The following is a 72,089-nucleotide window of genomic DNA, read 5'->3' as shown; positions in this document are numbered from 1 at the left end:
CCTACTATCAGTCGCGACGAAAAATAGAGTTCTTCATTCTGAATGTAGAAGAATATAAATATCAACTACATCAAATAATTACAGTTCACAGCTGGCAGAAATCCCGTAAACACAAGTCATGGAAAATCAATCACCAAAGGCATAGTAAAATGTTTTAAGTTCAGAAATAAGTTAAAATCTGTAAGTCACATTCATAAAATATTGTAAGTTAGCCAAAAAGTTAAAATATTCAATTGGCACACACAAAATCCACGAGTCCAATCACAAGTCCAACGAAAAATTAACTCATGCTCACATAATTATTCGAAGTCCATCGAAAAGTTAGAGTATGTAAACCATGCAGCTGCTCAATCATACGGCTACACAACAAAAGTACAGTCACCAACAACGACCAAAGACAATAGGCAACACAGGCCCTATCACTCACCTTTAGATACTTTCTGTGACGTCACACACTACTGAACCCAAGCTTAACTAATTATCACGTGCAAGATACTGGAAAACAGAAACTTATTGTCATTTTGGTGACCTCTAATAATATAACAACATAATACTGAACATTTTATGAACAAAGATTCCAAAACATGCCTGTATCCGCTTTTACGAGAGCGTGCACGGAAGTAATGTTTTCGAATTTTTTATGTAAAAACTCTTAAAGCTCTTTAAATTAAAAAAAGTAATTAATATTCTGCATTTTTGTTCTCCATGTCTACATCTTTGCAGCCATCTGCCGCTAGAGGACTCTGTATTGTAGCGTGTAACATGACGGTGTGTAATGTAATTACGTCGGTGCGTGAGAAACAGTATGCCGAATCTAGTTTCGAATTCGAAGAATTTGTTCAGTCATGAAGCCCTCTCCTTCAGTGTGAAAACGCCAGACCACATACGAGCGCTGCAACATCTACGATAATCCGACGCCTTGGGTTTACTGTCATCGATCATCCTCCATAAAATCCAGACTTGTACCCATTCGATTTTCACCTGTTTCCAAAACTTAAGGAACACCATCAAGGACTTCATTTTGATGGTGATAAAGAGGCGTAAGCAAAGGTCAGATTGTGGCTCCGTCAACGAAGTCAAACATTCCACAGTGACGGTATCAACAAACTAGCGTCTCGTTCGGAGAAATGTGTTCGTCGCCAGGGTGACTATATTGAGAAATAAATATGTAGACATGAAGAATAAAAAATTTAAAATGTTGATAAATTTTGTTTTATTAAAAAAAAACTTCAAGAATTGTCATACAGAAAATTCGGAGGGATTACTTTTCAGCACTCCCTCGTGCAATGTGTCAAAACTTACGTAAAAAAATATATACATATGAAGAAGTAGGGTAGATGGTTAGTGTTTAACGTCCCGTCGACAACGAGGTCATTAGAGACGGAGCCCAAGCTCGGGTTAGGGAAGGATTGGGAAGGAAATCGGCCGTGCCCTTTCAAAGGAACCATCCCGATGAAGTAGTAAATTGTGGCTACTCATCCACTAGTAATGTGAGGTAAGGCCACGGGGAACTCATTGCTGTCTTCATATTACATGTAACTGTGGAAGATGTATGGTTATGGCATAGTTGCATTCTAAATTTTAATCAATTCATCTGTAATTCTTTACAAAAATGCCTGATTTGAAAAATAGCTTGTTGTGGAGTTTACTGATGTTATCAGCTTTCACGTCGCTCCACTGATTTGGTTGTTATTAATTTATATAATCATAATAAAAACATTTTCAACTTTCTTAATATTTATTCTAGAATCATGCTTGAGCTTGTCACATCGCCACAATTTTTCTGGCGTCTTAGTTTTTCTGTAACTCGTTTTCAGGGTCTGTAATGTAGTTTCGTTGAAAATATAACATTCATCTTTCTTTTCGTCCACCTTAGCTACCACTGTTTCGTCTCCACACTTCCGCCAAACGCGCACGCTTCGGTTTCAGCAGAAACGCCACACGTGGTACTCAGCCATAGCTTGCCTGCATTCCTCGTCTAGTCGGCTAGCCGCTGAGCGTTGTCAAAACCCTCACAACTGCATCTCATCTGGCGAGAATATTACGTCTGACTGAATCTAGATGAACCAAGCGTCGTTTACTGCTGACTGTTGATAATGGTCCCGTTACACCACATTCTGCACCTTAAAAGATTATGATGTTGCAATGACAAACGTTTTGAGACCGAACTGAAAAGAAATATTACACTGATTTCCTTAAATAATATTTTTTCAATATCCAATAAGCTTTCCTGAAAAATAGAAATTCATTAACACCTAATATAATATAAGTATTAAGAAGCCTTTTGTGGAACTATTTATCTGGAGTGTAGCCATACACAGAAGTGTTCAGAAGTCTTTTCTGAAAGTGTTTGTCTGGAGAGAATAACTGCACTGAACTGAAACGTGGTCGATAACCAGCACGAAGTAGAAGAGCAAAGTAACTTACGAAATACGGTGCTACAGAAGAATGCTGAAGAGTGGATGGATAGACTGCATAACCGACGAGGAGGTACTAATTGAATCGGGGGGAAAAAGCAATGTATTACCCAACTTGATTAAAAGAAGGGATCGGTTGATAGGACGTATGCTGAGTCATCAAAATGTTCAAATGGGTGTGAAATCTTACGGGACTTAACTGCTAAGGTCATCAGTCCCTAAGCTTACACACTACTTAACCTAAATTATCCTAAGAACAAACACAGACACCCATGCCCGAGGGAGGACTCCAACCTCCGCCGGAACCAGCCGCACAGTCCATGACTGCAGCGCCCAAGACCGCTCGGCCAATCCCGCGTGGCACTGAGTCATCCATCAGTCAGTTTAGTAATGGAGGGAATCAAAAATGGCTCTGAGCACTATGGGACTTCACTTCTGAGGTCATCAGTTCCCTAGAACTTAGAACTACTTAAACCTAACTAACGTAAGGACATCACACACATCCATGCCCGAGGCAGGATTCGAACCTGCGACCGTAGCGGTCACGCGGTTCCAGACTGTAGTGCCTAGAACCGCTCGGCCACTCCGGCCGGCTGGAGGGAATCGTGAGGGTAAAAACTGTAGGCGACGGCCAAGGCACGACAATCACAAGTAGCTTCGAATGCATATAGGCTGCAAATAGTTATGCAGGGAAGAAGAGACTTGCGCAGCACGGACTGACGTGGCGAGCTATATCAAAACTAATCTTCGGTCTAGCCTGACACGCTCATTTTTATAATAGCTTATATCGTCTTTTACTGACCCAACTTATTTTTAAAGTTGTCATGAACAGTTCTAACAAACAAATAGTAGGCAATGAAATTGTATCATTAATGATATGCTAGTTTTGGAGAAGACGCGTAACTGCGGTGCACAGCGCCTAGTTTTAAAGCCGCTACACACACACACACACACACACACACACACACACACCAATCGACCAACCGACCGACAGATTTGACGCTTGTAGGCGCTTAGGCCAACCAACCAATCAATTTTTCTTGTCGGGGTTTTGGTCGGGTAGGACCACCCAACAACCGACCCCCATTCCAGTCAAACTGTATGACAAACTGTATCGTGTGTCGCGCTGTTGTGCCAACCACCCGACAAAGGTTCGTGTTTTGTCACTGCGCGAGGGTCAAATGCTGTTCTAATATACATGACAGACTGCGAGCGGACGAAACTTTTATGACAGAGTTTCTGGAGAAATTTACAAACTGCAGATGTTTGTAGGAAGAGAATGAATAAATGAAACACTTGTTTCATTTTTTAACGAATCCGTAACGGTTTTCTATGGCACATATAGAGAGTAAAAGATATATCTTTTGTGAATAAAAGTTCGTCTACCGTCTGTATATCGGTTTTTAGGTTTTACTTCCGACACTTGTCGGAAATGAAATCTAAGATTCGAAATACAGACAGATTAGATCTCATATTTCATATCCAATATTTATCGGAAGTAAAAGCTAAAAATTGATACATAAGTAGTCAATGGACGTTTATTCATAAAATATATTTTCTTCATTGTTATAAGTGTTAAAAGAAGTCCATCCATCTGCTATGAAGAGCGAAGTGTGGTATTTTTTTGCAGTTCTAACAGTTGCGAAATCCTTCATTTCTTACGTATCAGTTGTATTTATTAGATGATGTGCACCACCACCATTTGCAGTCTTTCTTCTTCTAATCTGAAGTTACTTTCTTAAACTTACAGGGGAATCTTTAATGCTTCATACATAAATAAATTAATAAAGTTTACATGCCTTACCATGAAGTATTTCCTCAAGAAACTATAAACGATGTTGCAGGTTTCAAGAATCATTTTAGATAATAATTGCGGGGGCTTACAACAGCACTGAATATGTCATCCTTTTAACTTCTGCCAGTGGCTAGAAACCGTAACGTAGGTGACAGCCACTCCTAGCAGCGTACAGCCTCTCTCATGACTGTATCCTTTTTCGTTAAGAATGGTCTGATGATGTTCAGGAGCCCCGAAATACATGTTTCATCCATTCTTAGATAATTACGAAAATCAGCGGCTTCCAGCTCCTTAAGTAACAGAGCGTGGGCAAATTTCTTTGTTTGCATTAGCCACTTCTTTGCCCACAGCTTCCTCTCCGCCTTATTTGGCCATCTTACCTCTAAAACATCCGAGGCAAACCGTACTTTTTTCTGTGTAAAGCCAATCGGGTTCTCACAGAAATTACAACTCAATGAACTTAAGATAAACAAATCACAACAACCGGTCGATAAATTGGTACGTGTGTAGGAGCCTTTACGGCTACGGATGCGATCATCTTAGACGACGGGTGGCGCCTCCTTCCGACAAAGCTAAATCCTTAGCGTGTAAATAGCACAGTTCATTCTATTCAACTCGCTCTGATTAGTAGTGTCGTTCAACGCGCAGAGTACTAAGTGTGAACTGCAGTTATGGAGCTGACCATGGGCTATGGAAGCCAGCGTTATACAGTAAGTTCCAGATGACCACGGGAGGGCGAGTCAGACGAAGTGAAAGATACTGGTATTTTTTTTTCCCCTTGTTCTTCGTCACCCCACACTTGACTACTAGCAATAAGCAAAGCGTACGGGACACTCATTTAGGTCTATTTAGTATTTTTTGTGATACGTTGGAGTTATTAGAGAAACAAAACGTAGTCTCTACATAATCGAACAGCAGTATGTCCCTGAGGCTGCTTCATACATGGCAAACTTCGACCCGATATGTAACGGGAGCAGCATTAGCTCTGACATTATGCATGTCTAGAGCCTATATATACGTTGAAAGACTCTAGTGAACTTTCATCATTTGCTAAATGACTCTATACGTAGTTTTAAATTTCAATTTAGATTGAGAAAACCTTTCCGGAGAAGGTGATAAATGTGTTTAAAGCTTTTCGTTATGCAGAGGATTGCACGGTTCACATTGATGTAAAATAGTTCAGACATTATCAAAACTTCTTACCTAAACGGAATTGAGTAAACTACAGACAATGCCAGATTTTACCTCAGCGCCGTGCTAAACTTCTTAATCGTTTCTAAAACTAATAAAAATTTACGAAATAGTCGAATCTTGTTCACCTCGCGCAAGTTTTAAATTCTCATGGCTTTTTACTTCAACTACTACAACAAAGTTGTTGATTTTATACCTAGGGCCAGATTCTGTTACTGAATGGGATTAGAGCAGGCGAGTGCTATTTGCTGTTCAGCCCGAATTTGTCGACTTAATTTACTTATGCTTCTCGCACATTCTTCTTGCATTTTCTCAGCGAGCAACGAACGGGTAGTTGCATTGACGCAAAGGAAATGTTGCGTCGAGTGATGTAGGAAAGCCGGTTGAGCAGAGTGACACACAACGCCTTCTGTGTGCATTATCGCTCTATTAATCCATTGGAAATCTTATAAGCTATAAAAAAAAAGTACTACACCAGTTAGCAAAATACTTAGAACGCAAGTCGGGTCTAGTGGGATTGCGACATTCCTCGAAATTTTTGTTGTGGCCGCAGTGATCTGTAACATAGCTTGAAGTCTATGTAGGTGTGGAAGGTGACAATAGGGTTCTCAGTTAACGAAGACACCAAATATGAATTGTAAATACTGACCTGTAGCGTAGCCCAAGGTTAACGTTAATGACTTGCAGCATTTTCTCCGTATTAAATGCACGTCCTAATGATACCCGCCAGGTTAGCCGAGGGCGCTAATGCGCTGCTTCTTGAACTCGGGTAGGCGCGCCGGCCCCGGATCGAATCCGCCTGGCGGATTAACGACGCGGTCCGGTGTTCTGGCCAGCTTGGATGTAGTTTTTAGGCGGTTTTCCACATCCCACTAGGTGAATACCGCGCTGGTTCCCACATCCCGCCTCAGCTACACAACTCGCAGACATTTGAAACACGTTCGCACTATTTCATGCTTTACACTACACACAGACAGCTAGTGTACACTGATTTTATCCCAGAGGGGGGGGGGGGTGGGGGGGGCGGCGTTATGGGGTGGCGGCAGGAAGGGCATCCGGCCACCCCTTTACATCAACAATACCAAATCAGATTGTAACAATGCCGACCCTGCGAAAATCGCGGGAAAAGGCACAAGTCAAAGAAGAAGAAATGCACCTCATTATGAGGGATAATTCTGCTATGTAACTGGTTGACATTCCTAATTTCGATATGAAGCAGTCGTAGCAAACATTCGCTCCATAGTTAATGCACTATAGTCCAGTCAAATAGCAGATATACCTTGCAAAAGGTGGGGTAGAAGAGTTTATTTTTCAAACTCGTTCATATGATTGGAAAGATTAGAAAACAGTTTCGCCAACAAAATTTCGCTTGGGAAAACTTTCTGCAGTCAAACTCGGAAAATTTCGGCCTTTTTCAGTTTTTTCAAAATGTTTTTTGCTCATATCGCTTTAACGTCTATTTTCGTTTTTAAAGAGCACAAAATTCTCTACGTATTTGAGTCTTGCAATTTTTTCTACTCCCAATATCTAAGGCGCTATAGCGCCTCAAAAAATTTTTCAAATTTTGAGCGTAGTGGCAAGATACCTTATTTTTGAACACTACTTTTTCAGTTTCTGTTTGTGTAGTATAAATACATTATACATCATGTTATATGTTGGAATTTACCACCTCACTTTCAGGTATTAAATTTCTCTGTATGCAACGTGAGGATTGCTGGGCACCCAACTATTGTGATTCTTACAATCACTACCTGAAGTTCACTATGGGCCCCCTCAGCCCTGGTATTTGTAAAACTATAAATATAAAAGTACATCATTAAGACAGACACACTAAATTGTCTCAGGAAACTGAACTATTATTAGCTGCAATAGGCAACCTAATTAGGTAGGTAATTATTCTTGTGTATAAAAGCCACACAGTTGACATTAAAAATAAGTAGCTTTATTACAATTAAAATGCATTGTCAGTTACTAAAAAATGTACAGTTCTGGGTGTGTAGTACTTGTAATACCGCACTTTAGCGCACTTGAGACAGATATGAGCATCACTTCGAATGTTTCGATGGGCCAGGTTCCTCAGTGTCGCCAGAAATACCTTGAGTTACGGATTCAGGGTCTGTACATAGTTGATCCCAGGTTGACCTCTTCTTTAAACAGCGAGTCAGCCTCAGCAAGTTCGTTGATTTCGTCAGCGGTTTCCTCAACATCCTCCATAACATATTCTTCACTCTCTTCATATAAAAATTTTGGCACGTTTTCACAGTTGACCCCAATACATTTCTTGCAAACTGAAGAACATTTAAAACCCGCTTTTCTCCAGGAGCACGCTCCGCCACAGTTCAGCTTGCATGAGCATGAAACAATGTGAAGAAGTGCGTCGGGTGCTGGATCTTGGTTCGTTATAACGGGTATTGGACCGTGGTCACTGTGATTCCAGCCCCATTTCTCAGGAGTTTTCAAGTTTCCCATCCAACTTTGGACTTGTTGGTAAGTCCGCAACGAATGATGTGCAGCATCTTGTATAGGTGGCAACCGTGCAAAATTCAGTTTGCTTTTTGTGGCACACTTGTAGAATAGCTGGTACCGCAAATGGTCTAGTGTGTGGTAACTGCTGACACCTCCACTATACAATGCGATAGTAACCTGTTCTCCTGCTGTTATTATTTCTTCACGGGTAGAATGTGGTTTATTGAACGTGCAAAGCGCTGAGGTTAGGTGTTCATTTTTCGCAGCAATATTGCAGCACTTAATTTTTCCTTGACCAAAAAAAGCGGATGTTGTATCATATCCGCTAAAGGCGTGAGTGAACAGAATATATTCACTGTCAAACTTGTAAGATGCAATGGAAAACCACTTGTCTTCTGCATTTCCTCGTCCTGGCTTTAAGAAAAATAAGTTTCAGTGCCTTGCCCCAAACCGGTCATGAGCACAAGCAGGTCAACATCTCCTACAATGACAACACTTCCAAAATCTTCCAATAGGGCAGCTTCCGTATAAGATGCTGCAAAGCCAAGGGAAGACAAAACCTGGATGAGATGTTTTGAGCCAAACTTCCGGTACAAGTATGCACTAATAGCAGACAAAAGTTATGAAAAAAATGAACGTGGCCTCGCAGCACTTATGAGTGCATGAGCAAGAGAAACACATATTTTCCCCCATTTTCTGGGAGACCGCTTGTGTTTCAAAATTATAGTTTCAAAGAGCAATCTTACAGATTCTGGTATGACACTCTAAATCACATAAAAATTGTCAGAGGGAGGGTACTGTTTTACATCGTACACTACTGATCTTATATTGTCTAATATATTTGCAGCTGCTTTGACGATTCGTAGTCTTTCTTGCTGAGGATCTGAATTTCTTTTGGTATACCAATTTTCACTGAGTAGTTGGCGCCCAACATTCTTGAAACATACGACTGCTGGCTTTGAAGCTGTTTCAGCTATCACCACATCACCATATTTCTGGAAAAAGCGAGCCTTGAAAGTTCGAATATCAGGACGAGGTGATGTGGGTATTTGCTCTAACAGATCGTCCATAGAAAACTGACATTCTTCCGTATTGGTTTCCAGGTAGGCAAATATAGCCTCCATGCCTTCATCTACTAGTGTTGCAGGTCGGTAACCTCGTTTCTGTCCAGTAGCTGAAAAACGGTGAAAGAACTTTCTGTAGCAAAATCTGTGGTACCACCCATCTGCAGCAACCAAATCATTTACATTTTGAATCTGCTCTACCACTTGTTGATCAAATTCATCACCACGTCGTTTAGCCTGTTCTAATACTGTCGATTGCACTTCCAATTCCATTACTTTGTAAACAAAATTTCGTTTGGCATATGGCAATCTTAACTGCTTGGTTAAAAAGTCATCAGAATTCCCTTTTGCACATAAGCATTTCTCTTTGAACTTGAACTGACCTTTTTCCTGCGACTGACGTAGCACGCCTGTTGGTTCCTGAGGATGTAGAAGGCTAGCTGCTATCATTCTCTCATTAATTTACTGCTTGTAGCATGCTTCATGCACCATCACTTCACTGAGCGTTTTCAAAAAACGGGTGTGAGCAGACTCCCTGCGTTTATCACTACAATAGATAAGTGTGCTCAGTCCTTTCTTTTTCACACTGCGTCCACCACTCACCAGTTTTTTCGCAAATGAAACACAAATTCATGTCAGACATACTCATTTTCAGCACCACAACATATACTGAATGGAATAGACTCCAAACTGTAGGACCCTTATTGTTGTGTGCTAATAGCTGTCAGCGCGCCGTGAACAATCACCAGAGAAAATCGCCTTCCGCCCGCCAAAGAATAAATACGCTTTTGTCCGCTAAAGAACAATTCCTACATACTTTTTCTTATAACTGATCATTAACGTCAATCAGCTGCAGAAAATGTACGGCAACTGCATGCAATCGTATTACATATTGTAACACAAATAAACTTCACGCAATCCGACGTGAATGTGTTCGTAGTTACTGAATATGATGCTGTTTGTCCTGGCCCTGCAGCAGTGAGATGGTAAATTCCAATGAATAACATGAGTAATGTTTATACTAAACAAATAGAAACTGAAATAAGTGTTCAAAAATTAGGTAATTTGCCACTTTGCTCGAAATGTGAAAAATTGGTATTTTTGACGCGTTGTAGCGCCTTTGATACTGGGAGTAGAAAAAAAATGGTAAGAATCAAATTTGTAGAGAATTTTGTGCTCTTTAGAAAAGAAAATAGTCAAAGCAATAGGAGCAAATAAAACAGATATTTTGAAAAAATTGAAAAAGTCAGAAATTTTCGAAGTTTTTTTGACTGCAGAAAGTTTTCCGAAGAGAAATTTTGTTGGCAAAACTTGGTTTTCTAACCTTTCCAACAATATGAAAGAGTTAAAAAAAATAAAATCTTCTACCCCACCTTTTGCAAGGTACAAGCTTTTTTTGAGTTTCACTGGACTACTATACAAATGTAAAAAACTTAAAGGCAAATTCTGAAATGGTAATATTACAAAAGACCAACTACAGCCGAGAATTTTGGCGCATATTAATGTAAATATATCGTATGGAAACCATGCAAAATTCGTGGTGCCGGCGGTACTAAATCTGGACACCATACTCACAGAATACAGAAATGAATAGAACTGAGATATTTTGAAGTAATGAAAGAAAAATATGCTAGTTTAGAACAGTTAATAAGGGACAGTAACTGTTGACGTCATCACGTGCAGTATGACAAGTTGACGAACAATGGACTGGATGTTCCTGAATTGGGCAATTGTTACGGTAGGCTTTTAATGAACATTAGGTCGTATCGAAATTCCCGGTGTTATCTTACTGAAGTATGTGTAGGCATCAGAAGCGTAGATAGCGTAGTATGCATGTCAGACTTGGTCACGTTCTGGACGGCTTATGCGCCTTTCGTGTGGATAGTGTGGTAGCTTAGAGCAGTGTAACCCGGGCGACTCGTGCATAGTTTAAAAAGCTATGCGCGATTGGGGGCGAGTATCGAAACAGATAATTCTGATGAGCTATGCGATAGACAAGAGATGTTTGTAACGCAACAGGTAGCATAGAATTTCAGACGAGAGGAAATGATTGAGTGAAGCTGACAAAGCTACTGGAGTGTAGATATGTGTGGTTGCTGTCTTCGTGTGGGACAACTAACCAATAAAATGTTTGGTTCATGCGTAATTTTCCTTTGATGAATTCGGTATTTTCCTGTAACTTTTTGTATTTAAAGACAGCTGAAGTCTAAATCTAACGGCGCATGTCTGTTCGTGTCGCCCATGGTTACATGCAAGCGGATTCTAATTAACACGGCTTGAACGACTTGCACACAAGTTATCTTGAGTGAAATTCTGGTGTAGCTGCTTATAATCTGATTATATATTGTTTTTGTGACGAGTGAGAAGCGGTTGAAATCGGTGTGATACATAAGCCACCTCTTTAGAGTAACGCGGCAGAGTTTAACGTGCCCATCAGGCGGACGGATCACGAGAAAGTGCCATGCTATGAGACTCCGTAAAGGTTCCGAATTTAAGACAGAATATTGGCGTCGTCTGCATTGATGACCACAGTTAGGCAGTGGCGCCGTAATCTACTTCGGTGTAGAGGCTTGAAAGATTATGGACAACGAGAAATATAGCGTTTAACGGACCCTTGGCGACATCATCATCATTAGAGACGAAGCAGAAGGTCGTATAGTATTAAAAATTCGAAGAAACCATCCCAGCATTCATCTTGACATGTTCAGGGGAAACTCCACACAACATAATTACGTTGGTGCTGAAGTAGCATTATTATTCTGTTTGAGTTCAATAGAGGGTGATGGCAGTGGAGGGAGCCGGAAACACTTGCGCCGTGTATGGCGATAATGCCATTGGGCAGAGCACGGCAAGAAAAGGGTTTTCTCGTTTCAAGGTGAATCATTTTGACATTCGTGACTACCCACTTTCAGGAAGACCTTCGGGATATGAAGATAGTTTAAACGCGTTAACCCGCAATGATACACGTCAGGATACCCGAGAAATGGCAAATGAGATGAACAGTGATCGTTCCGCCATCGTGAGGCATTCATGGAATGTGGAAGGTTTAAAAGTCGGGCGTACGGGTACCGCATGCTCTAAGCCGGTCAGAAAAATCAGAGGGTGGCCATTCGTGCATCTCTGCTTGCTCATCACATGGCTCATGAACACCGACCATTCCTATCCTGTATAGTTACTGGTAACGAGAAAGGGCGTATTTATGCTAACATAAGGAAAATACATGTTTGAGCCCAAAGCAAGCACAACTCCCCGTAGAAAGACCGGCGTGCATCCACAAAAGATAATTCATCTGGCCGAACGGTGGCGTGTGATATACCCCAAATTGCTTCCTAGAGATCTATCAATCAACGCTCATGATTGTCAACAACTGCGACGTCTTCCACACGCAGTCCAAGAACGACCAGGAATACTGCGTATAGTGATGCTATTCCACGATAACGCATGTCCACATTTTGCTAAGCTGACACTATACAGTCGCTAGGTCGGGAAGTCATTCTGCACCCATCTTATTCACATCATCTTGCATCCTCAGATTTCACCTTTTCTGGTCTATCGAAAATTCAAGGAACTTCCTTTCTGGACGAAAACGCATCCCCTCAGCATCACCCAACTTAATTCGACTACATTCCATTATCCTCGTTTTGCTTTTGTTGATGTTCATCTTATACCCTCCTTTCATACCCCCTGCGGGTCTGGGGGTTAGAATAGGCCCGAGGTATTCCTGCCTGTCGTAAGAGGCGACTAAAAGGAGTCCCTCCCCCTTATGGGGGTAGTTTGCACCTGCGTCCGGAGACGGGCGGTTCCACGACTTCTATTTGTGGTCATTTTGGTTTTCACTTATTCTTGTTTCTTCCTTCCTTTGTTTGGTTCCTTTCTTTGTCCTTCTCCCTCTCACTGTCTTCCTTGCCTCCTTCCCCTTGCCTCCTTCCCCTTGCCTCCTTCCCCACCCTCTGGTCTCCGCCTCGGCGTTTGAGACAGTCTGTCCTTTCTCTCCCTATCTCCCTTCTTTCCTCCTCTTCTTCTTTCCTCTCTGTGCATGCCTGAAGGCCGACCCACGCGTTCGCACGCGTAGCCGGTGACGGGGTAACGCGTAATTCCCTGCCCTGGGTAGACAAGTAAGGCACGCACGTACCCCCTGGTAAAGGCCAGGCCCGAGGAGGGGTGATTGCCTGAGCTGACACCTTCCGACCATGCCGATTGGTCCCTCCGTCCGTTTCTCGGGAGGTGTGACCTGAGGTTTAAACATTCACCTAAGGCGGGAGTGCCCTCTGAGAGGGTCCCCACAAGGAAGGAGTGCACCATCGGAGACGCTGGCAGTCATGGGGGATTCCTCCGCAATGGATTTCTCTTCTTCTCTCTCGACTTCTGCCCAAAAACGGAAACTTGACCAGCCACCAGTGACAAAAGTACTACCGCCTGCCCCAAAGTTCCTCGTGGTTTCTCGATCTGAGGACGGAAAGGATTTTTCCTCTGTCATCCCTTTCGTTATCCAGAAGGGCGTAGATGCCATAGCCGGATCTGTCCAGTCTTGTACCAGGATGCGTAACGGTACCTTGTTACTAGAAACTGAGAGCGCCTTTCAGGCACAAAAACTGCTTCGGGCCACACTCCTGTACACATTCCCTGTCCGGGTGGAGGTTCACCGCACTTTTAATTCGTCTCGTGGTGTGGTACATACTAGGTCACTCGACGGATTGACTGACGAAGAGATTGTCTTTCCTCACTGAGCAGGGCGTGACGGCTGTCCATAGGGTCATGAAAAGGTCAACAATGACCTTGTACCGACCCGGACACTTTTCTTGACCTTTGGTAGTGTTCAGCTGCGGTCCTGCATCAAAGCGGGCTACGAGGTTATTTCTGTTCGCGCCTATGTGCCGACACCTACGCGCTGCTACCAGTGTCAGCGTTTTAATCACACTCGCCAGTCTTGTTCCAATGCAGCTGAATGTCACTTGTGGCAGGGATGCCCATGAGGGTGACTGTCCACCTCTGTCTCCTCGTTGTGTGAACTGTCAGGGTGACCATGCAGCGTCCTCCCGCGACTGTCCCATCTACAAGGAAGAACGCTGTATACAGGAAATTCGGGTCAAAGAGAAAGTGTCCACCTCGGCTGCTCGCAAGCTATTTGCTAGTAGGAAGCCCACGCTGCTCCCAGCAGGGAAATACAGTACTGTTCTCGCCTCTCCTCGGACTACCAGGGAGGTGGCGACGCAGACCTGCGATCTGACCTTAAGCACTACGGTGGTTGGTTCGGCCAGTGCTAAGATAGCCCGGTCGACGTCTCCTCTTCCTCCCGTCACCCCTACGACACGAGCACCTTCATCAGCTTCTGCCAAGACGAAGACCCAGATGTCAGATGCACGGGCCTTCAAGGAGGAGGTGTCCCGTGCAGACCTCCTATGTACCTCGAACTCCCAGCCATCGACCAGTACTTCCACTAAACGACCTTCCAAGAAGGCTCATAGGAAGCACAGTTCTCCTTCTCCGCCACGGCGCATTTCTCCTGCGCCACCCAGCGGTTGCCGCCCCAGGCAGTCATCCGTTTCGCCTGGCCGCACCGCTGGTAGCCGAACATCTGGCCGTTCACCGGCGGAGGAAGCTCCCCCTCCCGGTCATCTTAACAAGATGGCCGATGAACCTATTGAACCAATGGACGATGACTCTCCGCCTATTGATAGCGGCGGCAGTGCTCGCTCGAAGCCGGGCCCTCAGCGGCCTTCGAGGTGACCCCTTCTTGCATCTCCTTTTTCTTTTTCTTCTCATGATGGCACTTCTTCATTGGAACATTCGCGGCATTCGCTCCAACCGAGAGGACTTGAAGTTGCTGCTCCGCTTGCACCGTCCGCTCGTCGTAGCCCTCCAGGAAATGAAGCTACGCCCATGCGATCAAATTGCCTTGGCACACTACACCTCTGTGCGTTTTGACCTACCCCCTGTGGCAGGTATTCCGGCTCATGGAGGGGTTATGTTGCTGGTTCGGGATGATATTTACTAAGATCCCATCACATTGGACACCGGCCTGCAGGCAGTTGCCGTCCGAATTACTCTCCCCACTTTTACATTTTCCATTTGTACCGTTTACACTCCATCGTCGTCTCCTGTTACCAGGGCAGACATGATGCAAATTATTGCTCAGCTACCTGCACCATTTTTAACTGGAGACTTCAATGCCCACCATCCCCTTTGGGGCTCTCCAGCATCCTGCCCGAGGGGCTCCCTGTTAGCAGACCTTTTCAACCAACTCAATCTTGTTTGTCTCAATACTGGCGCCCCTACTTTCCTTTCGGACACATCTCACACCTATTCCCATTTAGACCTCTCTATATGTACTACCCAATTTGCACGCCGGTTTGAGTGCTATGCACTTTCTGATACGTATTCGAGTGACCACTTCCCTGCTGTTATCCATTTCCTGCATCATACCGCCTCTCCGTGCTCAACTAGTTGGAACATCTCCAAAGCAGACTGGAGGCTCTTCTCTTCCAAGGCGACCTTTCAGGATCAAACCTTCGCAAGCTGCGATAGTCAGGTCGCACACCTCACGGAAGTCACTCACTGCTGCTGAATATTCCATCCCTCACACTACTTCTTCTGCACGTCACGTACCGGTCCCCTGGTGGACCGCAGCATGTAGAGACGCTTTACGTGCTCCTCTACGTGCTTTACGCACCTTTAAACGCCACCCTACGGTGGCGAATTGTATCAATTGTAAACGATTATGTGCGCAGTGTCGTCGTGTTGTTAACGAAAGCAAGAAAGCCAGCTGGGCTGCATTCCCAAGCACCTTCAACAGTTTTACTCCTTCTGTTGTTTGGGGTAACCTGCGCCGGCTATCTGGCACTAAGGTCCACTCACCAGTTTCTGGCTTGCGGGTCGCGAATGACGACCTTGTGGCCCCTGAGGATGTCTCCAATGCCTTCGGCCGCTTTTTCGCAGAGGTTTCGAGCTCCGCTCATTACCATCCTGCTTTCATCCCCCGAAAACAGGAAGAGGAGGCTAGGCCACCTAACTTCCGCTCCTCGAATCGTGAAAGTTATAATGCCCCATTCACCATGGGGGAACTCGAAAATGCACTTTCCCGGTCACGGTCCTCCGCTCCAGGGCCTGATTCTATTCATATTCAGATGCTGAAGAACCTTTCTCCTGCGGGTATAGGTTTTCTTCTTCGTACTGACAATCGCATCTGGATTGAGGGTCATGTTCCCACATGCTGGCGCGAGTCTATTGTTGTCCCGATTCCTAAGCCGGGGAAGGACAAGCACTTGCCTTCCAGTTATCGACCCATCTCGCTTACCAGCTGTGTCTGTAAGGTGACGGAGCGAATGGTTAACTCTCGTTTGGTTTGGCTGCTCGAATCTCGACGCCTACTTACCCATGTACAATGTGGATTTCGTAGGCGCCGCTCTGATGTTGACCATCTGGTTACCTTTTCGACCTTCATTATGAATAACGTCTTGCGGAAGCGCCCGACCGCGGCTGTGTTCTTTGACTTGGAGAAGGCTTACGACACCTTTTGGAGGGCGGGCATTCTCCGCACCATGCATACATGGGGCTTTCGCGGTCGCCTCGCTCTTTTTATTCGTGCCTTTTTAATGGATCGACAGTAAGGGTACGTGTGGGTTCTTTCCTGTCCGACGCCTTTCGCCAGGAGAATGGGGTGCCACAGGGCGCAGTTTTAGGCGTCGCTCTCTTCGCCATAGCGATCAGTCCAATAATGGATTGCCTCCCAACTGATGTATAAGGCTCCCTTTTCGTAGACGATTTTACCATCTATTGCAGCGCGCAGCGTACATGTTTCCTGGAGCGCTGTCTTCAGCGTTGTCTTGACCGTCTTTACTCCTGGAATGTCGCCAATGGCTTCAGTTTTTCTGCCGAGAAGACGGTCTGTATTAACTTCTGGCGCTACAAAGAGTTTCTCCCACCGTCCTTACGACTCGGTCCCGTTGCTCTCCCATTCGTAGAGACAACAAAAGTTTTAGGTCTTACATTTGACAGGAAACTTAGCTGGTCTCCAAAAAATGGTTCAAATGGCTCTGAGCACTATGGGACTTAACATCTATGGTCATCAGTCCCCTAGAACTTAGAACTACTTACACCTAACTAACCTAAGGACAGCACACAACACCCAGCCATCACGAGGCAGAGAAAATCCCTGACCCCGCCGGGAATCGAACCCGGGAACCCGGGCGTGGGAAGCGAGAACGCTACTGCACGACCACGAGATGTGGGCAGCCGGTCTCCACATGTCATATTTGGCTGCCCGTTGTACCCGTTCTCTAAATGTCCTCCGTGTTCTCAGTGGTATGTCGTGGGGAGCGGATCGAACCGCCCTACTTCGCATATATCGGTCGATCGTCCGCTCCAAGCAACACCTTGATTTTTCACTCCCTGCAACCTTTAGAGTGGGCGAGAGCCAAACGCCACCTTGGCTCCAGGCTCAGGTTCGCGTTCACCTTGACCTGGGCTCGCTCCCAAAGGAGGTTACCTCCGGTTCGGTATACCACTCCCGTTTTGTCGAACTTCGTTCGAAGTTCATTAATATGACCTTCATTTATACAGATGGCTCTAAGACCAATGACGGGGTCGGGTGTTCTTTTATTGTCGGGGCACAAAGTTTCAAATACCGGCTCCATGGCCATTGTTCGGTCTTCACAGCTGAGTTATTTGCCCTCTACTAGGCTGTTCTTTACAACTGCCGCCACCGACATTCTGCTTATGTCATCTGCTCCGATTCCCTGAGCGCAATCCAGAGCCTCAGTGATCCGTATCCGGTTCACCCTTTCGTGCACCTGATCCAACGCTCTCTTCAGCAGCTGGTGGACGACGGTTCTCCGGTTACCTTTATGTGGGTTCCTGGCCATGTCTGTATCCCTGGGAACGAAGCTGCGGATGCCGCGGCCAAGGCTGCGGTCCTCCAGCCTCGGACAGCTTCTTGTTGTGACCCTTCATCAGATTGTAGCAGGGTCATTTGTCACCACATTTTATCGCTGTGGCATGCCGATTGGGCTGCACTTACGGACAACAAGCTTCGGGCCTTGAAACCTCTTCCCGCGGCTTGGACGACCTCTTCACGCCCTTCTCGGCGGGAGGAGATCGTTTTGGCCCGGTTACGAATTGGACACTGCCGGTTCAGCCATCGCCATCTGCTGACGGCTGCGGCGGCGCGCGTTCTGCTCATGTGGGCAATTGCTGACGGTACGCCACATTTTAACGTCCTGTCCGACTTTAACTAAACTGCGCGTTGATCTTGGCCTGCCATGTACTCTGGATGCCATTTTAGCGGATGACCCCGGAGCAGCTGCTCGCGTTCTTCGTTTTATCAACTTGACAAATCTAAGAACATTTATTTTTTTTTAATCCTATGCCTGTCTGTCTTTTATAGTATCGTCCCTTTTCGTTGCTGTTTTAACCTTGTGCCTCGCGGTGCATTCTTAATTCAGTCTGGGCGCTAATGACCATTGTAGTTGTGCGCCCTAAAACCACAAAAAAACCTCCTTTCAAGACACTGTCCATTCCGTTCAACTGCTCTTCAAAGTCCTTTGCTGTCTCTGACGGAATTCCAATGTCATCGGCGAACCTCAGTTTTTATTTCTTCTCCATAGATTTTAATATCTACTCCGAATTTTTCTTTTGTTTCCTTTACTGCTTGCTCAATATACAGACTGAATAACATCGGGGATAGGCTACAACCCTATCTCACTCCCTTCCCAACCACTGCTTCCCTTTCATGCCCCTTGACTCCTATAACTGCCATCTGCTTTCTGTACAAATTGTAAATAGCCTTTCACTCCCTGTATTTTACCCCTGCCACCTTCAGAATGTGAAAGAGAGTATTCCAGTCAACATTGTCAAAAGCTTTCCCTAGGTCTACAACTGCTTGAAACGTAGGTTTGCCTTTCCTTAATCTATTTTCTAAGATAAGTCGTAGGGTCAGTATTGCCTCACGTGTTCCAATATTTCTACGGAATCCAAACTGATCTTCCCTGAGGTCGGCTTCTACCAGTTTTTCCATTCGTCTGTAAAGAATTCACGTTAGTATTTTGCATCCATGACTTACTAAACTGATAGTTCGGTAATTTTCACATTTGTCAGCACCTGCTTTCTTTGGGATTGGAATTATTATATTCTTCTTGAAGTCTGAGGGTATTTCACCTGTCTCATACATCTTGCTCACTAGATGGCAGAGTTTTGTCAGTACTGGCTTTCCCAAGGCCTTGTTTCAACTCAGGTCTTTCAGTGCTCTGTCAAACTCTTCACGCAGTATCGTATCTCCCATTTCATCTTCATCTACATCTTCTTCAATTTCCATAATATTGTCCTCAAGTACATCGCCCTTGTATAGACCTTCTATATACTCCATCCACCTGTCTGCTTTTCCTTCTTTGCTTAGAACTGGCTATTCATCTGAACTCTTGATATTCATACAAGTGGTTCTCTTCTCTCCAAAGGTCTCTTTAATTTTCCTGTAGGCAGTATCTATCTTACCCCTAGTGAGATAGGCCTCTACATCCTTACATTTGTCCTCTAGCCATCCCTGATTAGCCATTTTGCACTTCCTGTCGATCTCATTTTTGAGACGTTTGTATTCCTTTTTGCCTGCTTCATTTACTGCATTTTTATATTTTCTCCTTTCATCAATTAAATTAAATATCTCTTCTGTTACCAAAGGATTTCTACTAGCCCTCGTCTTTTTACCTACTTGATCCTCAGCTACCTTCACTATTTCATCTCTCAAAGCTGCCCATTCTTCTTCTACTGTATTTCTTTCCCCCATTCCTGTCAGTTGTTCCCTTCGCTCTCCCTGAAACTCTGCACAACCTTTGGTTTAGTCAGTTTATCCAGGTCCCATCTCCTTAAATTCCCACATTTTTGCAGTTTCTTCAGTTTTAATCTGCATTTCATAACCAATAGATTGTGGTCGGAGTCCACATCTGCCCCTGGAAGTGTCTTAAAATTTAAAACCTGGTTCCCAAATCCGTCTTACCGTTATATAATCTATCTGAAATCTGTCAGTATCTCCTGGATTCTTTCATGTATACAAACTTCTTTTATGATTCTTGAACCAAGTGTTAGCTATGATTAAATTGTGCTCTGTGCAAAATTCTATCAGGTGGGTTCCTCTTTCATTTCTTACCCCCAATCCATATTCACCTACTATGTTTCCTTCTCTACCCGTTCCTACTCTCGAATTCCAGTCACCCATGACAATTAAATTTTTGTCTCCCTTCACTACATGAATAATTTCTTTTATCTCATCATACATTTCATTAATTTCTTAATCATCTGCAGAGCTAGTTGGCATATAAACTTGTACTACTGTAGTAGGCGTGGGCTTCGTGTCTATCTTGGCCACAATAATGCGTTCACTATGCTGTTTGTAGTAGCTTACCCGCATTCCTATTTTCCTATTCATTATTAAACCCACTCCTGCCTTACCCCTATTTGATTTTGTATTTATAACCCTGTATTCCCCTGACGAAAAGTCTTTTTCTTCCTGCCACCGAACTTCGCTAATTCCCACTATATCTAACTTTAACCTATCCATCTCCCTTCTTAAATTTTGTAACCTACCTGCTCGATTAAGGGATCTGACATTCCACGCTCCGATCCGTAAAACGCCAGTTTTCTTTCTCCTGATAACGACATCCTCTTGAGTAGTCCCCGCCGGGAGATCGGAATTGGGAACTATTTTACCTCCGGAATATTTTACACGAGAGGACGCCATCATCATTTAATCATACAGTAAAGCTGCATGCTCTCGGGAAAAATTACGGCTGTAGTTTCCCCTTGCTTTCAGCCGTTCACAGTACCAGCACAGCAAAGCTGTTTTGGTTAGTGTTAAAAGGCCAGATCAGTCAATCACCCAGACTGCTGCCCCTGCAACTACTGAAAAGGCTGCTGCCCCTCTTCAGGAACCACACGTTTGTCTGGCCTCTCAACAGATACCCTTCCGTTGTGGTTGCACCTACGGGACGGCTATCTGTGTCGCTGAAGCACGCAAGACTCCTCACCAACGGCAAGGTCCTTGGTTCTTGGGGGGGACGAGTATCATTAAACTTATGGAAAAACGCTACGAACGTATGCACCAATCTAGCAGGATGGTAAGGTGGGAAGGGAGGGATGGGGAAGCGTGTTAAGAGCGCCCAATAGACCAGTGGCAGAGCTAGCTAATTTGGCACCCGTTGAGTACTGCTAACGTGTCAGCTCCTCATCCCAACCCTCATTAAGCCCACAAATAATAGTTTTTGGGGAAGCAATGTTTGATAAGTATGTTGCTTTGTAAGGTTTTAATTCGGAACGAGTGAAACGCATTGTCATAGATAATATAATGTAACTGATTATTAATGAACCAGTACAAATAACCTAAGATGTTCTTGGTGATAGGCGACTTTAATATATAGCTTAAAATCTCTTCCTTCGAACTTTTTTGTTAAATGTTGAAATTGTCAATATGGTACCATTAGCTACACTATTTTACGATCGGAGAAAATGCAAAAACTAGGGTAGTGTCTAAATATTAGTGGAACTAAGATAACTAATTAAAAGTTTGAGTTTTGACAAAATCCTTTCGTATGACGCTATTGAAAAACACAGTTAAGAAAAATCTCGACTCAGAGACTGGGGATAATTTGGAAGCTTTAGGGGCGGGGGGGTATACTTCAGGCACACGCAAAATTTTAAAAAATTCAAATTTCATAGATTGTTGTTGACTTTAACATTTTTAGAGATACTGATGTGTAAGTAACGACCTGAATCTGAATAAACCGAATATGAAATTCTTTGCTAAAGTGACATCTACTATTAAGATGTAAATTTTTAGTTAACTAAAAACATAAAATTTATGGAATCTGGTGGATTTCATTAAATGCAACAAATAATGTTTTCAAAATTTTAAAATATGATGTAACTGACTAAATTACAATATTTTCAAAAGGTAGGCCGAAAGTAAACACCTCCCTTCTCCTTGGTATTGCGAGGGTTAAGCAAAAATTGCGTCGCATCTATGTACAGGACATCGGCACTAAAATCTTTGTTTCACATTGTCACTAGACTTATCAGTGGAAAATGTAAAAATTGTAGCGGCAAATGTTTGCTGTATTACAAATTCCCAATCCTTCAGCATTTCTGAGAATTTGTCGCGCTATTGCAATACTTCCCAAATTGTTTTCTGTTAACTATAGATGAGCTAGTAGTGACATTCTAAGCAAAGTATGCATCTGTTGTAGCCCGGCTTGAAAGAAACTATAGTGCGTTTTCCAATTACAGTAAATGATCAATTAGACATACCCCAGGCTAAAAGTCCTTTCTCCTATCATAAGTCTACCAAAGTATGGTCGAAAAATTAGTTAACATGGTTAATCGGTGGTATGGACCTTCAGACGTGTAACAGGTTTACTGTGATGGGGAAGGGTACATAAGTTTCTGATTGAAGTACCACAATCCTGATGACAAGAATGGACTCGCTGGTGCATTATATTACTGAAAATAATAGGATACAGGTATCGGCAAAAGCTTTAAATAGGTTATACAAATATCTTGTGCGAAGGAAACTAGCAATAAGTGAATTTTTCCCAGAGACAAAATGTAATGCTGCTTCAATAACTTCTCACATCGTTGAAATCAGCTGCCGGAACACTGGTTAGGTCCGTATTACAGTGGATCAAAATGTCGTCTTTTAGAAAAGACGTTTTAGAAAATCTTTGACGGTATAATAGGTTACTTTTCACATTTTCTCTAAAAAAAAAAGTGGCGCTGGATTTCACGAGATTTTGACAAACAACTTTGACAGTATAATACGGGCCTTAAGCAAACAGAAGCAATGGTTAGGTGTTGACACTGGATGAACAACGGTATCCATTAGCGATAATGTATTAGAGTATGAAGTATAGACTGGAAACGAGAACTTAGGTCTCAAAATTTTTCTGTTAAGGCGTGCTTACGGTTCATTAGAACGCTTCTTAACTTTTACTCGGCGCATTGAGAGCAGGGTTTTATTTCTTGCCTAATACAGCTACGGGCCCATTCACTCAGGGTTTCCCTTCGGTTCGAAGTGAATAACATACATGCAAGTTGTTAAAGATATAGTTAATACCTCTGTATACTGGTGGGTCGTCGCCGTTCACTATTGTGAAAATCTGTGGCGCTGTTCTTTGTGACTATATAAAACTTTTACCACGGAAAATTCTAAAATGTGATCGATGAAGATCCGGTAGACAGAATGAAGTGCTTGGGAAAATGAAATAAATGGACCCACATATTGTTGCAGGAGAGTCAGATCGGACGGGTGGGAACCACATAACATGTTTTCTTTCAAACATGTTAATGATCATCAAACATAAACGGCCATTTATGTCAGTCCCTGAAAATAAATTGCAATCTCGTAGCCGACTAAAATATTTCATTTATGGAGAACAAATGTACACATAGTTTTCATTAAGAGTTGCCTTTGTAGTGCAAACTGTATGTTATTCATTCGTGTGGCCACGGTGTCCCTAATTACAGAATTAACAAATTTAAAAATCTATTTTAGCAACTACTAGAAATACGTATTTATTATGCCGTACGCATTTCGAATCGTTATTGAAAACATTAGCATTAGGAAGTGTCTGTTGCTTGCGTGTTTTGAGAGATTCTTGGGATTGGCATTGATTAGCATAGTTTCCCTTTGACTTGCAACATCACACATTGCCGTGAAACACAACTAAATATTGCGCAATTAGTGCTTATTAGGTTCCTCTGAAGTTCTTATTACTCATAGGGGAACGCAAACGTGGTGCAATATTTAATCACTTTGACTTGCAGCACTACTACTCCTTTGACGTAAAAGAGAAGACAGGCTGAAAAACACTAAACGCTAGGCTACCCGCAAAATGTGACTGGGACAAAACTTCCGGATACTACTGATATGAACGAATAGACAGACGAAGGATTAGAATAAAAAGTATTTGTTACAATTAGCAGTTACAAAGGTAGATTTTTAAATGCCCTAAGTAACGCACAGTATTAGTCTTTACCATAAAGTAAGTAGTTTGTAGTTTAAATTAGAAACACACGGTTTAGAATACAGGGAAAATTAAGCTGAATAAGTCAAGGAAGGGCAACATAAAACTTCAATCAGTGATAGCATTTTTTATGAAGCTTAAAGTGTGTGTGCTAGGTAATTCCAATGCCTATTTTCCTCAACACACTGTAGTGAGATATTCCAATGTCTTAAAAAAATGGCTCTGAGCACTACGGGACTTAACATCTGAGGTCATCAGTCCCCTAGAACTTAGAACTAGTTAAAGCTAACTAACCTAAGGACATCTCACACATCCATGCCCGAGGCAGGATTCGAACCTGCGACCGTAGCGGTCGCGCGGTTCCAGACTGTAGCGCCTAGAACCGCTCGGCCACACCGGCCGGCTTCCAATGCCTAGTTACATGACAAACAAAAGCGCCCTCTGAAGGCAACTATGTCGCCAGTTCACAAGAGTTGACGAAATATGAACACTGGTAAAATCTAGATTTTGATCTGTCGTGATGTCACACACTGGATTTACAAACAGTTGCGCATTTTCTAGGATTATCTACTGCTATAGTTTGTGGGCACGATGTACAGGTTTTACGTCAGTTGTCTGCTGATAGTGTATAAAACATATTGACATTGTCTTTCAGTAACGTTAGTCACGAAACTCTAGAGAAGTTTCGGTACTGCGTAAACCAGTCATTTTTGGTAGAATTGTTGTTGGCACACATTTTCTAGACACATTAATTTCAAAGAAGTTTCAGTGGTGTAAGGAGCACCTTGTGGATTCAATACAGGGTGTTTCAAAGAAAATACGTGTTTTAAGGCTTTTCAACATTTATTACATTCAAATTACAATTATAAATAAATCAAAAGAAAGAGCAAATCAGTTTTTCTTAAAGATGTTCAGTGTGAGCACCATTCGTTACAGTCGATACGCGAGTTCTTCCGAAAAGCTTGATCAATGTGTGGAGTAACTGTTGCAACAACGCTATTTCTGAAGTAGGGTAGATCAGGTGGTAGCAGAGACACATACGTGACCATTTATGAACTCCCAAAGGCAAAAATCGCACAGCATCAGATTGTGTGTGAATGTGGTTACGCAAAACAAGGCCCTTACGGCCAATGCAGTGATCGGGTAAAACTTCATTAAACCAATCGCGTACTGAGTTAGGATACTGGGGCGGCGCACCATCTTGCTGCCAAATAGCTCTGTGGTTCAGCTTCTACCAAGTGAGGAAAAAGCCACAGTACTATTGCATCAAGATAAAACACCAGTTATCGTTTCTTCGCCGAGATAGAAAGATCCATAAACTGTACGCTGGGATATGGCACAAAAATATTAAATTTAGGGAGTATAGTAGCGACTGTACCTTCTCGTGGGATTTTCTGACACAGATGCGCACATTGTGTGTTCACATTTCCGCATAGGTGAAAGGTTGATTCACCACTGAAAATGACACGATCCAGAAAATCTTAGTCATGCAGCAACGTTTCGTTTGCAAAGTTGGCACGTAAACTGTAGTCTGTAGGCTTCAGAGCTTGGAACAACTGCAGGCTAAAAGGACGTAGTTGTTTCCTTAAGTCTCTACACATATTTCACTGGAACGGCAATAACGAGTAGCCTTCCGAACTGATTTCATGGGCCACGCCTGAAAGACTCACTAGTTTAAGATGGTCTTCAGTAATTCTTTGTCGTTCCATGGTTTTACCTATGCGTACAGGTATACAAACAAAATTTTGAGTTGTTCCTTGATTTGATATAATTGCAAGTCGAATGTAATAAATGCTGCAAAGCGTTAAAACCCATATATGCATCTTCAAACACTCTGTAACGGTAATGTCTCCTACACATGAGCGTCGTCCAACCGTAGGTGAATTCCAAAATGGAAAACACATGGGAAAAGGCATTTGGCTCTTTAAACAATAAAGCATAAAGGTTCTCTCAAACGGTGTGGGTAGTCATATCGTGGTTTTCAGAAGGTGCTGTAGCCGCGTGGTAAAAAAAAAAAAAAAAAAAAAAAAAATTCTATCAAACGATTTGAAGTGTACTGATTCAATGACGCTGGCAGCACCAACCATGAGTTTGCATCTTCATAAATAATGCCAATCTGCCCATGAGGTAAATGAGTGGATAACGCGCCGGCTTCTCATGCCGGAGGATCCGGGTTAGATTCCCGGCTGGGTTAGCGATTTTCTCCGCTTAGGGACTGGGTGTTCATCATTTCAACCTAATCGACGTGAAAGTAGCCGAAGTAGCGTCACCTCAAGAGTTGCACCAGGCGATCAGGTTTACCCGCCGAGAGACCCTCGCCACAAGACATTTCCTTTCAGGATGAAATAAACCATTCCTTGTTCAAATGGCTCTGAGCACTATGGGACTCAACATCTGAGGTCATCAGTCCCCTAGAACATAGAACTACTTAAACCTAACTAACCTAAGGACATCACACACACCCATGCCCGAGGCAGGATTCGAACCTGGGACTGTAGCGGTCGCGCGGTTCCAGACTGAAGCGCGTGGAACCGCTTGGCCACACCGGCCGGCAAACCATTCCTTGTCTCAATTACTAGTTTCAAATACTATCCATCTGTTTTACAGTCTCGAATTAAGGGCATTGTGTAAAAACCAGCAAGTTGAAATTTGACAGGAAAAATAAGACTTTCAGTAAACAGTGAAGATTAAATCTAAATTTTGGATTTCTGTTAAATCACTGCAGCTAAATCTTTAGACAACATTCAGATTCAGCGTTCACTGTAATCAGTATATCCACCTACTCAAATATTCGTAGGTCCTGGCAAGTATAGCCCAGTCCCGTCGACTCAAACGTAAGTTCCTCATATCGTAGTGATGTCGTCGTAAGGGGGAAAGTTCCAACAAAGTCGTTCACGTGATTCCCGTGGCTGTAACTCCTAGCCACGGAAATTCCCGTCGTAAAAGTCTGAGCAATTAAGGCACTCCATCAAGTTAAGTGGCGAATGCCATTAAAAAACGTTCACATGACGCTGGATGACAATTGTGCTGAAAGTTTCTTCCCGGTCGCATTTGAGCGATCAGATATGAGCGCCAGCTGACAATAAGGGTCACAGATTGAATTGGATTATTCTGGCTACAGGAGGTGCAAATCTGAACGACAAATGGTAGCACCAATAATACGACTTAAATTACCATAGCGTCTTTCTAAATCTCCACATACGGTTGTTCCTAAGAATACTACGCATGTTTGTTGAAAAATTCTGTATACATTAAACTGGGGATTGCTCACTGTTTCATCGGTTCGACCCACTGCCCAAGCGATAAGTCTAAGACACTTCGTGTAACTTTTTTAAACTTTCGCATATGAAAATTTATTGGGCTTATTGTTCCCACTTTTTCTAGACTTACATTCTGACTTGTAAATCTGATGTTTATCAGATAAACTATTTTGCGAAACAGGTGATTTCAGTCTATATTTTTCATTTCTCAACTGAAATTTGTAAATATTTTCCACAAAATACAGAAAACACAGATGTGAAATTTAGTTAAGCACCTTGTTGGCCGCGACAGGGACGGGAGAGATGTATACCATTAGGTATATTTCGTAAATGTGCCTATCACAGATTGTAACGTAAACGAATTGAAAGTTTCTACACTAGCGAACACACTGGAGGAACACAATGCTATGTAATCATCTCGCACAGCAGTATTGGCACATTATAGAACTAGGACTGAGCAGTCATTAGACAGGGTGGAAATTGATGGCGACAGGAGCAATTCCTGTTGAGATATGCGGTATTAAATGTGACTTTCATCTGACTGAAAACATACTTACCACTTGAAAACGGTTTTGTATAAGGCTGAAACAGATCTTATTTTTCAAATAAGATCTTAAAAATTGCGGGTCAGTTACTGGTAACGGATACCTACAGTTGCAAAACTTTCTCCCAATATAGAACGGCGAAAATTATTGCAGTAGTCTGACCTTGGACCCAATAGCTATGTGATGGTATTGCGGAAATTCCGTTTGTACATTTCTAACGAAAAAATAGGCTCAGTGACTAGTGCGCCACGGAGTACAGGACGCCTTTAACTTCCGCGCGTATAGTCAGCCAGTATGAAAAGGACTTCGGAATAGCCCCGTTGCATTCTCACAGCAGTTGCTCGGTGGCTAGTCACAGGTAAGCAAATGGGGTGCATTGCTCCAGTCGAAGGATACCATTAAACATGAGAGCAGGGAAAGCTGAACGCGGCGCGGTGTTCAAAGATGGTTCAAATGGCTCTGAGCACTATGGGACTTAACATGTCATCAGTCCCCTAGAACTTAGAACCACTTAAACCTAACTAACCTAAGGACATCACACACATCCATGCCCGAAGCAGGATTCGAACCTGCGACCGTAGCCGTCGCGCGGCTCCAGACTGTAGCGCCTAGAACCGCTCGGCCACACCGGCCGGCGCAACGCGGTGTGTAGAGGTATCTTAATTGTACGGAGGTTCGTAATCGCTACGGTTGACTAGTCTATATCCTTTTAGAACAAGGTGTGTGTTTTGGGGAAGCAATGAGGCGGGGAGAGGGGTAAATGAGTGAGTGTGGAAGGGGGGGGAGGGGTTGCAACGGCTAGGACTACAGTTGGCTGGTGGCAGCCTTTTGGAAAAGTGATGATGGAACAGCAATGTAGAAGAGACTTTGTTCTCACCAGACAGCATGTTGTTAGTTTTTCGGCGATACATTCATTTGGATAAAATGCCTTTTTTTTGCTGCCTCCGTGAAGTTCTGCAATTTACAGCACATAAATTTGGGCTAGCTGCGCTGTTACACTGGACTCTATCATAGCAGTGTTTGCAGCACTGCTTGTAAGAGAATGCGTGTAACTGTTGAACTACACCTTCTTGGCACTATGAAAGGCGCACCCTTGAGAAATGCGTTAAACTATGCACTGCCAGGTGTGTTGGCTTACCTGAGAAAGGTCACTCTTAAACCTTTGAATGGCTCCTGAGGTTACTCGGAAGGCCGGAACGTAACAGCAGGACAGAAGCTGAAACCTTAAACGAAATTTGTTAATTTTAAGTGTAAAACAGCGTAACAGCGAAGAGATAATCAAATCTTTGGGTCCTCAAAGGATACAGTACGTGGTTTCTTCAGCACGTAATACCTTGCCCAAGGACCTTGGCCTTACATGACAAGATTCATCCTACCAGAATTGGAGGTGGGCAGTAAATTGCGAAATTAATGGCACTCAGTCTCGGGTAGTGGTCCAGTCTGTCTTGGTTGTTAGAATTTGAAACCCCATTCTACTGGTAGACAGCTACATCCCAAGTGTTAAAACCTTTGTGTGAAAAATTGGCGACTGGGCTAGTAAATGACATGTAGCACACCCTAAATTAAAGAAAAGGGGGGGGGGGGTAATTACTGCTGGTGTAGAACGGAAACTGACCCCCAAAGAGTTAATGGAAGAAAGGTCAACATTGTGAAGGAAGTAAATGGATTACTAAAAGTACTAAGCCTTTACGCTAAAATCCCGCGAATTGCAGAACCCTAGATGGTTTAAACAGAATTTCTACGTCCTTACCTCTGCTGCAATTATGAGAAAGTGCATAGTAGACGCGGATCAAAGGCAGGCCAGGATATAAAGGGGTGGGGGCGGTGGCAAACCGGGGTATAAACCCCGGGCTGACATTTCAGGGGGCGCCAAATTCATATTCTTGAAGGAAAAAACCTTGTTCCACAAAGCGCCTAACATCCAACACACGTTGGTCTATCGATTATTCATATGATCCTGAAACGCTCTGAGTTGGTGTTGGAACATTTTGAACACATTCTAAGTTCAGTTCTGGTCGAATCATAACCTGATTTTTGAATGCGTGCATAGTGTAAGTCACTCACAAACATGTTCATTTTGTAACAACGATACGTCAGTGTTCAAACATAATTTATATTTTTAGGCATTAAGAGCAAATGAGTGCACCAAGAAAGTTTTCTGGGGCTCAAAACAGAAAAAAGAACGCCCCCTGCAGGTCCGGGGGTTAAAGAGGTCCCGGCGTATTCCTGCCTGTCGTAAGTGGCGACTAAAAGGAGTCCCACTTTTCGGCCCTAAGAGTTCAGGTCCGATTCTATGTTTTGACCTGCTACTTTCAAAATTCTACAGAAGTGCGGGCCATATGGGGAAGGAAGCCTTACGTGGTGCACGAATGCCCTTACATTCGATCTCCTGAATCTTTTGTCATGTCTTTGCATCGCCACCTGGGATTCAACTATTTGCGCGAGGACACTTTCTGGTGTATGTAATCTTCTTCTGCTGTCTGTCTTCTTTCGCCCCCATGAGAATATTGGATTTCGCTGCACCCAATATCCAGCACGGTAACCAGTCTGTTGTGGTGGGGCCATCATCTACCATTTGGTGGTAGCCCCCTGACAACACAAGGATCGCACTGCTGATGCTTGAGCTGTAAACTCCCCACATCTGACATGGAGTAGATGCCTGTCTCCCTGGGGCATCAGGACTCTCGGCAACGGCCATCATGCCTGTTGGTTTTTGCTGTGGCTGGGTGGCACCTGTGGCTAGAGCCCCTGATCGGAGTGGGTGGCATCAGGGCGGATGACGCGCAATGAAACTGACTGTCATCTCTTGCTGGTGACCGCACGGCACCAGCAGTCTCTACGAAGGGCAAGATAGAATACAATGCCGACAGGTATGACCCTTAATGGTGTCCCTCCCTCGCTACACCATGGGAGGAATGTGGAGCTACAGAACGGAGGAAGCGATACTCGCCTCGGTTTTTAGTTTGTAGCAGAACCTATGGGGAGTCTTTTCTACCTACGAAGCCTCACCTTTGCGTTGAGCACCTTGGGGATAAGTTTGGAGAAGTGACAGCTCTGTCAAAGATGCGAAACGTAGCAGTCTTGATTCAGACAGCATCCCCATCCCAATCCCGAGCGTTACTCGCCTGTGACAAGCTGGATGTTATTCCTGTTTCCGTCACTTCCTGTAACAGCCTCAACATGGTCCAGGGGATTATTTTCCATCGTGACCTCCTCTTGGTCTGACGACGAGCTCCGCGCCAATATAGAATGGTGGGTGTTAATTTCATCTGGCACGTTTACAGCGGATCCAAAGACAACAGGGTTGCTACCGATGCCTTCATCTTGACTTTAAGCGTGATTAATTGCCTGAAAAGGTCAAGGTGATGGTTTACTGCTGTGACGTTAAACTATACGTCCCTCTCCTAGGAGGTGCTTTAAGTGCTTAAAGTTCGGACACATGTCTTACCACTGCACTTCCAGCGCTACATGTTGAGACTGTGGACGTCCACTGCACCCAGATAATCCATGTGCGCTACCTCCCACTTCCATCAACTGTGGAGAGCACCACTCCCCCAGCTCGCCAGACTGCCCAGTACTCCAAAAGGAGCGGAAAATCATGGAGTAAAAGACCCTGGACCAGTTCACTTACAGAGGCTAAACATAAATTGGTGGTGGTGGTGGTGGTGGTGGTGGTGGTGGTGGTGGTGGAGATCTTCCTCCGTTCCTCCCAAAGCACCTACTTTGAAGAGCAAAGCCCCCCCCCCCCAATGCAGGGGACATCGGTCCCCTCCCCCATGCTGGTTCAGTCTGGAACAACGCGACCGCTACAGTCGCAGGTTCGAATCCTGCCTTGGGCATGGATGTGTGTGATGCCCTTAGGTTAGCTAGGTTTAAGTAATTCTAAGTTCTAGGGACTGATGATCTCTGATGTTAAGTCCCATAGTGCTCAGAGCCATTTGAACCCCCTGCTGGAGAAGCAACAGCCTCCGCTGGCTCATCCCGTGCAGAAGGGGTCCCTTGGGGCCATCTCTCCCAGGGTCTCCACTAATGCCACGGACAACTCGCCAGTGGCTCAAGCAGCTAAAAGCTGCTGGACGAAGAGATTCACGGTCTTCCTCTGTGCCTGAAGCTGCTTTGCAGGAATCTTCCCAGCAAGCCCCTAAAGAGAAGAGAGAGAGCAAGCAAACTAAGAAGTCTGCTAAGAAACAGGACCTTTTAGTGACCACCACCACCAATCAATTCAGCATCTGAGGATGCAGTGGAGATCTTGGTGTCCCATGTGGACCTCAATCTCACTGATCGCTCATCCACCATAGAAGCGGCTACAAATACTCCGAGGAAGCAGGTGCCCTGAGGCATAACCTGCCTTCTTATACACTTCATGCCTTCCCAGCCTCACAATGTCGTCATCCTCCAGTGGAACTGCGGCGGTTTTTTCCACCACCTACCTGAGCTACAGCAACTGTTAAGCTTTACACCTGGTTTCTGCATTGCCCTCCAGGAAACCTGGTACCCAGCAATGTGGACCCCTGCCCTCCATGGCTATAAGGGATATTACAGGAATCGTAGCAACTATAATAGTGTCAGGTGTTGTTTGCGTTTGTCCTGAATTCAGTATGCAGTGAACCTCTACTCCTTCAAACCCCTCTTGTAGCTGTGACTCTCTGCAACGTATATCTTCCTCCAGATGGCGCAGTACCCCTGAACGCATGGACTGCACTGATTGATCAACTCTCTAAACCTTTCCTACTTTCGGGAGATTTTAACGCTCATAACCCCCTTGTAGGTTGGCACAGTTCTTTCTGGTCGAGGCAGAGATGTCGAAAATTTACTGTCGCAACTCGACCTCTGCCTCCTAAATACTGGGGACACCACACATTTCATTGTGGCACATGGCACAGCCAGTCATTGATCTCTCGGTTTGCAGTCTTAGCCTTCATCTATCCACTGGAGAGCACTTGACGACCGGTGTGGTAGTAACCACTTCCCCATGCTCCTGTCACTGCCCCAGCGTCAGGCCCACGGACACGTGCCCAGATGGGCTTTAAACAAGGCAGACTGGGAAACCTTCACCTCTTCTGTTACCCCCCCCCAGGGGGTCCACAACTCTTTTGTGGATACGTGCGTGGCGAGCACGGGGCCCCGAGCCATTGCAGCCTTCTTTCTCTCCCGGACTGCATTGCCTTTCCCTTCCCCTCCTTTCCCCTCCCCCTCCATGTCCCTTTCCCCTCGCCCTCTCCTCTCCCTCTATTGGTGTCCTTGTTTATGTTGGCTCCCGCTATCCTCCTGGTTCTGTTGGTTTTACACTCCGGCTTTGTTGCGTAATCATCTCCTCCTTTTGGCATTTCTTGGTCCCCCTCTGGGGTTTGACCTCCATTCCAAAATTTCTCTTCCGTAGTGTGAGCCATTTGGGGCAGAGCACCTTACCTAGTGTCACCGACGTGCGCCCTCCTAGTACATTCCACCTTTTCTTTTACGTCGTTGTCTGATGCTAGGGTGCATAGCCAGCACGGTAGCCAGCCCGTGTGGTGGGGTCGCTATGTACCCTTTTGGTTGAGCCCCCTGAACACACAGGGATCACACTTCTGATACCTGAACTGTGACCTCCTCATGCATGCCTTGGAGTGGTTGCTCGTCATCCTGGAGCATCGGAACTCCCGGCAATGGCCGCCGTGCCAGACGGCCCTTGCTGTGGCTGGGTGGCGCCCGTGAGGAGAGCCCCTGATCGGAGTGGGTGGTATCAGGGCGGACGCTATGCAGATGAAACGCATACGGGTCCAAAACTCTGAACGCTCTTCTGCGGCCGTCTCTCTGCGTGGTACTGATTCCTCAAGTGCTGCTTCTCTTGCCCCTTCGGCCTTCCCTTCCATGGCTACCCCCTGGGAGGAGGGTCAGGCCCGTCGTCTAGGGGCAAAACCTTTCCCCTGTTATCTAGTTTGCACCAGGGCTGATGGAGATACTTTCGCCAGTGTCAAACCTTTATTCTTTGTGGAACACATTGAAGACAAGTTCGGCGAAGTGGACTCCCTGAGCAAGATGCGGTCGGGTTCGTTGCCGATAAAAACTGCTTCGGCTGCCCAATCTGCGGCCCTTCGTGCCTGTACCCATCTTGGCACAATTCCCGTGTCCATTACTCCTCACCAGTCTCTAAATATGGTACAAGGTGTGATTTTTCACAGAGACCTCATCCTTCAAACTGATGAGGAACTTCGGGATAATCTCGGACGGCGGGGTGTTCACTTTGTTCGGCGTGTTCAGAAGGGTCCTAAAGATAATCGTATTGATACTGGTGCCTTTATCCTGGCCTTTGAAGGGGATACCCTTCCTGAGAAAGTTAAGATTATGGTCTATCGCTGTGATGTGAAGCCGTACATCCCACCTCCTATGCGGTGTTTTAAGTGCTTGCGTTTTGGCCACATGTCTTCTCGCTGTTCCCAGGACCCTCTCTGTGGTGACTGTGGACGTCCACTCCATGAGGGGAGTCCCTGTGTTCCCCCTCCTGTATGTGTAACTTGTCATGGTAGTCATTCTCCACGTTCAGCAGATTGCCCAGTGTATAAGAAAGAAAAAAAGATACAGGAGTATAAGTCCCTTGATCGTTTAAGCTACACCGAGGCCCGTAAGAAATATGCACGATTGCACCCTGTGTCCGTGACATCTAGTTACGCCTTGGTTACATCTTCATCCCTTCCTCCCCCTTCCTTACCCCCATCCCGGACCCCTCTCCTTCCCCCCTCCCCTGCGGCTCCCACACCTTCTCCTCTGGGCGCTGCTCCCCCTCCCCACCCGGAGAAGTGTCACACTCCTTCGGCGTCTGCCGGTCAAGGGCGCCTCTCCCGGGATGCCCCTTCCCGGCACCTTCCAGGTCAAAGGTCTGCTGCAGCGCGGCGACCGCGAGAGCCGCGGTCTATCGGCCCCCAGGTCGCCCGGTCTCTTTCTGTTCCTGATCTTGCTGCAGCTGGCTCCATTATGCCACACAGCCCTCCTCGATCTCAGCCTGAAAAGAAGAAGAAACATAAGTCCCGGGACAAAGAGCCTCTGATGTCACCGGAGGTCCCTTCCCCGACTTCACAACCGGATGTCGCCCCCTCCTTGTCGGTGACGGGTGGGGACCCGGCGGTATGACTGGATTTAGCGTGTTCAGCCCTCATTTAAACCATCGTTCTGTGGTTCTCCAATGGAATTGTAATGGCTACTATCGTCACCTTCCGGAATTGAAATCCCTTCTTTCGTCCTACTCAGCAGCTTGTGTGGTTCTCCAGGAATCTCACTTTACTGATGCTCACTCACCGACCCTCCGTGGGTTCCGTGTTTTCTGTCGAAATCGGGTCGGACCCTTGCGGGCTTCTGGTGGCGTTTGTACGTTGGTCCGTACAGACATTGCTAGCACGTGGATTCCTCTCCAAACTACATTGGAAGCGGTTGCTGTTAGGGTCCACTTAGACTCTGCAGTCACAGTATGCAATCTTTATCTCCCTCCTGACAGGACTCTTACACCTGCTGCCTTAACCACCCTTCTTCAGCAACTTCCTCCTCCCTTCCTCCTCCTTGGGGATTTTAATGCTCATCATCCTTTGTGGGGCAGTGCCTTTCCATCTAGACGAGGTCTTCTTATAGACCAATTTATTGCAGACCACGACCTGTGCCTCCTTAATGATGGCTCCCCTACTCATTTCAGTGCTGGTCATGGTACCTTTTCTGCCATTGATCTTTCTCTTTCTTCTCCCTCTCTCCTCCCTTCATTACACTGGTCGCCACACGACGACCTTTGTGATAGTGACCATTTCCCGTTGATTATCACGCTCCCTTCCCGCTCCCCGATGGACAGGTTACCTCGTTGGTCTTTCCACCGCGCCAATTGGCCTCTATACACTGCACAGGTCGAGTTTTCTCCCTCTTTGTCGGGTTGTATTGATGACGTCCTACGTGACGTGTCTGACGCGATTGTTCGCGCTGCTAACCTTGCTGTCCCGCGCTCATCTGGACAATTTCGTCGTCGGCAAGTCCCGTGGTGGAGTACGGCCATTGCCATTGCCATCCGTGATCGCCGTCGAGCTTTGCAACACTTTAAGAGGCACCCATCTGTAGCCAGCCTTTCTACCTTTAAGCGCCTTCGCGCTAAAGCCCGTTATTTAATCAAACAGAGCAAGCGGATCTGTTGGGAACGATTCGTTTCTTCACTTGGTTCCACTGTCCCTCTGTCACGGGTATGGGCTACACTTCGCTCTCTCCAAGGTTGCCATCGGCAGTCCACCCTCCCAGGCCTTCACCTCCCAGATGGCATTTGTACGGACCCATTAGTTCTCGCAGAACATCTTGCGATCCATTTTGCAGTGGCATCAGCGTCGGCCTCCTATCCAGCTGCTTTCCTTCATCAAAAACAGCAGGCTGAAGCTGTCACCTTATGTTTCACCACTTGTGAGTCAGAATCTTACAACGAACCTTTCACTGAATGGGAATTTCTTTCTGCTCTATCTTCTCATGATACGGCCCCTGGCCCAGATTCTATTCATAGCCAGCTGCTTCAACATCTCAGTGCTCCACAACGGCACCATCTTCTTCGGGTGTTTAACCGTATCTGGCTCCAGGGTGACTTCCCTTCTCAGTGGGGGGATAGCATTGTGGTTCCTGTCCTTAAGCCTGGTCAGAACCCCCTATCTGTTGACAGCTATCGGCCAATTAGTTTGACCAATGTTGGTTGTAAGTTACTTGAACGGCTGGTAGCCCGTCGGCTCACTTGGGTCCTCGAATCTCGGGATCTATTGTCCCCTTACCAGTGTGGCTTTCGAGAGGGACGATCTCCAATCGATCATTTACTTCGCTTGGAATCTGCAGTTCGGCAGGCTTTTTCCCAGCGCCGCCATTTGGTTGCAGTGTTCTTTGACCTTCGCAAGGCCTATGACACGGCCTGGCGCCATCACATCTTACTAACCCTTCATCAGTGGGGTCTTCGGGGCCCACTCCCGATTTTTATCCGCCAGTTCCTGATCCATCGGTCATTCAGAGTTCGAAATGGTACTGCTTTTAGTTCTCCACGGACCCAGGAGACGGGCGTCCCACAGGGTTCTGTCTTGAGTGTCCTTCTTTTCCTCATTGCTATCGATGGACTTGTGGCCTCTGTCGGTCCCTTGGTCGCCCCTGCCCTGTATGTGGATGATTTCTGCATTTGGGTTAGTTCCTCCTCGATGCCATCTGCAGAACGGCAGCTCCAGGTGGCTATACGGCGTGCCTCTGCATGGACCCTCTCACACGGGTTTCAATTCTCTCCTTTAAAATCGCGGGTGGTCCACTTCTGTCGCCGTACTACGGTCCACGCTGATCCAGAGCTCTATCTCGCTGCACAAAGATTGCCTGTGGTTCCACAGTTTCGTTTCCTAGGTCTTCTTTTCGACAACAAGCTCACTTGGCTGCCCCATATCAGACTCCTGAAGGTAGGATGTTTCCGTAAATTCAATGTCCTCCGCTTCCTTGCCCACTCCTCTTGGGGTGCGGACCGTTCCCTCCTCCTCCGTCTTTATCGTGCTCTAGTTCTGTCACGTTTGGACTATGGTTGTCAAGTTTATGGTTCAGCTGCTCCTTCCACGCTGCACGTGCTGGATCCAGTCCACCATCGTGGTATCCGTTTGGCCACCGGTGCCTTCCCTACTAGCCCTGTTGATAGTCTCCTGGTTGAAGCTGGGATCCCCCCCCCCCTTTCTGTTCGGCGGTCCCAGCTTCTGGTGTCTTATGCCCTTACTATCTGTTCTTCTCCCGCTCATCCTTCCTATTCTATCCTATTCCCAGACCATTGACGTCGCCCGCCTGACTCCCGCCCTCGGGCGGGTTTACCGGTTGGGCTGCGCCTTGCGTCTCTTAACCGTGATTTTCGGCTTCCTTCTTTGTCCTGTCTTCCTCGCTCCCTCCCCTCCACCCCTCCTTGGTTAGTTCCTCGGCCTCGAATTCGGATGGATCTCCGCCGCGGTCCGAAAGATTCCATCCCCCCGGTGGTGTTCCGTTCCTTTTTCCGCCAAATTTTATGGGAGCTTCGGGATGCTGTTGTTTTTTACACTGATGGCTCTAAATCTGCTGATCATGTTGGGTATGCCTTCACGTCCTTGGTTGGAACGGAAAATCATCTGCTGCCACCCTCATGTGGGGTGTTTACTGAGGAATTGATGGCAATTTCCCGGGCCCTTACCTTTATTAAACAATCCCAACACAACCGCGTTTTGTTATGTACGGACTCGATGAGTGGCCTTCTTGCTATTGACCGGTGTTTTTCGCGCCATCCCTTGGTCTCTGCCATCCATGACCATCTCACTGATCTTCACCGTGCTGCTTGTTCCATTGACTTCCTATGGGTCCCGGGCCATGTGGGTATCCCGGCTAATGAGCTCGCTGATCGTTTGGCTGGGGGAGCAGTTACTTACCCCCCGTTTTCTGTAACCCCTCCTGCAGCGGATTTACGGCTTCACATCAAATCCCACTTTGCACAGTCATGGGCCAATTCTTGGGAGGCTACTCCACTGTCTAGTAAACTTCGTGTAATTAAGGTGAATCCAGGCCCATGGCGTTCTTCCTTTCGCCTCTCCCGCAAGGACTCGACCACACTGTGTCGTCTCCACATTGGCCATACCAGGCTGACCCATGGTTTCCTTTTGCGTGATGAGCCACCCCCGCTATGTGGTTGTGGAGCCTTCCAGTCAGTGGCCCACATTTTGGTTGAATGCCCCCTTCTTTTGGCTCTGCGTGCTAAGTACAGACTCCCCCACACTTTACATTTGATGTTGGCTGACGATTCCCGGATGGTCTCTCTGGTTCTAGGTTTCCTCCAGGAGAGTGGTTTTTATTCTCAGTTTTAAAGTTTTTAATCTCCGTCTGGTGTTGGGGCAGGGCGGTGAGTGTTTGGGTGTCTCCCACTGTAGGCAGTGTTCAGAGATTCCCGATTCACCTCCCTGACCGGAATCCTCTTTTCTTTCCCTTTTACTCTGTTTTTACCCCTTCTTTTTAAGGCTTGGTTAGTTTTTCTATTCCCATACGTACTTTCTGCATTATAGCAGTTGTACCTTGTAAGTCACAGGTGGTCTTGCCTATGCTGCTTCAGCATAGTGTTGGGTTCGTTCTCTTGCCAACTTCCCTCATTTGTTTTTACTAATGACAACGTGACTGCCCTTTTACGTTTCCCCTTTTTCCGTTTTATTGTTCTGACTTTTCTGAGATGTCCCGTTAGCAGAATGGAGTCTATTTGAAACAAGGGACTGATGACCTTGCTGTTTGGTCCCTTTAACCTCAAACAACGAACCAACCAACCAATCTTCTGTTACCATTGAATCTCTCACACATGGTAACATCAATGTTATGGTTGAGGAGGTAATTACAACGATCGATTCTGCGGCGGAAAACGCGACCCCTCGTTCTTTAGTGTACCCCTGGTGAAAGACAGTCCCTTGGTGGTCGCCAGAAGTCGCTGAGGCAATTAAGGAGCGTCGGCGAGCTCTACAGCGGCATAAGTGGCACCCTTCCCTGGAGCACCTCATATCCTTTAAAAGACTCCATGCCCACATTCGCCAGCTTATCAAAATGTGGAAACAAGTGTGTTGGGATAGGTAGGTGTCAACCATTGGGCGCCATACCTCACCTTCCCAAGTCTCGGCAAAGATCAAACGAGATTGGGTAAAAGACCCCAACAGGTGTTCCCGGTGTTAATATAAATGGCGTGTCATCCACCGACGCAAACGCGATTGACGAGTACTTCACTGAGCACTTTGCTCGCGCCTCTGCGTCAGAGAATTATCCCCCATCCTTTGCCACTCCCAAACGGCAGATGGAAGGGAAACTCCTCTTGTTCACTACACTCCAGTGAACCCTATAACGCCCCATTTGTAGAGTGGGAGCTGCTCAGTGCCCTTGCACATTGCCCTGACACAGCTCCTGGGCCCGATCAGGTCCATTGTCAGATGATTAAACATATCTCGTCTGGCTAAAAGTGCTGTCTCATCTTCAACCAGGTGTGGTGTGATGGTGTCTTTCCATCGCGCTGGTGGGAGAGCACCGTTATACCAGTGCTCAAACCTGGCAAAAACCCGATTTGTGAGGGTAGTTATCAGCCCATCAGCCTCACCAACGTTCTTTGTAAGCTGCTGGAACGTATGGTGTGTCGGCAGTTGGTATGGGTCCTGGAGTCGCGTGGCCTACTTGATCTGTGCCAGGGGCCCTATTCTGTATCTTTCATACCGATCGCTGTAGTAGGTTAGACTCGGTAGTGACGTCATTTTCGGTTCTTTATCGAAATATCCTATTCAGTAAGCTTCTGAGACCTGTTACCGAACGGTCCTCCCACCGATTTTACAATTGTACCAAGAGGTTTTGGATTTCGGTCTGGCCCCATCAATCGGTGAGCTCTAATTTATTTTAAACATATTTAGCGGTTTTAGCTTTGGATTTAGTGATTGTTACTAAAGAATCACCAGAGGCTGCATCCGGTTGGAAAGTGAGTTCGTAATAGACTATTTTCCTTTGTTAGAAATATGGTTAGGTTAGGTTGTTACTGTGAATGATTACATCCAAAAACGTTTTCGGTAAATATTCTCTCAAAATACGTGTTATTTTTATGTAAATAAGAGTTTAAACATCATTAAATATCAAGACATCGGCTCTGTTTACGTATATTGCACGAGTGTGAACTGATGTTACTAGTGACTTTGTGTACTTTTTCGCACAAATCGTTTAGTTAGTAGAACGAAGGCTTTCACGACCGGGTGACATGGCTGTTGATATAAGTATATCAACAGCCGTTTAGTTAGTAATTATCGAGACGTGTTTACAACTATCAAGTAACAATGGAAAGCAATTATGAGAAACCTGATATTAGAAACCTCCCTAACTATTACGCATTTCTGATTTACGCAGCATCGTTTGGCAATGAAGTCAGCCTACGTTCCTCAACACAATATGACAAGGATGGAAGGCTGAATGCCTGTTGTTAGGCGTTGCTAAGTGGCGCCGGCACGGTAGCTCAGCGTGTTCGGTCAGAGGGTTAGCTGCCCTCTGAATAAAAAAACTGAGTGAATGGATCAATAACGAATTTCAAAGGGCGTCTGGGGACGTCCGCCACGAACAATTGCAACGAACTATAACGAACAAAATGAGATAAAAAAAAAAAATGGTTAGCGCGCGGGATTGCGTTGCGAAAGAACACGGGTTCGCACATGGGTGGATGCAGGAATTTTTTTTCCTCTTCATATATGCAACACGTTCTGAGACATTGTTATTCGTGTAAGTTAGAATTTTTCTGCAATATTCGTTATTACTTACGTGTAAGAGTGCACTTCCTCAGTAATGATTTCGTGATTTCTGTGTGTTTAAAATACGAAATATGAAATCGCTGTGAGTGAAACAACCGACAGTGACCTTTATATTTTTTTCTTGTCAGAAATAATTCACCATTTTTCCGAATATGTAGAGATTTCAGAGTATGCGGTTAGACAGGAATCTAAGAGCACAACTTAAATTACTGGGAATGTAACTAGCAGCAGTCACCTTCATAATCTTGCTTGTCACAAGTATTTATCTGCGATCGAATCCCCACAGTAGACAGATGAAAGATCTCTGCCGTAATATTTTTAGTCTGTAGCACCATATACCAAACACATTCATGAAATGGGCTACTTAATCATTTGGATCTCTAGGAGCGAGTTATAACCACATTCTGTTTATCTTCTTATTCTTTGAAACTCTCAATCAATTTTTCGGGTGTTTTCATAGATATATTAGTGCAATGTGGTACTACATACTATTCCCAACTCATTTTCCGAAACGAAAAATCCAAAACACGATGTCAGTGTGAATGAGAATAAGATGACATAATGCAGCATTTACGACAATCTGCAGAGTACAGTCAAATACGCTATCGTTATTATGCATGCACGGAAACATGCGGTCAGATAAACTGTAAAAAATTTTTATGCATTTCAGCTGAGAATCATGGAAATGAATATACCGCGCCTGACTGAACTACAGATGAAATCTAATCACTTTCAGACCATTTCTCTACTGTTCCATTCTCGAATTATAGCTCTGTCATCACCTAATGGCTACAATTTTTAGCACAGGCTACAAATACTGGCCAAAACTGTTCAATAATAAGCGCCTCTCCATACCCAGGGTTGCTCTTTTTGTTTCAAATAAAATACCAACAAACGACAATCACAATAGCAATCCTTAACGCTCTTTCAGTGTCACTAAACTATGAACCTACTAACCTCATTTTCGTCCGACATTTCCGCTGGTATTTTAGCAACACTTTGTACTGCGAAAACGCAAGTTCGGTACTGCGAAGAATAGCGCGCCTGTGTCGTCTGCTAGCAGCTTTGTGTTCGTGGCTCTGTGCGCGCTGCAGTGCGCATGTGCGGATCTGCAGCCGGTTGCTTTTGATTACCTTGCGCGATGCGAACCGACAACAGCGCTTCGGTTCTCTAGACCCGAAAGGTATCGCTACCGAAACGCATACTGAATAATGATGGCTCTAATTAGAGTACTAGACCGTTCAGTGCTCTAGAGTACCGAATCGATCGGCACAATGGCGGAAAGTTACAGAATAGGCACCCTGGATAGGGTTCGGTATCGAGTTCGGGAGGCTGGAAATACTTAGCAAATGTACGGCCATGAAGGAGAGGCTCCGTGATCAAAGACTCTGCCGATTAGTCTTTGCCGAGGACAGTGTCGACTGCTTGGTGATACGTGATATTTTCCGGCAAATCAATGTTGTCCTCTGCGAATGATGGCTCAGTAAAAGCATGTATACGGGTCGCAAGGTGCCAGTTTCGACCCAAATACAGGGTGATTCAAAAAGAATACCACAACTTTAGGAATTTAAAACTCTGCAACGACAAATGGCAGAGCTAAGCACTATCTGTCGGCGAATTAAGGGAGCTATAAAGTTTCATTTAGTTGTACATTCGTTCGCTTGAGGCGCTGTTGACTAGGCGTCAGCGTCAGTTGATGCTAAGATGGCGACCGCTCAACAGAAAGCTTTGTGTGTTATTGAGTACGGCAGAAGTGAATCGACGACAGTTGTTCAGCGTGCATTTCGAACGAAGTATGGTGTTAAACCTCCTGATAGGTGGTGTATTAAACGTTGGTATAAACAGTTTACAGAGAATGGGTGTTTGTGCAAAGGGAAAAGTTCTGGACGGCCTCAAAGAAGCCCTGATCTTACCCCCTGCGATTTTTTCTTATGGGGGTATGTTAAGGATATGGTGTTTCGGCCACCTCTCCCAGCCACCATTGATGATTTGAAACGAGAAATAACAGCAGCTATCCAAATTGTTACGCCTGATATGCTACAGAGAGTGTGGAACGAGTTGGAGTATCGGGTTGATATTGCTAGAGTGTCTGGAGGGGGCCATATTGAACATCTCTGAACTTGTTTTTGAGTGAAAAAATCTTTTTAAATACTCTTTGTAATGATGTATAACAGAAGGTTATATTATGTTTTTCATTACACATTTTTAAAGTTGTGGTATTCTTTTTGAATCACCCTGTACATCACTTGTCTTGCATCTGTGGCAGTTTGGGGGCTGCATGTGTTCCCGTGGATCTGGGATGCTTCACAGGATAGATAATAGGCTTGATTCTGCTCGTAAGTAATATTATGGTCCTATCAGTGAGACAACTATATCCTGAGGGAGTATAATGTCCAGCAGGACCAGTCTCCTACATGCGCCAGCGATGTGGCTGTGAGGTTCTGGGCGCTACAGTCTGGAACCGAGCGACCGCTACGTCGCAGGTTCGAATCCTGCCTCTGGCATGGATGTGTGTGATGTCCTTAGGTTAGTTTGGTTTAATTAGTTATAAGTTCTAGGCGACTGATGACCTCAGATGTTAAGTCGCATAGTGCTCAGAGCCATTTTTTGCAAGAGTGGGTTGCAGAACAAACTCTTCTCGATTGGCCGCCTCCTGCACCAGACCTACACCCTACTGGAAACGTACGGCAGTCGAAATTAACCATGCGAGAAAACTTGCCTTAACTCCCGCCAGGGTGCGTGCGAGAAGGTGGCAGGAAACGAAAAATCTGCTATCCACCCTATCCACCCTATGCACCCTTTCTCGCAAACTGCAGTCATTTGAAGCTGAAGACCTTTGGCAGGGATATTAAGTGGTGAAGAAACCATATTGCTGTGCTCTTCTGAGGGCTGAAAATATCTTGAGAACCGTGAGTAGTTCGTTCCAATAATTTCGTGATTTTCCAGAATAAACAAATTAATGGATTAACGCAAAAAAATGCACTAAACCTGACCAGAACCAAACATTGTCACCAGGCAGTTGCCTACTAGAACGCCCACTACACTACTCAACTAACACTACATTATGCAACAGCCGCCGATATAGGTGATTCTTACCGCTCTTGTCTCGACATCACGAAATGAAATCCCTTTACTAGGTCTGTAAAGTTAAGACGCGGCGCAGGTTTCTTGCGTTTTTGTATAGGGTGTGTCCTTACGCTGTCAAATGTTAATACGGCTACATGCACAATTAAGTATTGTTTCCTGTAATGAGCAGATCTGTATACCACGCAACGTGACTGGTTCCTGCGTTGCATAGTGGGTAAATCGCGCGCGCGTACCCTCGCGCGCCCACGCAGAACCCTAAGACACCACCTGCTGCTCTACCTATTCCTCCAATCTAGTCTTCATTATTGACGTTTCATCTCATGTCCATTATGTTTTTAGCTTCCTCACTTCTCCTGCTCTGATTTTACCAAATAGAAGTCATTTTTCGTTCTGTAGCTATCTTCACCCTTAGTCGGGTGGGTTGGGGTCCGTGGGTGGGGTTCGTCTCGCCATGGTAGTCTTGTCTGCTTTGACCTATGTACTGGTCTGATCCATACGCTTCCCGGTAAATTTTCTCAGCTCTGACATCAGTAATGCCGTCAATGCCTAAATTTTACCGCTCCTACGTACTGTAATCATTGGAACACATTTCTGGTGAACGTCATCAACTTCAGATCCTGGTATGGGGATGCATGATCTCGCTGTTTACCCCCTCCGCTACACACAGTCAGGTGGCTTCCGCAGTATTGCTGTAGATGAACCACATTGAAAATGGATGGTTGCAAAATATACGAGAAATACATCCAACAACCATCCAGTCTCCATGTGGTACATCTACATCAATACTCAGCAAGCCACTTGACGGTGTGTGTCCCACTCGCGAAGACGCTTGGGAAGAAAGATTGTCGGCAAGCCCCTGTATTAGTTCTAATTTCTTGACTTTTCTCTTAATCATTTCGCGACGCATATATGTGAGGAAGTAATGTTGTCATTCTTCCTGTAACGTATTCCCTCGAAATTTCAGTAGGAACTCTTTCCGTGGTGCACAACGAATTTCTTGTAGCGTCCGCCAATGGAGTTCTTTGAACATGTCTGTAACGCTCTCGCGCCGACTAAACAATCCCCTGACTAAACGCACCGCTCATCGTTGAATCTTCTAGCTCTTCCGTAAGTCCTAGCTTGTAAGGACCGCAGACTGATGAACAAAACTCAAGAATCGGTCGAACAAGCCCCTTATAAGCTACTTCCTTCGTGGGATGAGTTACATTTGCTTAGGCGCGTTCCTATGAATCTGTCCGGCATCTTCTTTCCGTACTATTCGATTTATGCGGTCATTCCACTTAACATCGTCGTCCTAGATATTTTACGGTGGTTATTGTTCCCAGCAGTTAAACAACGGTATAATTTTACAGCAGTGGGTTGCCTTTCCTTAGGATGCGCAGTACGTTACTTAAGTTCTGGGCCAACTGCTAGACACGGTACTATTGATCAGTCCTCTGCAGGTAATTCTGCAAAACAGTACTGTCTTCTGGTGTTGCTACTTTGACAACCACATCTGCGAAAAATCTTTAAGAACTTCAGACGCTTTCTTCTAGGTCATTTATATACATTGTAAACAGTAATGGTCTTGTCACACTTCCTTGGTGACCTCGGGAAATAACTTTCTCTGTCGATTTTGCTGCATGGAGAGTGACGTGTTGTATCTGCAAGAGTGTCTTGAATGCAGTCGTAAATCTGGTCCTATACTCGTAAGGTTCCTACTTATTTCACAAAATGGCGCTACGGAAGTGTCAAATGCCTACCTGAAGTCTAGGAACACGGTGTCAACTTGAGTGCCGTTGTCTACAGCGGTATGACAAAGGGGGCACAAGCAGCACCCTGCCGAGTGCCTGCAGGGTTGGTTGCCATCTCTTAGGCTTTGAATTCGTTAAATCCCAGGCCACGACGAACTTTCTGATCTGTAGTGAGTCCCTGAGTTGCTTAAGAGGTAGCTCTATGATATCCCAAAAAATCTTTTGCTCGCAGACGTCAAAGACCTACGGGCTAACGTTTACAGCTCTGGAAAGGCGGTGATCTGGACACATAGCCACGTAGACATTCCAGGAAATGAGCTCGCTACCCGTCTAGCTAAAGACGCAACGACAGGAGAGCAACCTGACGTCGGGAAACTGGGCAAAAACTTACGATGACAACTTCACCGCAATATTTTGAGGCTCTGGGAATTGCAATGGCAGGCTACAGCGACCTAAACCAGGTTGAGAGCGATTGAAATGTCTACTAAGGTGTGGCATACATCTTTCCAGGCCTCTCGGAAACATGCTATTTGTTGTGCCGACTACGCATTGGCCACACGACGCGCCCACGAGTTCCTTCTGCAGGAGGATACTCAGTACTGCAGCTGCTGTAGTCTGACAATCGCGCATGTTATTGTTGAGTGCGCCCTGCTGGCCGATCTGCAGCACGCGCACAGCTTGCCTACATCAGGTGCTTCCGGACGACGTGACAGCCACTATCAGTGTTAAATTTTCTGAGCGTGAGCGGATTTTACTCTGACCTATAATACTCTTCAGCTTCCATTGTTTGGGGCGGTTGTGGGGGCGAGATAGTCCCCCTGTGGCGGGTACCCGCCAAGCATCCGCAGATTACTTTCTTCCCCTCACCTTGTTGTGCTTTGAGCCCCCCTTGTTAAAGATTCTGCCTGGTTTCTCTTTTCTTTTTCCTAATGTGGTAAAACTACTGCCACGTCATTTTAAACTTTGATTTGCTTACATAGTTTGAGCAGCCTAGTCCACATTGTTTCCGGTTTTCACCTTTTGACATGTTTCACGACAAGGAGGGACTGATGAACTCTTTGTTTAGTTCCTTAAACACATAATCATGTCCACAGCTCTATGAATCTCGTGGAGCAACAGAGCGAGCTGAGTTTCGCTAGATCTCTGCGGAATCCATGTTGATTTTTAAATAAATTTTAGTTTTCTAAAAGTTTCTAAATTCTTGAGTATAAAACATGTTCCGTAATTCTATAACACTGTCAACTATGTAGGCCTATAATCATGTGCATCTCTCCTACGACCGTCTTACAAACGGAATTACCTGAGCTTTTTTCCAGGCGCTAGATGCCCTTCATTGCTCCAACGAACGAAGATAAACTGCTGCTAGAAGAGGAGCAATACCTTCGGCATACTCTTTGTAGAATCTTACAGGTACCTCACCTGGCCATGATATGATTCAACTACTAACAGACTGTAGTTACTTTTCCATTCACTGTACCACACAAACGGCTTGTATTGTAATTGCGTGCTTATGGAATATCGTCTGTTATAGGATAGGATTTGTGACTTCCTGTCAGTCGCCACAGTTCGTAGTAATTGAAGGAAAGTGATCGAGTAAAACAGAAGTGATTTCTGGCGCTCCCAAGGTAGTGTTGTAGACCCTTGACTTTTCCTTATCTATATAAACGATTTGGGAGACAAAATGAGCAGCCGTCTTAGGTTGTTTGCAGATGTCGTTTATCGACTAATAGTCATCAGAAGATCAAAACAAGTTGCAAAACGATTTAGAAATGATTGCTAAAACGAATTTGCTAAACTTCGGTTACACGATAAATCAATCAAATATAAAGGCCGTAAATTCAACTAAATACCTAGGAATTACAATTACGAATAACTTAAATTGGAAGGAACACACAGAAAATGTGGGAAGGCTAACCAGAGACTGCACTTTATTGGCAGGACACTTAGAAAATGTAACAGATCAACTAAGGAGACTGCCTACACTACGCTTCTCCGTCCCCTTTTAGAATACAGCTGCGCTGTTTGGGATCCTCACCAGATAGTCCTGACGGAGTTCGTCGAAAAAATTCAAAGAAGGGCAGCACGTTTTGTACTATCGCGAAATATGGGAGTGAGTCACTAAAATGGTACAGGATTTGGGCTGGACATCATTAAAAGAAAGGCATTTTCCGTAGCTGCGGAATCTTCTCACGAAATTCCAATCACCAACTTTCTCCTCCGAATGAGAATATTTTGTTGATACCTACCTACATAGGCAGAAACGATCACCACGATAAAATAAGGGAAATCAGGGCTCGTACGGAAAGATGCAGATTTTCGTTCTTTCCGCGTGCGATAAGAGATTGGAATAATAGACAATTGTGAAGGTGTTTCAATGAATCTTCTGCCAGGCACTTAAATTTTATTTGCAGAGTATCCATGTAGATGTAGATTTAGATTGAATGTCTCAATATATACCATTTCGACGTTCATACGATGATTGAAATGACGGATCGTATTACTATCTTCCGTGGTGAAACAGTTTCAGGGCCGAATTCAGTTTTCTGACCCCCCTCTGTTAACTTCCGTTTCGGTGGTAATTGGAATGAATCGGCCCGGAAGGGTGACTGCCTGCCTGACTGCACACAGCACAGGACCAGGTTTATTATTCCACACTTTCATTTGTGCTCTGGGACCAAGGGCAAACTTCCGTCTTGTTTAAATACCGCCTGAGTTGATGGTTAGTACTCAGACACGTGGATGGAAGCAATTTAATTTCTGTACAGGAAATACTCCTGAGCGAATGCTGAACCTCCGCCTCGTATTGCTCCTCAAACCCTAAAATCTCGCATGCCGCCCGCCCAACCGAGGTTTCAGACGATATCATTCCACCCTCGACAACTGAAGTCTATTGGAAACTAGTCTTTTACGTCGAAACTATTTAGGTGTTTTTTGACCTTGAAAAAGCATGATCATTTGGAAGTAAGACAGTCTTCGATAGTTTCATGAATGAGGCCTAAGAGGTTGGGACTTCGAAGACTTCACCAAGAAAACAGCGGGACAATTAAGGGCGAAATTTTAGCCCCTCTTGTGGGCGGTCCCGTAGTTACATCCCTGCTTCCCAGCCACACAGTTGTATTCCAAATATACTATTCCATGCAGATTGTATATGACAGCGATACGGTTGAAATTTAACCACATACCACTACAAAAAAATCTTCGGTGGCTCTGAAGAATAAACTTCCTGTAACTCTTAATGTGGAGAGGAAGATCTTAACCATTTGATACTTAAGGGTCAGTGACTGAAACAACAAACGATTCACTACTGTCGCTATCGAGGAGCATGGCTTATCGCGGGCCAGCCGGCCGGGGTGCCGAGCGGTTCTAGGCGCTTCAGTCTGGAACCACGCGACCGCTACGGTCGCGGGTTCGAATCCTGACTCGGGCATGGATGTGTGTGACGTTCTTAGGTTAGTTAGGTTTAAGTAGTTCTAAGTTCTAGGGGACTGATGGCCTCAGATGTCTCATAGTGCTCAGGGCCATTTGAACCATTTTTTTCATCGCGGGCCATTCAGCTGCTGGCAAGAGCAGACACAAAGGGTTTTTGAAATTATCGTTTTACCTTGTGGCGGTTGTAGTGGTACTGGGACAGTGCTTCTCTTCCACATCAGAGAGACAATACCTCAAAGGAACTTAAGTTTATTACGTTTCGGTTTAAATATATCATACTGTAGGGTTTAAAATTTGTGTGCTAGTACGTTATGTTACACCCGACATGAGAATTTGTAGCTGGAATAATGAGTAACTTGAACGCGTGATGATGGGATTGTTAGTCAACAAGAATATTTTTCATACATAGATGGCTATAAGGTTGTAAAACTCAAAGCAAATAAAATTAATACGAAGGGCATAGCATACAAAAAGGATTCCGTATGGAAGAGCCGTTGCGTGGAGCATATAGGGAGTGCAGACATGGCCAAGTCACATCATAGAACAGTAGTCCGCCTGGCGTGTTGGTCTTGGCTGTCGATGCAAGGGAAGTTCTCAGACGGTAAGAGTAGCACCTACAGCAGGCTCGCAACACGATCGGTTTCTAGTGCTGCGTATTTGCAAATACTGACATCTGCGATGTTTAGAGTCCGTCAAAGTACCATACTGATAAAGAAATTTTTACAGCGGGGTTTGCAGTACATTACGTGGCAGACTACGACAAATATGTCGATGACTGTCATAAGGTAAGAATACGTAACGAAGAGTATTTAGTGCAGCACTGTCACTTTCGCGTTTTTATGTTGGTTTCAAACTGTCCGCGGGAGGTGGTTTATTGGTAAGCCTCGGTGTGAGCTCGAATCTTCCTGATTTGCCTCACGGTTTTCTCGCCATATATACCTAGGTGGAGTATTGGTTGACTCTTCTAGTGACGTACTTTGCTTCGTAATTTTAACCATAAGTCACACCGTAAAAACCGAGCGAGGTGGCGCAGTGGGTAGCACACTGGACTCGCATTCGGGAGGACGACGGTTCAATTCCGCGTCCGGACATCCTGATTTAGGTTTTCCGTGATTTCCCTAAATCGACCCAAGCAAATGCCGGGATGGTTCCTTTGAAAGGGCACGGCCGACTTCCTTCCCCGTCCTTCCCTAATACGATGAGACCGATGACTTCGCTGTCTGGTCTCCTTCCCCAAACAACCCAACCCAACCACACCGTGAAATTCTCTTTATTATCAACTTTGTAATTAGACATAAGCTATTCTCGACACGAAGGATGGTCTGAACACAATAGTTACTACACACGGTCTTACTGAAGGTCTTATGGCCTCGCGTTCCTCTGGCTTTTAAACTGACCTACCCAACCAGCCAAACGGTGCAGGTAGACTTCCTCACATAAGTGAATATGCCATAGATGGAGGTGACAGAAAAAAAAATTGTCTGACAGTGACTTGGCCACGCTTCTGTATTTTCGTCTTCCTCGTTGAATATTGAGTGAGCCGTATTTCAGGCGCATTAAAGATTGCTATGGTACTTCCAGCCACAATTCGACGCCAGAAAACTTATTAGTTCATTCCAAATTAAACAGAATCTATTGACAGATGGCGCAGTTAACACTGAATAACGCTAAGAGCTCCGGAGTAATAGTGAAGTCTCATTGCTGTAAAGAGCGCTAGTGTGAATGGCAATGCCAAATGTATTACATTATTTGCGATGTTATCACTTAGATGTTCCTTATGTATAAATTTAAACTCTTCACAGTTGACGGCGACATACTATAGTTAGCACAGTGCAGTTCACACTAGAGAACCAGAAGAGCTACCTAGATATCAGAATCGCATCGACGTACCGCTTGGTGATGAGCTGAAGACGTAGGTTGCCAGGTACCGAGTTCGTACGTAGCACAGCTGCTCACCGGCCAGACAGATAAAACTGTGTACACAAGGCAGTTAAGCCTCTGTAAACAACCAGTGAGCTCACCCAGTGACGTTGCGAGACAAATCCCTGGAAGGTTCCAGAACAAAGTTTCTTGGAATGTCACCCAGCCATTACAGGATGTAGTATTTCTTCCCTGTTTAGCAATTGTACTCTCATTAAACACTTTCAGGTTTAATTTCTAGAACAGAATTCCTGCTGACAACCCTAGCTCGCTTGTAAGACATAAATTCTGGCTTCACCCTTGGACCCTTTATTTTACACCATCAGTTGTGGGAACGAGGGAGAAGTTAACTTACCTTTGGTTCCCACAACTGGTTTTGACTTTCACCTTTCCAAAACCTGCAGGGGGCTCGCTGATCTTGGGTGGGTTTGTGCTTAGCTACCATGGAGTCCCAGCCTTTCCAGCTTTTTCCCTTCTGTGCTGCAAGTATATCCTCTCGATATTCTTTTCCCCCTCCTTTGTGGAACATGTCTGGGACGTTCTCGAAATGTGTTCTGCATATTCAGTAGCTGATATGAGGACAGTCTCTCCACTGTTTTTCGTTCCTTTGCTTCCTTCGTTCCCCTTCTCCTACCCTTCCTCCATTTCAGTGTTAGAGGTTCCTCTTTCTCTTCTTTCTCCCTGTGCGCTCCTGAGGGCCAGCCAACGCGTCTGACGCGTAACAGGTGACGGGGTAACACGTAATTTCCAGCCCCAGGTTGACAGACAGCATTCACATGTATGCCCTGGTACAGGTAAGGTCCAGGGAGGGGTGATGGCCTGAACTGCTAACGTTCCAAATTGCCCATTGGTCCCTCTGTCAGGTATTAAGAAGTGACCTGAGGTGTGAACAATCACCTAAGACGGTTCTGGCCCCTTCTGAGGGGATCCCCAGTTGGAAGGAGCGAGCCATTAGAAACGCTGACAGTCGTGGGGATTTTCTCGCAATGAGCAAATGTCTACGAAACGTAAACGGAATGAGACTAACAAATCAGACCCTCGCAGCTGCACCACGTTTCCTGGTAGTTCCACGCACTGACTAATCAGTCCTTTGCTACAGTAAACAGATTTATTATTCAGAAAGGTGTTGATGCAGTTGCTGCCCTGTACAAGCCTGCTGTTGTTTACAAAATGCACTTCGCTTTTGGAGACTACCTCTGATCCTCAAGCACAACTGCTTGCAGCTTCTCCTTCACGGCTATCCTGTTAGTGCCGAGGCCCAAAAGATGCTAAATTCTTCCTATGGCGTTATTTAAACTACGCTGTTCGATGGTCTGACGAAAGCAGAAATGCAAAGATACGTCTCTGATCAGGATGCCGTTGCAGTCCATTGGGTGATGAAAAAGATAGATTCATTCATAGTTCCCTCACGCACTCTTTATCACTTCTGATAGTCATGCTTCTGTCAGAGATCAAAGCAGGCTATGAAGTTATTAGTGTCAGACTGCACATTTCCAACTGTCAGTGTCAGTGTTACATCCACACTCTGGACTCCAGTCTACACCCGGCCAAATGTGTAAACTGTGGTAGGGATAATCGAGAGGGTGATTGTCTGCCGCCGCCTCCCGAGGTTGTCTCATGTATCTCGATGAGCAGGCTGTCCAGGAGATCTGGGTGAAGGAAAAGTGAGTCACCCAGTCGCTCGCAAGTTGTTTGCTAATCCGAAACCCTGTGTTCTACCATCTGGCACTTAAAGTACTGTCGCTCCAAGAACATGGCCACGCAGACATGCCCCCCCAGGGGATCCACAACTCTTTTGTGGATACGTGCGTAGCGAGCACGGGGCCCCGAGCTAATGTGGCCTTCCTTCCTTTCCGGGCTGCATACCTTCCCTTTCCGCATCCTTCCCCATCCCCTGTCTTCACCCCCCCCCCCTCACCTCTGGCTCTTTCCTTCACTTTCTCCCCCTCTGGGAGTATGGTTTGCGCCTACGTCCGGAGACGGACGCTTGTAAATGTACCGCATTCTTCTTCTTCCTTGCTTGTATGTCTTCTTCCTCCCTTTGTCCTTCTCCTTTTCTTACCTCTTCTCTTTACCCTTTTCTCCGCTGCGGCGTTTGAGACCTCTTCTTCTTTCCTTTCCCTTTCTCTTTCTTCCTCCCTGTGCGTGTCTGAAGGCCGACCCACGCACTTCCATGCGTAGCCGGTGACGGGGTAACGCGTAATTCCCCGCCCCGGGTAGACAGGTAGGACACGTACGTACCCCCTGGTGAAGGCCAGGCCCAGGGAGGGGTGATTACCCGAGCTGATACCTTCCGAAAGTGCCGATTGGTCCCTCCGTCCGTTTGTCGGGAGGTGTGACCTGAGGTGTGAACAATCACCTAAGGCGGGAGTGCCCTCAGAGAGGGCCCCCACAAGGGAGGAGCGCGCCATCGGAGACGCCGGTAATCATGGGGGATTCTTCCGCAATGGTTTCCTCACCTTCCACTAAGTCTAGTCACAAACGTAAGCATACTGAGTCTCAGCCACAGACGATTCTTCCATCGTTGCCACAGTTCCTTGTTGTTTCTCGGTCTGATGAAGGTCACGACTTCTCCACGGTCAACCCTTTCATTATCCAGAAAGGAGTCGATGCAATAGCAGGTCCTGTAAAGTCTTGTTCCCGATTACGGAATGGCACCCTGTTGTTAGAAACACACAGTGCCCTCCAGTCACAAAAATTGCTGCGTACTACTCTGCTCCACACCTTCCCTGTCCGGGTGGAACCGCACCGTACCTTGAATTCCTCGCGTGGAGTCGTTTATACACGCTCCCTCGATGGATTGTCTGACGAAGAAATTCAGCACTATCTGTCTGACCAGGGCGTAACGGCAGTTCATAGAGTAATGAAACGGGTTGACACGAACATCATTCCCACCCGCACTGTCTTCTTGACATTTGACACAGTTCAACTCCCATCGAAAATCAAAGCAGGCTATGAGATAATTTCCGTTCGCCCTTACGTCCCAAACCCTACGCGTTGCTATCGATGTCAGCGGTTCAATCACACCAGCCAGTCCTGTTCCAATCCAGCCAAATGTGTTACGTGTGGCACGGATGCCCATGAGGGTGCTTGTCCACCTCCATCCCCTCGCTGCATCAACTGTATGGGTGACCACGCTGCTTCCTCTCGAGATTGCCCCGTTTTTAAGGATGAGAAGCTCATCCAGGAAATAAGGGTGAAGGAAAAGGTGTCGACCTTTGCTGCTCGAAAATTATTCGCCAGTCGCAAGCCCACCGTGCCTCCGACAGGAAAATACAGCACTGTCCTTGCTTCTCCTCGGCCAACAAAGGAGGCGGCCACGCAGACTTGCGACCTCACCTTTAGTACCACGGTCGTCAGATCGGCCAGCGCAAAGATCGCTCGTTCAACCTCACCACTTTCGCCTGCCCACTCTCTGGCTCACCCTTCGTCGGGTTCTGCTACATCTCGAGCCCAAAAGTCGGACGCCAAGTCTTCCAAAAAAGAGCATACTCGTGAAGAGTTTTTACGGACCGCAGCTTCACAACCATCGGTTCCTCCTTCCTCTAAACAACATTCTTCCAAGAAGGCTACAAAGAAACCCAGTTCCTCTCCTTCTCCGCCAAGGCGTGCCCCCTCTACAGCACCACCTGGCGGAAATCGCCCTCGGCCATCTTCTGTGTCGCCGAGGCGCACTGCTGGTGGCCGGTCAACCGGCCGATCGCTGGTGGCAGGGACTGATCCTGACCAACTTATGGATCAGGATCTTCTGCCTTCGGCTGAATGCCATTCCATGCTGTCGGTTGCTAGCTCCGAGCAGTCTTTGAGTTGACAGCAACTTTGGTCACATTCCTCCATTCTCTTTTCACCCCATGTCCATTATCCACTGGAATATCCGCGGCATTCGAGCCAATCGGGATGAATTGTCGGTCCTCTTACGCTCCTACTCGCCGGTCATCTTCTGTCTTCAGGAAACAAAGCTGCGTCCCCATGACCGCTTTGTTCTCCCTCATTTTCAGTCTGTCCGATATGATCTCCCCTCTGTTGCAGGCTCTCCAGCCCATGGAGGACTCATGATTCTTCTCCGTGATACTCTCCATTATCACCCAATCCCCTTAAACACTTCCTTCCAAGCTGTCGCCGTCCGTCTTTCACTTTCCGGATACACGTTCTCTCTTTGTACTGTATACATTCCATCGTCCACACCACTGGCACGAGCTGATCTCCTTCATCTTCTTGGTCAGCTTCCACCCCCCTATTTGCTGGTTGGGGACTTCAATGCCCACCACCCGCTTTGGGGATCTCCACACCCTTGTCCACGTGGCTCCGTATTGCTAGACGTCTTCCACCAAGCGGATCTAGTTTGCCTCAACACTGGGGTCCCCACATTTTTGTCTGCCTCCACGACAACCTTATCTCATTTGGACCTTGCGGTCGGTACTGTTCCGCTAGCTCGGCGCTTCGAATGGTTCGCCCTTGATGATACACACTCGAGTGACCACTTTCCATGTGTCCTCAGACTGCAGCCTCAACTGCCATATATGCGCCCGCGACGCTGGAAGTTTGCCCAAGCCGATTGGACACTTTTTTCGTCTCTCGCGACATTCGATGACCGTCGCTTTCCCAGCGTCGACGATGAGGTCACACACATTACCGACGTTATCCTTACAGCTGCGGAACGTTCAATACCACGCACCTCCGAATTGCCCCGGCGCCCCCCAGTTCCTTGGTGGAACGAGGCCTGCCGTGACGCAATACGTGAGCGGCGACGTGCTCTTCGCATTTTCCGTCACCATCCTACTTTGGCCAACTGTATCCGCTATAAGCAGCTCCGTGCGCGATGCCGTCGTGTCATCCGCGATAGCAAGAAGGCAAGCTGGAAATTCTTTATTAGCTCATTTAACGCCTTCACTCCCTCCTCGGCAGTTTGGAGTCGGCTTCGACGGTTCTCAGGCGCGCCTAGTTTCTCCCCGGTTTCTGGGCTCACTGTCGCGCATGATACCTTAGTGGACCCCGTCGCAATTTCTAACTCGTTGGGTCAGCACTTTGCTGAGATTTCGAGCTCTTCAAATTACCCGCCAGCGTTTCTCCCGAAGAAACGTGCAGCGGAAGTGCGACCTCTTGCTTTCTCCTCCCAAAATCACGAAAGCTACAATACTGTTTTCTCCATGCGGGAACTCAAACATGCCCTCTCATCTTCTCGCTCCTCCGCCCCAGGACCGGATGGTATCCATGTCCAAATGTTGCTGCATTTATCCACCCATAGTCTGCGTTACCTCCTTCGCCTTTATAATCGAATTTGGACCGGCAGCACCTTTCCCAGACGGTGGCGGGAAGCTATTGTCGTTCCCGTTCCGAAACCTGGAAAGGACAAACATCTCCCCTCTAGCTATCGCCCCATTTCTCTCACGAGTAGTGTCTGTAAGGTTTTGGAGCGTATGGTGAATTACCGTTTAGCTTGGTGGCTGGAATCCCGCAGCCTTTTAACACCAGCCCAATGCGGATTTCGGAAGCATCGTTCTGCAGTTGACCATCTTGTCGCTCTCTCCACTTATATCATGAACAATTTTCTCCGGCAACGCCAAACGGTAGCAATATTTTTTGATCTGGAGCGAGCATACGATACCTGTTGGAGGACAGGCATCCTCCGCACACTGTTCTCTTGGGGCTTTCGAGGCCGGCTGCCCCTTTTTCTTCGCGAATTTATGGCAGAGCGCACTTTTCGGGTACGGGTGAACACTACTCTCTCCCGTACTTTCTCCCAAGAAAACGGGGTACCCCAGGGATCCGTGCTGAGTGTTGTACTGTTTGCCATCGCCATAAATCCAATTATGGATTGTCTCCCTCCTGATGTCTCGGGCTCCCTCTTTGTGGACGATTTTGCGATCTACTACAGCTCTCAACGGACCAGCCTTCTTGAACGACGTCTTCAAGGATGTCTCGATCGCCTCCACTCGTGGAGCATCGAAACTGGCTTCCGTTTTTCACCCAGTAAGACCGTTTGTGTCAATTTTTGGCGACGTACGGAGTTTCTTCCGCCCTCCTTACATCTCGGTCCTGTCAACCTTCCGTTTTCAGACGTCGCTAAATTCTTGGGTCTTATGTTTGACAGAAAACTATGCTGGTCCTCCCACGTTTCCTATCTTTCGGCTCGCTGTCTGCGATCACTTAACACCCTCCGTGTCCTGAATGGTACCTCCTGGGGAGCGGACCGAGTGGTCCTTCTCCGCCTCTATCGCGCCTTAGTGCGCTCGAAATTGGATTATGGAAGCATAGTCTACTCCTCTGCTCGGCCGTCTATTCTTCGGCGTCTCGACTCTATCCACCACCGTGGATTACGTTTAGTGTCTGGAGCTTTTTACACTAGCCCTGTGGAAAGCCTTTATGCTGAGACTGCTGAACCTCCGCTGTCCAATCGGCGAGCAGTCCTCCTGAGTCGTTACGCTAGCCGCCTGTCTTCCATGCCTGCTAATCCAGCCCACGACCTTTTTTTCGACGCCTCCTTTGATGTAGGGTATGCAGGCCGCCCCTCCTCCCTACTACCCCCGGGAGTCCGCTTCCGTCAACTGCTCCATTCTCTTTCCTTCCGCTTTCCTAAAACCTTCCTGACCACTTGGGGTACAGCACCGCCTTGGCTCCGTCCCCGGATCTGCCTGCTCCGTGACCTTTGTCAATTTCCCAAAGATGGTACCCCTACACTTGTTTATCGTCGGGCATTTGCTGCTCTATGTGCAGAAATGACGGACGCCACATTTATTTACACCGACGGCTCGAAAACATCGTTAGGTGTAGGGAGTGCCTATATTGTTGGCGACACCCCAAATCGCTTTCGGCTTCCCGGCCAGTATTCGGTTTATACTGCGGAGCTTTACGCTGTTCTCCAGGCTGTCCACTACATCCGCCGCCATCAGCGGATACAGTACGTTATCTGCTCAGATTCTCTCAGCTCTCTCCTCAGTCTCCAAACTCTTTACCCTGTGCACCCTCTGGTCCACCGGATTCAGGACTGTCTGCGCTTGCTTCACCTGAGGGGCGTCTCGGTGGCGTTCCTCTGGCTCCCGGGACACGCTGGTATCTGTGGGAATGAGGCGGCCGATGTAGCGGCCAAGGCCGCAGTCTCTCTTCCTCGGCCAGCTATTCAGTCGCTTCCCTTCACCGATCTTCGGAACGATTTATGTCGCCATGTTGCTCAATTATGGCATGCCCATTGGTCGGCACTTTCCTGTAATAAATTGCGGGAAGTGAAAGCCCTTCCTTGCGCTTGGACCTCTTCCTCCCGAACGCGTCGTCGGGAGGAGGTAATTTTAGCTAGACTCCGGATAGGGCACTGTCGTTTTAGCCATCGACATCTTTTAAGCGGCGATCCTCCCCCACTCTGTCCCCACTGCTCTCAGCTGTGGACGGTAAGACACCTTTTAATTGAATGCCCCTATTTTAATCCATTACGCTCCCGTCTACAGCTATCGCCTGATCTATCGTCGATTTTAGCAGATGACACGCGCTCCGCCGACCGCGTTCTCCAGTTTATTAGTGACAGTGAAATGACGTCAGTCATTTGAAGCTTTTTTTGGGGACAATCACCCCCTTTCTGTAGTGGATTTTTAAGCAGTCTTCTATTTTTAGTTTCTCCAATTTTCTGACTTTGTTCCCCTTGCTGCTGGTTTTAAATTTCGGTTTCTTACTGTCTTAAGTCACGGGCTGGGCGCTAATGACCATAGAAGTTTTGCGCCCTAAAACCACAAAAAAAAAAAAAAAAAAAAAAAAAAAAAAAAAAACGCAGACATGCGACCTCAAATTCAGCTCTGAGGTTGTGAAACTGCCCAGTGTCAAAGCAGCATCGCCATCCTCTTGTCTAGCTGTGCAACAAGCCATCAAACTCTGCCTCAAGGGGGCGAAGCCACCAGCTATAGAACTGGTAGGCCGGAAAGAAGAGTACTCTGGTGAAGACTTCCTGCATCCCTCCAGCGAAACACCCGAGTCTTCCTCTACTAACCGGGAAAGCTCTAAAAAGCCCACCAAAGGAAAGTGGTCTTATCCTTTGCTGATTCTAAGATCCTCTACGGTGGTGTTGGCACGATACCTCTGTGTCACCGGTGCACACCACCAGCCGCTTTCCGGCGTTGAGCTCCACAGACAGCACAAGCAAGCCGATGGTTCTGTGGACCTCATAGAGCAGGATACTCGTGGTTCTACCACCTGCAGGTCTGGGGATTTCAATAGACCCTAGGTATTGCTGCCTATCGTAAGAGGCGACTAAAAGAAGTGTCTCACGTTTCGACCTTGATGTGATGGTACCCTGTAGGGTTTGACCTATTTTTTCAAAATGTTCCCGAAGAGCGAGCCAATTTGGGAAGGGCGCCTTACATTGTGCATCGTGTTCATCGTGCCTTGAGATCTTTAGCCCACTTTCTCGTCGTCGCACTGCAGTCCAGCTCATTCTCCATCTCTTGGGTGAGGATGCCTTGCTGGGTGCATTTTCCTACAGCCACTATGCAGTGTCGTTTTCTGCTCCGATGATGACCATGGGCTTCTTTGCACCTCATATCCAGCACAGTAGCCAGTCCTTTGTGGTGAGGCTGCCATGTACCCCGTTGGTTGTAGCCTCCTGACAACACAGGGATCGCTCTGCTGATGCCTACGCTGTTAACCCCCCCACGCATGCCAAGGAGTAGACGACCGTCATCCTGGGGCTTGGGGACCCCCAACAATGGCCATCCTGCCAGGTGACCTTTGCTGTGGCTGGGTGGCTCCCATGGGGAGGAACCCTGGTCTGAGTGGGTGGCATCAGGGCGTATGACATGTAATGAAGTGTTCCATGTCATCACTTGGTGGTGATTAAACACCAGCAGTCTCTAAGCGTTCAGTCTCAGTACAATGCGAGAAAGTAAGATGCTAAATAATTACCCTCTGGCCACACTATGGAAGGAATGGCAGCTGAGGATTGCAGTGAAGCTTACTCAACCCAGTAGCTCGTATGTACACGAACTGATTGGGTCTCCTTTGTTTTGGTGACAACAGTTTTTTGTAGAGCATTTAGAGGACAAGTTTGGGGGGGTGGAGGGCTTGTCCAAAATGCTATCTGGGTCAGTCTTGATAAATGGTTCAAATGGCTCTGAGCACTATGGGACTTAACATCTATGGTCATCAGTCCCCTAGAACTTAGAACTACTTACACCTAACTAACCTAAGGACATCACACAATACCCAGTCATCACGAGGGAGAGAAAATCCCTGACCCCGCCGGGAATCGAACCCGGGAACCCGGGCGCGGGAAGCGAGAACGCTACCCCACGACCACGAGCTGCGGACAGTCTCGATGGAAACAGCATCCTCTGCCCAGGTACGGATCTTACTCGCTTGTAACAAGTTTGGGGACGTTTCTTTTACGATCACGCCACGTAAGAGCTTAAATATGGTCCAGGGTATTATCTTCCACAGGGACCTTCTTTTGCAGTCTGACGAGCTGCACGCCGATTTAGAGCGGCGAGGTGTTCATTTCGTGTGGCCCATCCATCGGGATCCGAGGATAATCAGGTTGGCACTGGAGCCTTCATCCTGGCCATAAAGGATGACACATTACCCGACAAGATCAAGCTGATGGTCTACCGCTGTGATGTCCAGCCATATATCCCTCCCCTGGTGTGATGCTTTAAGTGCTGTAAGTTCAGCCATATGTCTTCGCACTGCACTTTGTGTCACGTGCAGAGATTGTGGAAATCCACCACATCCCAATAATCCATGTGCCCCACCTCCCATCTGTGTCAACTGCAGAGAGCATTATTCACCTCGCTCGCCAGACCGCAGGATTTTACAGAAAGAGAGGAAAATCATGGAATAAAAGACTGTGGACAGACTGACCTACACTGAGACTAAGAGAAAATATGAGCGCCTACATCCTGCGGCTATGACTTCTCATACGCTGCCACTACGAGAATAGTTGTAGCTGCATCAGTTCTGCGAATTCCAAACGGCTTTGAGCCAGAAGGCTACTCCTGCCCCCTGGATGGTGGGGCACTTCTCCCACCCCTTGTTGCTACTACACCACCCACCTTGGGAGCACTGCCACCCCCTCCCCCAACCATCTGGGATACCAGTCCCCTCTTCTCAGCCAGAGAAGTGTTAAGTCATCTTCAGCTCCTCTTGCCACGAAGAGGTCCCTCGGGTCACTCCCTTCCCAGCTTTCTGCTAATGGGAAAGATGAAACCCACCAGTGGCTGAAGTGCCCAAAAGCAGCTGGTCATAGGGCTTAAAGATCATCCTCAGTCACAGAGACTGAATCAGTGAAACCCTCCCAGCCAGAGAAACCCAAGGAGCAGCGAGAAAAGTCCAAAAAGAAGACCCATAAGACCAAGGAAATTTTGGTGGTACCTGCACCACCGCTACCTACAAGCTCTGCATCTGGGGATACGGTGGAGTTCTGGTGTCTGCTGAGGACGTAGATCTCACTGGTCCTGAGCACAATAGAGGTCGACCGCACAGGTATTCATCTGGTGGCAGCAGGTGTCCCTGACGTGTAGACTACCTCATTCGGTGTTTCATACCTTCCCAGTCTCATGCTGTCATCCTCCAGTGGAATTGCGGCGGTGGTTTCCACCACCTGGCTGAGCTACAAAACTGTTAAGCTTTACTCTGCTTTCTGCATTATCCTCCAGGAAACCTGGTTCCCATCAATGCAGACCCCTGCCCTCCGCAGCTATAAGGGATATTACAGGAACCGTAGCGAATATAATAATGTTGGGTGGAGTTTGGGTTTATGTACTGTCTGTAGTGAAACTGTGCCCCTTCAAACCCCTCTTGAAGCTGTGGATGACGCAGGAAATAACTGTCTCCAATGTATATCTTCAAGACGGTGCAGTACACCTAAATGTATTGCACTGATTGAACAACTGCCTAAAACTTTCCTAATTTTTGGAGTTTTTTAACGCCCATAACCCCTTGTGGGGTGACACCGTGCTTACTGGCTGATGCAGAGATGTCGAAACTTGACTGTCTCGGTTCGACCTCTGCCTCTTAAAAACAGGTGCCCCACACATTTCAGTGTGGCACACGGCACATTCAGCCATTGATATCTTGGTTTGCAGTCCTGGCCTTTTCCCATCCAGACACTGTTCACTCTCCCCCACACGGTAATATAGATATGGTGGTTGAGCAGGTGACTATAATAATCGTTACTGCGGCGGAAATCGCGATCCCTCACTCTTTAGGGTGCCCTGGCGAAAGGCGGTCCCTTGGTGGTCGCCAGTAGTCGCTGAGACGATCAAGGAGCGTAGGCGAGCTCTACAGCGACATAAGTGGCACCCTTCCCTGGAGCACTTAATAGCGTTTAAACGGCTCCGTGCCCACGCTCGCCGGCTTATCAAAAGATGGAAGCTGCTTATAGATGTTGACTCTGAAATTATTGGTATATCTGAACACTTCTTAAATAAGGAGATAATTCAGAGGCTTCCTTTACCAGGATACAGGTTGGCTGGCAGCTTTTCGAGGAGCTCTCTGCGGTGTGGGGAGTAGCCATGTATGTGAAAAACGGCATCCCATTTGAGTCAATTGACGTTTCAAAGTACTGCACTGAAAAGGCGTTTTAATGTTGTGCAGGTGTGGTTAAATTTAATGGAGCTAAACTTTCAACTGTTATTTATAGATCCCCAGACTACGATTTCACAACATTTTTGCTAAAGCTAGAGGAGGTTCTAGGTTCACTTCATAGGAAATACAAAAAGTTAGTTATATGTGGTGACTTCAATATTATTTGTATAAGTGATTGTGCAAGGAAGAGGATGCTGGTAGACCACCTTAATTCATATAATCTTATGCAAACCGTATTCTTTCCACCGAGAGTGCAAGGGAACAGTAGAACAACCATTGACAACATTTTTGTTCATTCCTCATTACTAGAAGGGCATTCTGTTAGCAAAAAGGTGAATGGCCTTTCAGATCAGGATGCACAAATTTTAACTCTAAAAAGATTTTTGTGCTACAACACATGTTAAATATAGTCATCAGCTGTTTAGGAAAGCTGATCCAGTTGCTGTAGAGACCTTTGTAAACCTTATCAAGGAACAAGAGTGGCAAGATGTTTATATCGCTGATACAGTAGACGATAAATATAATGCGTTTCTCAAGACTTTTCTCATGCTCTTTGAAAGTTGCTTTCGGTTAGAACGTTCAAAACAGGGTACTAGCACAAACAGGCATCCTGGGTGACTGACTAGAGGAATAAGAATATCTTGTAGAACAAAGTGGCAATTATATCAAAACGTTAGGAACAGTCAAAATCTAAATGCAGCAACCCATTACAAACAGTATTGCAAGGTGCTTAAAAATGTTATTAGGAAGGCAAAAAGTATGTGGTATGCATATAGAATAGCTAAGTCTCAGGATAAAATTAAAACCATATGGTCAGTCGTAAAGGAAGTGGCTGGTCTGCAGAGACAGGTCGAGGATATAGAATCAGTGCGTAGTGGGAATGTCCGTGTTACTGATAAGTCACATAAATGTACAGTATTTAATAATCACTTTTGAATATAGCAGGTGAACTAAATAGAAACCTAGTTCCAACAGGGAATCATATAGCGCTCTTAGAAAAAAGTGTTCGGAGACTGTTACCCCAAATGCTACTCCATGATACTGACAAGAGGGAGATTGAGTTAATGAATCACTAAAGACCAAGACGGGGTATGACGGGGTATCTAGCAGAATACTGAAGTATTGTTCTATGTATGTTAGCCCAGTACTTAGCCATATCTGTAACTTTTCCTTTAGGAGTGGTCGGTTTCCTGACCGATTAAAGTACTCTGTAGTGAAGCCCATTTATAAAAAGGGAGACAGGGATAATGTTGACAATTTTAGACCTATTTCTATGCCATCGGTGTTTGCTAAAGTTATTGAGAAAGTTGTATATACAAGGTTACTGGAGCATTTAAATTCACATAATTTGCTGTCAAATGTTAATTTGGTTTTAGAAATGGTTTAACAACTGAAAATGCTATATTCTCTTTTCTCTGTGAAGTTTTGGACGGATTAAATAAAAGGTTGCGAACACCATGTGTTTTCTTTGATTTAACGAAGGCTTTTGACTGTGACAACAAAATGTTACTGCAGAAGTTGGATCATTATGGAGTAAGGGGAGTAGCTTACAATTGGTTCGCCTCTTACTTTAAGAACAGAAAGCAGAAGGTAATTCTCCCCAATATTGAGTGGTGGTGATGTTCAGTCCCAATGGGGCACTGTTAAGTGGGCGTTCCCCAAGGGTCGGTGCTGGGGCCACTGGTATTTGTTATTTATATAAATGATATGCCTTCTAGTATTACAGGTGATTCAAAAATATTTCTGTTTGCTGATGACACCAGCTTGGTAGTGAAGGATCTTGTGTGATATTGAAACAGTATCAAATAATGTAGTTCATGAAATACGTTCGCGGCTTGTAGAAAATAATTTGATGCTAAATCACAGTAAGACTCAGTTTTTACAGTTTCTAACTCACAATTCAACAAGAACCGATATTTTGATCAGAAACTAAATGCTGCTTTATTTACCATTAGAACAGTATCTGAAATAAGTGACACTTCAACATGAAAAGTAGTCTAATTTGCATATTTTCATACGCTTATGTTGTATGGTGTTATTTTTTGGGGGTAATTCTTCTGATTAAAGAAGGGTATTTTTGGCCCAAAAACGGGCTGTTCGAGCTATGTGGAGTATGTTCGAGAACCTCTAGTCGACCCCTGTTCAATAGTCTGGGAATTCTGACATTGCTCTCACAGTATATATTTTCTTTAATGTCGTTTGTTGTTAGCAATATTAGCCTATTCCCAAAAGTTAGCAGCTTTCACTCAGTTAATACTAGGCAGAAATCCAATCTGTATGTGGAATGCACTTCCTTGACTCTTGTGCAGAAAGGAGTGCAGTATTCTGCTGCATCCATTTTCAATAAGCTACCACAAGAACTCAAAAATCTTAGCAGTAGCCCAAACGCTTTTAAGTCTAAACTGAAGAGTTTCCTCATGGCTCACTCCTTCTATTCTGTCGAGGAGCTCCTGGAAGAGCTAAAAAATTAAGCAAATTCCAGTGATACATTGTTGATTTTCTTTATTTAAACTTACGACTTGTCACATGAATATGCATTTTTATATTTCATTTTATCTGTTTCTAATATTGTGTTATAATTCCATGTATTGATTCCTCCCATGACCATGGAGACTTCTCCTTAATTAGGTCCCATGGAACAATGAATGAATGAATGAATGAGTGAATGAAGTGTTGGGAGAGATACGTCTTGGCCATTGGGTGCCATACATCACCTTCTCAAGTCTAATGAAGATCAGACATCTTTCTAGGTACCAGACCCCCCAATAGGTGTCCCTGGCATTAACATCAATGGCGTGTTATCTACCGACGCAAACCTGATTGCTGAGTACTTTCCTGAGCATGCTCGAGCCTCTGTGTTGCAGAACTATCCCCCCCCCCCTGCATTTCGCACCCTCAAACGACGGAAAGTCCTCTCGATCGCTACACGCCATAGTGAACCCTATAACGCCCCATTTAGTGTGTGGGAGCTCCTCAGTACCCTGGCACATTGCCCTGACACAGCTCCTGGGCCCGACCGGATCCACAGTCAGATGATTAAACATCTCTCATCTGACTACAAGCAACATACTCTCATCTTCAACCGGATCTGGTGCGATGTCGTCTTTCCATCACAATGGCGGGAGAGCACCATCATACCAGAGCTCAAACCGGATAAAAACCCGCTTTATGTGGATAGCTATCGGCCGATCAGCCTCACCATCGTTTTTTATAAGCTGCTCGAACCTATGGTGTGTCGGAGCTTCGGTTGGGTCCTGGAGTCATGTGGCCTACTGGCTCCATGCCAGGGCGGCTTCCACCTGGGTCCTGCTACCACTGATAATCTTGTTTCTCTCGAGTGTGCCATCTAAACAGCCTTTTCCTGACGCAAACACCTTGTTGTCGTCTTTTTTTTGATTTACGAAAAGCGTATGACACGACTTGGCGACGTCATATCCTTGCCACATTATACGAGTGGGGGGGTATCGGAGGCGCGCTACCGATTTTTATCCAAAATTTCCTGTCGCTTCGTGCTTTCCGGGTCCAAGTTGGTGCCTCACATAGTTCACCCCATATCCAGAAGAATGGGGTTCCGCAGTGCTCCGTATTGAGTGTATCTCTATTTTTAGTGGCCATTAACGGTCTAGCAGCAGCTGTAGGGCCGTCCGTCTCGCCTTCTCTGTATGCAAAAGACTTAAGCTTTTTGTACTGGTGTTGATGAACGGTGCGTATAGGGATCCATGCACAAGGTGCAGTCTAGCCCACGGTTTCCAGTTTTCGGCCGCAAAGTCGTGTGTTATGCACTTCTGTCGGCGTCGTACCGTTCATCCAGAACCAGAACTTTATCTTAATGTCGATCCACTCATTGTATTGGAGACATATCGATACTTAGGACTCGTTTTCGACACCCAAGTGACTTGGCTACCTCACCATCGTCAGCTTAAGTGGAAGTGCTCTCGATGCCCTCCGCTTCCTAAGCAACACCAACTGGGCTGCAGATAGCTCTACGCTGCTGCAGCAGCCCTTGTTCAATCTGGCCTTGACTATCGGAGTCTGATTTACGCCTGCCCATAGCGTTGCTTTTACTCGACCCAGTGCACCACTGTGGCGTTCGCCTAGCGACAGGAGCTTATAGAACGAATTCGGTGAAAAGTGTCCTGGTGGAGGCTGAAGTCCCTCCATTGAAGGTTAGGCGCGCACAACTACTCGCCAGTTACGTTGCACACGTTTATAGTTCTCCTGCGCATCCGAATTAGTCTTCTTTTCCCGCCTACAGCCGTTCATCTCCCGCATCGGCGGCCCGGGTCAGGGCTTACAATTGCAATTTGTGTGAGATCCCTTCTCTCCGAACTAGTCTTTCCCTTTACCACCTATACTTGACGTTCATTCACGAACACCTCCATGTGTACACCTAGGCCGCGGCTTGGCCTGTATCTTTCACATGGCCCAAAGTACTCAGTTAACCCTGCGACTCTGTTGTCACTTCCTCTAGATTCTCGACATGTACTGGGGCCATGAAGTGGTTAACACTGATGGTCATGTTGGCTTTGCCTATGTTCATGGAGGACATATAGAGCAGCACTCCTTGCCAGATGGCTGCAGTGTTTCCACTGCAGAGCTGGCGGCTATATCTCGTGCTCTTGAGCACATCCGCTCATGCCCAGGTAAGTCATTTCTCCTGTATATTGACTCCTTCAACAGCCTACAAGCTAGTGACCAGTGCTACCCTAGTCATCCTTTGGTAGCGACCATCCAGGAGCCCATCCATGCCCTGGAATGGTCTGATCGTTCAGTGGTGATTGTCTGGACCACAGGTCACGTCGGAATCCTAGGCAACCAACTTGCCGACAGGCTGACCAAACAGGCTACGGGGAAAACTCTTACGGAGATTGGCTTCTCTGAAACTGACCTGTGTTCAATATTACGCCGCAAGGTTTTTCGGTGTTGGGAGACGGAATGGCATAATCTCGGTACGCACAAGAAGCTGCATGCCATTAGGGAAACGACAAATGTGTGGAAGACATCCGCGCGCGCCTATCGCTGGGTTTCTGTGGTTCTGTCAGCTCCACATTGGCCATACGTGGCTGACGCATGGTTACCTCCTCCGTCAAGAGGACCCAACTCGGTGTCACTGTGGCTCACAAATAACGGTCGTCCATCTCTTGCTGGACTGCCCACTTCAAGCGACTCTGCAGCGGACTTTTAACCTTCGAAGCACCCTACCTTCGGTGTTGGGCGACAATGCCTCAACAGCAGCTTTAGTTTTACGTTTTATTCTTTAGGGTGAGTTTTATCATTTGCTCTAAGTTTTAGTACATGTCCTTTGTCCCTGTGTGTCCTTTGTCCCTGTGTGTCCTTTGTCCCTGTGTGTCCTTTGTCCCTGTGTGTCCTTTGTCCCTGTGTGTCCTTTGTCCCTGTGTGTCCTTTGTCCCTGTGTGTCCTTTGTCCCTGTGTGTCCTTTGTCCCTGTGTGTCCTTTGTCCCTGTGTGTCCTTTGTCCCTGTGTGTCCTTTGTCCCTGTGTGTCCTTTGTCCCTGTGTGTCCTTTGTCCCTGTGTGTCCTTTGTCCCTGTGTGTCCTTTGTCCCTGTGTGTCCTTTGTCCCTGTGTGTCCTTTGTCCCTGTGTGTCCTTTGTCCCTGTGTGTCCTTTGTCCCTGTGTGTCCTTTGTCCCTGTGTGTCCTTTGTCCCTGTGTGTCCTTTGTCCCTGTGTGTCCTTTGTCCCTGTGTGTCCTTTGTCCCTGTGTGTCCTTTGTCCCTGTGTGTCCTTTGTCCCTGTGTGTCCTTTGTCCCTGTGTGTCCTTTGTCCCTGTGTGTCCTTTGTCCCTGTGTGTCCTTTGTCCCTGTGTGTCCTTTGTCCCTGTGTGTCCTTTGTCCCTGTGTGTCCTTTGTCCCTGTGTGTCCTTTGTCCCTGTGTGTCCTTTGTCCCTGTGTGTCCTTTGTCCCTGTGTGTCCTTTGTCCCTGTGTGTCCTTTGTCCCTGTGTGTCCTTTGTCCCTGTGTGTCCTTTGTCCCTGTGTGTCCTTTGTCCCTGTGTGTCCTTTGTCCCTGTGTGTCCTTTGTCCCTGTGTGTCCTTTGTCCCTGTGTGTCCTTTGTCCCTGTGTGTCCTTTGTCCCTGTGTGTCCTTTGTCCCTGTGTGTCCTTTGTCCCTGTGTGTCCTTTGTCCCTGTGTGTCCTTTGTCCCTGTGTGTCCTTTGTCCCTGTGTGTCCTTTGTCCCTGTGTGTCCTTTGTCCCTGTGTGTCCTTTGTCCCTGTGTGTCCTTTGTCCCTGTGTGTCCTTTGTCCCTGTGTGTCCTTTGTCCCTGTGTGTCCTTTGTCCCTGTGTGTCCTTTGTCCCTGTGTGTCCTTTGTCCCTGTGTGTCCTTTGTCCCTGTGTGTCCTTTGTCCCTGTGTGTCCTTTGTCCCTGTGTGTCCTTTGTCCCTGTGTGTCCTTTGTCCCTGTGTGTCCTTTGTCCCTGTGTGTCCTTTGTCCCTGTGTGTCCTTTGTCCCTGTGTGTCCTTTGTCCCTGTGTGTCCTTTGTCCCTGTGTGTCCTTTGTCCCTGTGTGTCCTTTGTCCCTGTGTGTCCTTTGTCCCTGTGTGTCCTTTGTCCCTGTGTGTCCTTTGTCCCTGTGTGTCCTTTGTCCCTGTGTGTCCTTTGTCCCTGTGTGTCCTTTGTCCCTGTGTGTCCTTTGTCCCTGTGTGTCCTTTGTCCCTGTGTGTCCTTTGTCCCTGTGTGTCCTTTGTCCCTGTGTGTCCTTTGTCCCTGTGTGTCCTTTGTCCCTGTGTGTCCTTTGTCCCTGTGTGTCCTTTGTCCCTGTGTGTCCTTTGTCCCTGTGTGTCCTTTGTCCCTGTGTGTCCTTTGTCCCTGTGTGTCCTTTGTCCCTGTGTGTCCGTCCTTTGTCCCTGTGTGTCCGTCCTTGTGTGTGTGTCCTTTGTCCCTGTGTGTGTGTGTGTGTGTGTGTGTCCTTTGTCCCTGTGTGTGTGTGTGTGTGTGTGTGTGTGTGTGTGTCCTTTGTCCCTGTGTGTGTGTGTGTGTGTGTGTGTGTGTGTGTGTCCTTTGTCCCTGTGTGTGTGTGTGTGTGTGTGTGTGTGTGTGTGTGTCCTTTGTCCCTGTGTGTGTGTGTGTGTGTGTGTGTGTGTGTGTGTCCTCCACCCTAGTGCTTTCGGGGTGGAGGTTTTAATGTGTTGCAGAGTGGCTGGCTTTTCCTTTTCATCCTGATGGTCAGACAGCCATGGTAACCTGCTTTCTTGTTTTAATCTCTTCTACTTGTTTCTTGCGTTTTTGTGGTTTTCTTGTCCCTTTTTTTCCATTTAAGTGTTCGTGACCTTTCAGTCGTTGTGGTTTTTCTTTCATTTCATTTCTTTTGTTTTGTAAGTATGTCTTATTCTCACCCTTTTGATATTGTCTCCTTCGGAACAAGGGACCAATGACCTCGTAATTTGGTCCCTTTCCCTCTTTTAAACCAACCAACCAACTTTTGCCTCTGTGCTCTTTAGTAGCGAGCATTCACAGGCTGTAACTCGACAGCCGCAGAGGTGACACTCCCTTTATTTCTTCATCGTGACTCTCCTCCAATGGAAGGTTCACGGCCTTTGGTCCCACAAAGAGGCTTTACAGCTGCTTTTAGCATCGCAGTTTCCTTGTACTCTGCCTTCACGAAACACAATTGTGCTCCCACGATCGATTTGAGCTTTCACATTTCTTCCCAGTTCGTTTTGACCTCTTCCTCCCTCCCCCCCCCCCCCCACCGCCCCCACCCACCACCCTGAGGTAGGCATTCCATCTCATGGGGCATCATGCTGCTCATACAGGATGACATTCATGGTCAGCCCATCTCCCTGACTACCAATCTTGAAGCTCTTGCAGTTCACCTTTTCCTTCCTCACCTGACTTTTTCTCTGTACCATTTGTGTCCCTCCATCATTCGATGTCATCGGGGCAGACTTCCTTCAGCTTACTGGGCAGCTATCTCCCCCATTTCAGCTACTTGATGACTTTAATGCGCATCATCCCCTTTGGGTTTCCCCCAGAATGTGTCAGAGGTGCCCTCTTGGCTGACCTTCTTAATCAACTTAACCTCTTATGCCTTAACACTGGAGCACTCACGATCCTTTCAGACCTCTCGCACACCTATTCCCATTTGGACCTCTTTCTGCACTGCCGAGCTTGCCCATAGTTTTGACTGCTCCGTTCTTTGACACTACTAGAGTGGCCGTTTCCCGTGTACTATTAGTCTGCTGAATCCTCCACCTGTGTGCACGTACAAATGGCAGCTTACTAAGGCTGCCTGGCTGCTGCTTTACTCCTATCTGGCGACATTCGAAGACCAAGATTTCCCCAGTTGCTATGACCAGGTGGAATATCTCACAAAAGTTATCCTTACTGCTGCAGAACGTTCCGTTCCTCGCACCTCCTCTTTACCACACAGTGTCCCAGGCCCTTAGTGGACTGAGGCATGCTGCGTCGCAATTCGCGCACTGAGACGTGCTCTTCGCGTTTTAACCGTCATCCTACAATGGCAAACTGCATTCATTATAAACAGATGCGTACAAAGTGTCGTCGCATTCTTCGAGATAGCAAAAGAGCTAGCTGGATTTCATTCACTAGTTCTTTTATCAGTTCCACCCCTTCCTCTGTTGTGTGGGCCAACCTATGACTGCTCTCTGGGACTAAGATCCATTTCCCAATTTCTCGCCTAACAGTAACAGGTAATGTCATCGTGCACCCCTTTGCTATCTCCAACACATTGGGCCGCCATTTTGCGGAAATTTCGCGTTCTTCCCGCTATCACACTGCCTTCCTTAATCGGAAACGAGCGGAAGCGCCTCGGGTGATACCCTTCTCCCTCCGCGCCATGGCCAGACGCTGTCAACATTCAGATGTTGCAGTATCTGCCTCTTGCAGGCAAGCACTTATTGCTTAATATGTACAACCGCATCTGGGCAGAGAGCACATTTCCCAGGCGTTGAAGTGAAGCCACCGTCATACCCATACCTAAGTCCAATAAGGACAAAAATGGCTCTGAGCACTATGGGACTTAACGTCTGAGGTCATCAGTCCCCTAGAACCTAGAACTACTTAAACCTAACTAACCTAAGGACATCCCACAAATCCATGCCCGAGGCAGGATTCGAACCTGCGGTCGTAGCGGTCGCGCGGTTCCAGACTGAAGCGCCTTTAACCGCGTGGCCACACTGGCCGGCCCAATAAGGACAAAAACCTTCCTTCTAGCTACCGCATCATCTCTCACGAACTGTGTTGGCAAGGTGATGGGACTTGCGATTCATGCCTAGCTGGTATGGTGGCCAGAGTCTCGCGATATACTACCACTGGACAGTGCGGATTTCGAGCGCGCCGTTCTGCAGTTGACCATCTCGTCACTTTATGCACCTATGT

The sequence above is a fragment of the Schistocerca piceifrons genome, chromosome X (assembly GCF_021461385.2).
Source record: "Schistocerca piceifrons isolate TAMUIC-IGC-003096 chromosome X, iqSchPice1.1, whole genome shotgun sequence".
Taxonomy (NCBI): domain Eukaryota; kingdom Metazoa; phylum Arthropoda; class Insecta; order Orthoptera; family Acrididae; genus Schistocerca; species Schistocerca piceifrons.
This window is presented reverse-complemented; position numbering follows the sequence as displayed.